The sequence below is a fragment of the Neoarius graeffei genome, chromosome 28, assembly GCF_027579695.1.
Source record: "Neoarius graeffei isolate fNeoGra1 chromosome 28, fNeoGra1.pri, whole genome shotgun sequence".
In the NCBI taxonomy this organism is placed as follows: domain Eukaryota; kingdom Metazoa; phylum Chordata; class Actinopteri; order Siluriformes; family Ariidae; genus Neoarius; species Neoarius graeffei.
The window spans coordinates 20,814,452-20,886,540 of NC_083596.1; the positions used below are offsets into that span (position 1 = coordinate 20,814,452).

Below are 72,089 nucleotides of genomic sequence, written 5' to 3' on the forward strand. Positions count from 1 at the left end.
TCCTGACCTTAAACCAATAGAAATGCCATTTCAAGCAGTTCATATGAGGAAACCCATCAACATCCCAGAGCTGAAGCTTGTTCTATACAGGGGAACGGGCTGAAACTCCTCTACGCCGACGTGCAGGATGATCAAGAGTTACCGCAAACTTTTCGGTCTACTTACTGCTGCATATAGTCGAGTCACAAAACCTCAAGCCCGAGTCCAAGGTCACTAAAGAAAATTTAGAGTAGAGTCTGACAAGCCCCGCCCACTATCAACAGGGCAAATAACATGAGAGAGGGTTAACACTAGCTAGCTCATCGCTCAGCAAGCAAGCCACGCTATCAACAGAGCAATGAACATAGCGTGTCACTTCCTTCTCTGGGTGTCGTCTTGCCAAATGACGATTGAAGTTCGAGGTTGTCCCCGTCGTCTCCTCGATAGTTCTTCTACATACGGAACACATAGCAGTGCATTTTTTCCCACTGCACGAGAAGTCTGTATAAGCAAAGCGGACAATCCTAGGCGCTTCTCTCCAGGCATTTTAGCGCCATTAACGTTAGTTTGTTCCTGAACATGATGTATGAACAGGTGAATGTGCATTCTCTTGCACAAAATTAGTATAAAAATTAAAGTAGATATAAATATCTTATGCCAAAGTTACAAAAATAAAGAAAGAAATCTGAGTCCTCGTCTCCAATTTACAAGTCTCAGTCATCCGTGCTCAAGTCACGAGTCAGACTCGAGTACTACAAGCCTGATAAGGAGGTCACGTACTTTTGCCACTCAAAGATATGTAATACTGTTTCATTTTCCTCAACAAATAAAATAACATTTTCGTGTCATTTGTTTAACTGGGTTCTTGATCTACTTCTAGAACTTGGATGAAAAGCTGATGTTTTTGGTCATATTTACGCAGAAATCTAGAAAATTCCAAAGGATTCACAAACTTTCACAAAGCACCACTGTGTATCTAGATGTGATCGATGTACAAACACTCGATGTAACTAAAGCCCACCGCACACCTTCCCGATTCGCTTACGATTTTGTCGGGCTGATTAAATTGCTTGCGAAAAATGTGTGCGGGGGCACCTCGTAGCCAATTTCATCGGTTCAGATCAAACTGGTCTTGATATTTTCGGACGCGATCTCCTTGTACGCAACACAATCGGTAGCATGCGCGTTGCTACTACGATCTCATCGGTTACGATAATTTTAGACAGCCAATTGGAGTGCCAGGATTGATCACACATGGACTGCAGACCAAGAAGCACAACTTGTGTCACTTTGGGAAGCGTCCACCTGTCTTTATGACATTAGTTCACCTGATCACAGCAAACGGGAAAAGAGGAACGAGGCTATGGCTGTAATCGTGTCAGCTTTGAAAATGCCTGGTTTTATTATAGCATTAAAGTGGTACAGAAATCGCTTGTCCGAAATTCCCGGAACAAGTTGAATTTTAAGAACGACTGAATAAATTAGAATCAATTCTTATTATTGATTTGTCTAGTTGGGATTATTATCCCTTTTTGAGTCTAATATTCAAAATTTAAAGTGCATATTCTGGACCAATTTCGTTTTTTTTTTTTTATATGAAAGTATGTCCCTTTACACACTCATCCAGAAGGGTAATTTTGCACAAGGCCATCTGTCTACAGCAGAAAAAAAATAAAATAAAACGCGTCTGGAAAAATCCCAAGGGAGTCTGGAGCCAGATTCGCGACGTCACCTGCGGAAGCGCCAGCAGGCTGCGCGAGCTTTGCACAATTTCAGTGCACAGCCTGTGTAGACCAAGCGCTCCCATTTCTCTCTCATTGTCCGGTCTTTTGGAAAACGATGAGTACTAATCCCATCAAGATTGGTGTTGCTACACCCTCCTACGATACATCTGTTAACCATTTTAATAATTACGCGATAACGTTGAAGAAATTTGCAGAAAACCACCAGGTCGTTTTCTCATAAACAAACCAGCGCTGATGTAGGATTCAGAGGGAGGCGTCCCGCACGCGACGTCACGAAAATCAATGTTTCCCGGGAAATCCGAATGCCAAGTTTTTTCAGAGGCGGACCAATTCGCCTCAAATGGCTCGATTTCAACTGAATTTTTCTGGTATTGCGCAAGGTGTAAAAACAAATAAATAAAATATTGCACAAAATGCAACAGATATTTGACCAAACTTTAATATAACATAGGAGAATTACATTGATCTTGCTCCTGAATTTACCCGTGATATGCGCTTTAATACTTGTGTGTTTTTTATTATATATATATATATATATATATATATATATATATATATATATATATATAACTATCATGATATCTTGAACACGTGACCATCTATTTGGGCTGAACGTGTACGATGTCTCGCAAACGTGTGCGGGGAATTTTGAACCGATCAAATCGAGCCCGTATACTCGTAACCGATCACCCGACACACGAAACCCAGATGAAATCGGGAAGGTGTGTGCTGGGCTTAAAGCCATAGGTTTTATCTCTGGCCCAACCGACAGTGGTGCTTGAAAATTTGTGAACCCTTTGGCAGGTGGCAGTGGTTTGAGGAGGTCAAGTCAAGACAGGCAGCCACCTACAACACCACCACAGATCTCCAGAAGTACACGGAGACCGTCACTGCCTACATGAGGAAGTGCATGGACGACGTTACGATCACCAGAACCATCTCCATTCGGGCCAATCAGAAGCCATGGCTGACAGGGGAAGTCCAAGTGGGCTCGGACCGCCGCCTTCAGAGCTGGGGACGAGGTGGGCCTGAGGACAGCTAGGGCCAATCTGTCACGAGGCATCAGGGTGGCCAAAAGACAGTATTCCAGGCACACTGCTGACCATTTCAACGACAGCAGAGACACCAGGAACCTGTGGCAGGGGATTCAGACCATCACAGACTACAAGCCCTCACCACAGACCTGTGACAACTCTGCTGAATCAGTTGAACGACTTCTTCGCTCGCTTTGAGGCAGACAACAGCACCACGGCACAGAAGACCCCATCACCTCCCGGCGACCAGGTGTTGACGCTGTCCCCAGACAGCGTGAGGAGAGCTCTCAGGACGACAAATGCACGAAAAGCCCCGGGTCCTGATAACATTCCTGGTCGTGTCCTGAGATAGACCCCGAAGCCGCCGCCAGGCGCCGCTAAAACCGCCATTTAGAATTTGAGCCGCCGCCAGCCAATAATTTTGTAAGCCAATTTGAGCCGCTATCTAATAAAATTTGGCTGAGCCACTAAGAATTGTGTACATCAAATAATGGGTTTATCCACATCATGAGCTACAAGAAAAGTGACACAAACATGATCAACTGTACACACTAGTAGTAACACAATAGAGACGTATAGGCATACACTGTAGAGATTTAGAACTGATATCACAGCACAGAGAGCCACCACAAGCTTGCCGTTGTGACTACCTGTCTGGCTTCCCGCCCCTCACACCGTTACCACGATACACTGGGGAACCCGGGAACCCACCCAGAGCATCAATCGACTCCGATATCGACGAGATGGCCGCATTCTTTGCCGCTGCTGAGGGAAAGTGTAAAGGTATTTTTTTTTGTTTGTTTGTTTCACATACTTCGAGATTGATAAAAAAAAAGTACTCCACCAGTCTACTTTCATCATAGTAAGATAGCTGCCAGTCCTTCACTGGTCATTGCTAGTGAGAGTAGATAGCTAGATGCCTTCCTCGAACAATCCAGATTAGCTTATTATTAGCATTGAACTACAATCTTGCTAGATTTATATTTATAATGAAGTAAGAGACCAGGGGACCTGTGGTAATTTGCTATTTATTCCCCCCATTTGTTTGATCCGTTCGCCCGGATATATGCCACACAGTGACGTCCAGTATCAGCCATTTGTAGCCATAAACATTTTGGTGGCTGCAGCAGCCATTAAGGTTTTGGCTGAGTCAGCTAGCCAGCCAATAATTTCATCAGCCAGCCATTATCCTGAAAACAAACGGCTTCGGGGTCTATCCTGAGAGACTGTGCCGAGGAGCTCACAGATGTCTTTACAGACATCTTGTTGAGCCAGGTCTTCAGGTTGGTTGGTTTGTGCCCCCCCCAAAAAAAAATATATATATATATACACACTATATATTATATATTAAGTGATCTGTATCATACTGTTGCCCTGGCATAATGTTCAGAAAGAAAGGAAAGAGTGTGCTCACCCTGACTGTGGTCTGACCCACACGGCCAGCCTGGAAGGCCTTGACGAGGTCGGTAACTCCAGCTGCTGCCTTCGAGACTTCAGCTGGGGTAGGTGGCACCAGCTCCACACGGGCATAGTACCAGAAGGTCGATAGCCGGGGCTTCGAGTAGTTCACAGCGGCTGCAAAAGAAAACAATCAGTACAGATCATCTGCATGGAGATCTTCAATGACGTCATTAACAGGACAAGAAGATTCAGTGTCCTAACGCTGACTTCTAGCTACTGCAGTGGACCTGAACAGATACAGTACAATAACTAGAAGATAGTTTTATTTAGCTTTAGCTAGCGAAGGCAAATAAAACTGTTGGCAACCATTTAAGCGAGAACGTTATAAAGTTATGAACTTCTATGTAACCGTTCACAGCATCTGTGTTAGCAAGTTAGCTACATGACATCACTAACGAAGCGGCCATTAGCTTTTCTACAGGAACTTCCGAGTTAGCCGAATTGTTGTTTGTTTACCGAGTCCACAAAATATCTTACCGCCAACCAAAGATGGTACTTTAGCAACCAGTTTCTGCACCGCCTGCGCCATGGCTTCTTAATAATAATAATTTACAGCTCGCCTCTCGCTACTACAGCTACCCCTTCAGATGAATGTCACCTACAGGGAAGGACCTCTTTGGTGAGAAGACTAAACAAGTGCCTGATCTAATTTCACACTGTGCGTACAAATAAATAATCAAATGCTGGAAATCTTATATAATTTTATGTACAAAATAAAAAAACTATTTATCTGAATTGATTTAATTAACAGAATAAATTATGGAATTTTCTTATGTATTGGAAATAAGTGCTTAAGAAATAAATGAAGGCATTTCATTGGCCTACTAACACAGGAATGTTGTTTAGAAGCGATAACTTCCACAAGGGGGCGCTTTCCGGATTTTCCATGAAAGGAAACAGCTACACTAAATTAGACTGGTACCAAAATCCAGAATTGTGACACCCAAAGGCATTTTTGAGACAAAGTCGGCAAACAGTCTTATTTTGTCAATTTGGGTGTGCCGAATTCAAATCTGCAATATGCCGAGCTCTATCTGACCTCTGTTGACCTCTAGAGGTCATTTAACTTTGGGCCTGTAAATGTCTCAGCTGAACCCAGTTTCTCAGCTTTCTAAGGAATGAAATGTACTAAAATGATTAATGAAGTTAGCAAATGGCCTTGTTTGTTAAATGTTTGGGTGCTGAATTCATTTTTCATTTGTAAAACGACATATGGGGCGGCACGGTGGTGTAGTGGTTAGCGCTGTCGCCTCACAGCAAGAAGGTCCTGGGTTCGAGCCCCGGGGCCGGCGAGGGCCTTTCTGTGTGGAGTTTGCATGTTCTCCCCGTGTCCGCGTGGGTTTCCTCCGGGTGCTCCGGTTTCCCCCACAGTCCAAAGACATGCAGGTTAGGTTAACTGGTGACTCTAAATTGACCGTGGGTGTGAATGTGAGTGTGAATGGTTGTCTGTGTCTATGTGTCAGCCCTGTGATGACCTGGCGACTTGTCCAGGGTGTACCCTGCCTTTCGCCCGTAGTCAGCTGGGATAGGCTCCAGCTTGCCTGCGACCCTGTAGAAGGATAAAGCGGCTAGAGATGATGAGAATGAGATGAGAAAACGACATATGACCTCTGATAACCTCAAGGTCATTAAACTTGGCCTATAGGCCTATGCATTTAACGGCATTTTTAAACTGACTTTACCCCCCCAAAAAGAATATGAACAGACAAAAAACAAATAGAAAGGAACAAATACAACATTAAATGCCAGTCCATGTACATGTGACTTACTTTTCACAATGAGAATGCCTAGGCGATCATCTTACATAACATTGCATTACATTTAGCGGTTATTGTTTATACAAAGCTACTGAAAAAAGGACCGATTCAGCAGCATACAAAATGTGGGGGCATACAGGGTATACAGGTTAATCAGGGTTAGTATATATGAGAGTTTTTTTCTTTGTTGTTTGTTTTTTGTAAAGGCTTTACCCCGTTTAAAACTAAACAAAAAACAAACAACAAAGAAAAAAACTCTCATATATACTAACCCTGATTAACCTGTATACCCTGTATGCCCCCACATTTTGTATGCTGCTGAATCGGTCCTTTTTTCAGTAGCTTTGTATAAACAATAACCGCTAAATGTAATGCAATGTTATGTAAGGTGATCGCCTAGGCATTCTCATTGTGAAAAGTAAGTCACATGTACATGGACTGGCATTTAATGTTGTATTTGTTCCTTTCTATTTGTTTTTTGTCTGTTCATATTCTTTTTGGGGGAGTAAAGTCAGTTTAAAAATGCCGTTAAATGCATAGGCCTATAGGCCAAGTTTAATGACCTTGAGGTTATCAGAGGTCATATGTCGTTTTACAAATCTCATCTCATCTCATTATCTCAAGCCACTTTATCCTTCTACAGGGTCGCAGGCAAGCTGGAGCCTATCCCAGCTGACTACGGGCGAAAGGTGGGGTACACCCTGGACAAGTCGCCAGGTCATCACAGGCGTTTTACAAATGAAAAATGAATTCAGCACCCAAACATTTAACAAACAAGGCCATTTGCTAACTTCATTAATCATTTTAGTACATTTCATTCCTTAGAAAGCTGAGAAACTGGGTTCAGCTGAGACATTTACAGGCCCAAAGTTAAATGACCTCTAGAGGTCAACAGAGGTCAGATAGAGCTCGGCATATTGCAGATTTGAATTCGGCACACCCAAATTGACAAAATAAGACTGTTTGCAGACTTTGTCTCAAAAATGCCTTTAACTCCTTAAATAAGCACTTTTTTGAATTTTGGTACCAGTCTAAATAGCATAATGGATTCACGAACATTGACAGATTGAATGTACAGTGGTATGCAAAAGTTTGTGCACCCCTGGTCAAAATTACTGTGAACAGTTAAGCAAGTTGAAAATGAGATGAACTCCAAAAGGCACAAAGTTAAAGATGAAACACACTTTTCAACATTTTAAGCAATATCGGTGTATTATTTTGGTTTCGTGCAATTTTAGAGTGAAAAAAGGAAAGGAGGCAGCACGGTGGTGTAGTGGTTAGCACTGTCGCCTCACAGCAAGAAGGTCCGGGTTCGAGCCCCATGGCCGGCGAGGGCCTTTCTGTGCGGAGTTTGCATGTTCTCCCCATGTCTGCGTGGGTTTCCTCCGGGTGCTCCGGTTTCCCCCACAGTCCAAAGACATGCAGGTTAGGTTAACTGGTGACTCTAAATTGACCGTAGGTGTGAATGTGAGTGTGAATGGTTGTCTGTGTCTGTCAGCCCTGCAATGACCTGGCGACTTGTCCAGGGTGTACCCTGCCTTTCGCCCGTAGTCAGCTGGGATAGGCTCCAGCTTGCCTGCGACCCTGTAGAACAGGATAAAGCGGCTAAAGATAATGAGATGAGATGAGATAATGAGATGAGAAAAGGAAAGGAGCAACTTGCAAAAGTATGGGAACCCTAGGAGATTTGAGCATTCAGATCACTTTGACCAAGGTCTCAGACCTTAATTAGTTTGTTACGGTTATGGCTTGTTCACACTCATCGTTAGGAAAGGCCAAGTGATGCAAATTTCAAAGCTTTATAAATACCCAGGCTCCTCTAACCTAGTCCCAAAAATCAGCAGCTGTGGGTTCTTCTAAGCAGCTTCCTAGCACTATGAAAATGGTTGAGGCCTACAAAGCAGGAGAAGGCTATAAGAAGATAGCAAAAACATTTTCAGGTTGCCATTTCCTCAGTTTGAAATGTAATTAAGAAATGGCAGTTAACAGGAACAGTGGAGGTCAAGATAAGGTCTGGAAGACCAGGAAATTTTTCAGAGAGAGCTGCTTGTAGGATTGCTAGAAAGGCAAATCAGAACCCCTGCTTGACTGCAAAAGACCTTCAGGAAGATTTTGCAGACTCTGGAGTTGTGGTACATTGTTTGACGACATCTGCACAAATATGGCCTTCATGGAAGAGTCATCAGAAGAAAACCTCTCCTGCGTCTTCACCACAAAATTCAGTGTCCGAAGTTTGCAAAAGAACAAGCCTGATGCATTTTGGAAACAAGTCCTGTGGACCGATGAGGTTAAAATGGAACTCTTTGGCAGCAACAAACAAAGGTATGTTTGGAGAAAAAAGGGCACAGAATTTCATGAAAAGAACACCTCTCCAACCATTAAGCATGGGGGTGGATCAGTCATGCTTTGGGGTTGTGTTGCAGCCAATGGCACAGGGAACATTTCATGGGTAGAAAAATGGATTCAATGAAATTCTGGAAGCAAACTCAACCCCATCTGTAAAAAAGCTGAAGTTGAAAAGAGGGTGGCTTCTACAAATGGATTATGAACCTAATCACACCTCAATCCACAAGAGGCGCAAGCTGAAGGTTTTACCGTGGCCCTCACAGTCCCCTGATCTGAACATCATTGAAAATCTGTGGATAGACGTCAAAAGAGCAGTGCATGCAAGACAACCCAGGAGTCTCTCAGAACTGAGAGACTTTTGCCAGGAAGAATGGATGGAAATTCCTCAAACAAGAATGGAAAGACTCTTGGCTGGCTACAAAAAGTGTTTACAAGCTGTTATACTTGCCAAAGGGGGTGCTACTAGGTACTAACCATGCAGGGTGCCCAAACTTATTGCTTTTGGCCCTTTTCCTTTTTTTGGCATTTTGAAAATGTAAAAGATGAAAATAAATTTTTTTGCTTAAAATATAAAGGGAATGAGTCATCTTTAATTTTATGCCGTTTGGAGATCATTTCATTTTCAACTTGCTTAACTGTTCACAGTAACAGTAATTTTGACCAGGGGTGCCCAAACTTTTGCATACCACTGTATTAATGTAGATATGTAATGACATTACAGTAGATCAGTGAATACAAATCATATACACAAAGGCATCTTTCTGGAAAATTTCATTTTGTGCATCAAATAATTATCTACGAGCTAGTATTATAATCAAATTGATCATAACGAGTTGTCAAGGAGCAATAAAATATAGTGGCAAGAAGAAAATCTGTCTAGAAAAAGATTTCATCTCAGAGAGAATAAATAAATCCACACCTACGGTCAATTTAGAGCCACCAATTAGCCTAACCTGCATGTCTTTGGGCTGTGGGGAAAACCGGAACACCCGGAGGAAACCCACGCAGACACGGGGAGAACATGCAAACTCCACACAGAAAGGCCCTCGCCGGCCACGGGGCTCGAACCCGGACCTTCTTACTGTGAGGCGACAGTGCTAACCACTACACCACCATGCTGGCAGGGTAACGGCTATTCAGTATTTTAAAAGCAGTTCTTTTACTTTGTTATGAGGAACACTACTTATATGAGAGTATCCAGATTGAGATCCAAATCTGACTTTGTTGGACTGACCATTTAAAGGTTCCTACAGGAACAGTTTTGAAAATTATTACTGCTTTTTTTTTTTAATGTACGTGATTCAAGGGCCTGATGGAGCCATCAAACTAGATGAAAAGTGGCACAAGGCACAGTACTATTACATCACAAATAAGCAATAATGGTTAGTTAATTTGGCAGCAAAATTTAATTAAGTACAAAAATATGCTTTAGTAGCTGTCTTAAATGCATCCATGTTTGGAGCAGTGGAAAATACAGATGCTGGTAGAGAGTTCCACATCCTACTTGTTCTAGGAATATAGGAGGAAAGATGGAGCTTGGTGTTAGACTTGTGTGTGTTCACAGCCAAGGGCGATTGCTCTAAGACAACGAGGGAGGCTCAGCCTCCTCTAAAAATGACGAACATCGTGTAGGATGAATTGCGCTAGGCTTATGTTATAGCCGACCTTATAACATTGCTATTTCAGATCCAGAATCATAGAAATATATGTGCTCAACCCAACTACAGTGCGAAATCATTCCGTTATAACTTTCCCCAGTTCGCCTAATGTGTGCGTGAGTTTCTCCCCCTCGTGACAGCGCGATGCAGCCCAGCCTCAGTGGACTTCAATGGCATTTGGGAGCTATGCGCTTTCAATCTCAAAATGCAAGACGATTATTGGACAAATACTGCGAAAATGCCCGCCCACGGAGTCCCACGGACTCCGAGCGTCAGTGGACTTCAATGGCATTTGGGAGCTATGCGCTTTTCAATCTCAAAATGCAAGACGGTTATTGGACAAATACTGCGAAAACGACCGCCCACGGACTCCCAGCCTCACAGTGGGAGGGACATGGCAAAGCTTTCCGCGAGGAGACTGGTGATTGGTGAAAGCGGCCAGATATTTTCTTTGACAGCTCGTTTCAAATATAGACAGGCAGCGGTGAATTTCAGTTCAGTCCCATGCGGATTCACAAGCGCTGTGGTGTATTGTAAGAGATCAGCTTACATTTCGATTTCATTCATTACATACGGTTTCTACCAGCTTTTTTAATTTGTATATATTTTCATTGTAAATAAAGTGTAAATATAGTGTTGTCAAGTTTGCTATCTTAGTTCCAGAAATTTCGTTTATTTGAGTGACTGAACTCGAACTTGAGGGGGCTAGTCAGCTAGCAAGAAAGCTGCGCACGGATGCCAAGCATTGCTGATTTAATTTTGGCGAAGCCATTTGCCAGTCTTCCTTTCGAGGAAAAATTAAAATTAAAGAGCAGGGTAGACCAACGCCTCAAATTGACTTGGTGAAAAAGGTAGGGAATAATACTCGTTCCTTTCAGCTCTCCTGGTACGAGAAAGTGAATTGGCTAACAGCAAGTGACCCACATCAACAACAGTAAATAGGCTACTTTAGTAATATGTCATGGAGGGACCAAAAATATAGAATCTATTTAAAATGTTTATGCTGAGTATATTATATTGGAATATATGTTTTTCTGGATATGAATTAAACACAGCTACAATTTGGAAAACATTTTTAAACAAAAACACAGCCGAGAACATTTCACACTACAGACCTGGATTAAAAGTGAAGGGTTATCAAAATTGTCAATAAAACATTTCTCAGTCAAAATAAGTAAAATACAGTGGTGCTTGAAAGTTTGTGAACCCTTCAGAATTTTCTATATTTCTACATAAATATGACCTAAAACAACATCAGATTTTCACACAAGTCCTAAAAGTAAATCAAGAGAACCCAGTTAAACGAATGAGACAAAAATATTATACTTGGTCATCTATTTATTGAGGAAAATGATCCAATATTGCATATCTGGAAGTGGCAAAAGTATGTGAACCTTTGCTTTCAGTATCTGGTGTGACCCCCTTGTGCAGCAATAACTGCAACTAAACGTTTGCGGTAACTGTTGATCAGTCCTGCACACCGGCTTGGAGGAATTTTAGCCCATTCCTCCGTACAGAACAGCTTCAACTCTGGGATGTTGGTGGGTTTCCTCACATGAACTGCTCGCTTCAGGTCCTTCCACAACATTTCCATTGGATTAAGGTCAGGACTTTGACTTGGCCATTCCAAAACATTAACTTTATTCTTCTTTAACCATTCTTTGGTAGAACGACTTGTGTGCTTAGGGTCGTTGTCTTGCTGCATGACCCACCTTCTCTTGAGATTCAGTTCATGGACAGATGTCCTGACATTTTCCTTTAGAATTCGCTGGTATAATTCAGAATTCATTGTTCCATCAATGATGGCAAGCTGTCCTGGCCCAGATGCAGCAAAACAGGCCCAAACCATGATACTACCACCACCATGTTTCACAGACGGGATAAGGTTCTTATGCTGGAATGCAGTGTTTTCCTTTCTCCAAACATAACGCTTCTCATTTAAACCAAAAAGTTCTATTTTGGTCTCATCCGTCCAAATTTTTTTTCCAGTAGCCTTCTGGCTTGTCCACATTATCTTTAGCGAACTGCAGATGAGTAGCAATGTTCTTTTTGGAGAGCAGTGGCTTTCTCCTTGCAACCCTGCCATGCACACCATTGTTGTTCAGTATTCTCCTGATGCTGGACTCATGAATATTAACATTAGCCAATGTGAGAAAGGCCTTCAGTTGCTTAGAAGTTACCCTGGGGCCCTTTGTGACCTCACCGACTATTACATGCCTTGCTCTTGGAGTTATCTTTGTTGGTCGACCACTCCTGGGGAGGGTAACAATGGTCTTGAATTTCCTCCATTTGTACACAATCTGTCTGACTGTGGATTGGTGGAGTCCAAATTCTTTAGAGATGGCTTTGTAACCTTTTCCAGCCTGATGAGCATCAACAACGCTTTTTCTGAGGTCCTCAGAAATCTCCTTTGTTCGTGCCATGATACACTTCCACAAACATGTGTTATGAAGATCAGACTTTGATAGATCCCTGTTCTTTAAATAAAACAGGGTGCCCGCTCACACCTGATTGTCATCCCATTGATTGAAAACACCTGACTCTAATTTCACCTTCAAATTAACTGCTAATCCTAGAGGTTCACATACTTTTGCCACTCACAGATATGTAATATTGGATCATTTTCCTCAGTAAATAAATGACCTGTTAGGGTTTTGCTGGGATTCGAACCTGGTTCGTTGGTGTGATAATCCAGCAAACCCCCACTAGGCCACCAGGGGGATGACTCAAATGCAGAGGCGTGAGGCGGAAGTAGAAAAAGAATCAAAAGGTTTATTTAAACTATATACACTATATACAGGGCAAAACAAAAGACAAAAAAAAACCAAAGCGTATAATCCAAAAGAAAAGCAAAGTGCAAAAATTCAAAAGCTTAAGAAGATCAAAAAACACAGTACAAAGGAAACTGGAGATAAACATAACAGCACAAAGACTCCGTCACAAGAGGACTGAACTCAGGGGTATAAATAGACAAACTAATTAAGGACACAGGTGAAGATAATTAGGCAATAAACACAAACACAAAACACAGGAACAGTGGTGGCCTCTAGAGGCCAAAACAAACATGACACGAAAAGGAAATAACAGCGGCCTCTAGAGGCCAAAACAGTCCTAGTCCTAACAGGACCCCCCCCTCTAGGAGCGTCTCCTGACGTTCCCAGGGCGATCCGGATGGGCCGAATGGAAGTCCCGACATAGTTCTTTATCAAGGACATCCCGAGCAGGAACCCAGCAGCGCTCCTCAGGACCATAGCCCTCCCAGTCCACCAGATATTGCAACCCGCCGCGGACCCGGCGGGAGTCAAGCAGGCGATTCACAGTGAACACAGTCTGCCCCTGGAAGATGCGGGGGGGTGGGGGGTTCCTAGGGGCAGGGGCATACGTAGACGTCAGTACGGGCCGTAACAGGGAAACATGGAAAGTGGGGTTGATCCTCAGAGTCCGGGGCAACTGGAGCCGGTAGGAGACAGGGTTCACCCTGCGCACCACCTTGAAGGGGCCAATGTAGCGAGGAGCAAGCTTGCGGTTCTCCACCCGCAGTGGAAGGTCCTTAGTGGACAGCCAAACACGCTGCCCAGGGCGGAAAGCGTGTGCAGGTCTTCTATGGTGGTTGGCCTGAGTCTGGTTGGTTCTGGAGGTCTGTATGAGGGTCTTCCTGACCTTGCTCCAGGTCTTGCGACACCGTCTCACATATTGGTTGACCGAGGGCACCCCCGCGTCCTCCTCCTGGTCCGGGAACAGAGGTGGCTGGAACCCGAATTGGCACTGGAATGGCGACAGCTTGGTGGCCGATGACTGCAGGGTGTTGTGGGCGTACTCCGCCCATGGCAGCCAGGTGCTCCACGATGTCGGGTTATCCATAGCCAGGCCTCGCAGGGTGGTTTCCAGGTCCTGGTTGAGCCTCTCCGTCTGACCATTGGACTGTGGGTGAAACCCAGAGGAGAGGCTGGCAGTGGCTCCGATGACCTTGCAGAACCCGTGCCACACTCGGGAGGAGAACTGAGGCCCTCGGTCTGAGACGATGTCCTGTGGAAGACCAAAGACTCGGAAGACATGATTAAACAAAAGTTTCGCAGTTTCAAGAGCAGAGGGGAGTTTGCACAGTGGTATGAAGCGGCAGGCCTTGGAGAATCTGTCAACTAAGACCAAAATGACCGTGTTACCTTGTGACTCAGGGAGACCCGTGATAAAGTCGACTGCCACGTGGGACCAGGGACGCCGGGGAATGGTCAGAGGATGCAGGAGACCCTGGGGACGCTGTCGTGGGTTCTTGGTTCTGGTGCAAACCTCACAGGACAGGACAAATGACCTTACTTCCTTCTCCATGTTAGGCCACCAGAAGCGTCTTTTCAGGAAGTCCAGGGTCCTCCGAGCTCCCGGGTGGGCGGTGAGAGGGGAAGAGTGACCCCACTGGAGAACCTTGGCCCGGGCTTGATGTGGGACGTACAAGAGGCCTGGTGGCCCCGTCCCAGGACCGGGGTCCTGGCGTTGGGCTCGTCGGACAGCCTCCTCAATACCCCAGCGGACAGGGGCCACAATCCGGGACACAGGGATAATAGGCCCGACTTCATTCTCCCTGTTAGTGGCAGAGAACAGTCTGGACAGTGCGTCAGGTTTGGTGTTCTTGGAGCCGGGGCGGTATGAGAGGGTGAAGTCAAACCGACTGAAAAACAGGGCCCACCTAGCCTGTCGAGGGTTCAGTCTCTTGGCTTGCTGGAGGTACTCCAGGTTCTTGTGGTCAGTCCAAACCAGGAATGGATGTTGTGCTCCCTCCAGCCAGTGCCTCCACTCCTCAAGGGCCAGTTTGACCGCTAGCAGTTCTCGATCCCCCACATCGTACCGGGACTCAGCAGGACTCAGGCGGTGAGAGAAGTAAGCGCAGGGGTGCAGCTTTCCTTCCGAACGTTGAGAGAGCACCGCGCCGACACCACTGTCCGAGGCGTCCACCTCCACGATGAATGGTTGGGAGGTGTCCGGGAGAACCAGAATGGGTGCCGTGCAGAAGCGGTCCTTGAGGTCTTTGAACGCCTTTTCTGCCTGAGGAGACCAGCCATAAGATCCACCTGTCCCTTTGGTGAGGTCTGACATGGGTGCTGCCACAGAACTGAAGTTCCTGATGAACTTGCGGTAGAAGTTAGCGAATCCTAAGAACCGCTGAACCTCCTTAACGGACTTGGGAGTAGGCCAATCCCGGACGGCCAGGGTCTTGGCAGGGTCCATTTGGAGTTGGCCTGTCCGTACAATAAATCCCAGAAAGGAGACCTCGGGAACATGAAATTCGCATTTCTGGGCCTTGGCGAACAGATTGTTCTGTAGCAGCCTCTGGAGAACCTGGCGGACATGGTGGCGGTGCTCCTGCACGGTCTTGGAAAAGATAAGGATGTCGTCGAGGTAGACAAAAACGTATAGGTTAATCATGTCCCTTAAGACGTCGTTGATTAGGGCCTGAAAAACAGCTGGTGCGTTGGTGAGTCCGAAGGGCATCACCTGGTATTCGTAGTGCCCAGACGGGGTGTTAAAGGCAGTCTTCCACTCGTCTCCCTGTCGGATACGGATGAGGTGGTATGCGTTCCGTAGGTCCAACTTGGTGAAGATGGTGGCGCCTTGGAGCAGGTCGAAAGCTGTGGACATCAGCGGAAGGGGATATCGGTTGCGCACAGTGATCTTATTCAGGCCCCTGTAATCAATACATGGTCGGAGCCCCCCATCCTTCTTGCCGACAAAGAAGAAGCCGGCTCCAGCAGGTGAAGTGGAGGGTCGAATAAACCCAGAGACCAGGGCATCTTTGAGGTATTCCTCCATGGCCTTGCGTTCTGGCTGAGAGAGTGAAAACAGTCTGCCACGAGGAGGGGTAGTCCCAGGGAGCAAGTCGATGGCACAGTCGTAGGCCCGGTGCGGAGGAAGAACGGCGGCCCTGCTCTTGCTGAATACCTCCTTGAGATCCCAGTACTCTGTGGGAACTTGAGATAACTCGGTGAGATCAGGGGGCTCGGCAGGAGACACAGGAGAGCTAGAGAGCAGACAAGAGGCATGGCATGCAGGGCCCCATTCCACAACCTGGCTTGTTACCCAGTCTATGCGAGGGTTGTGGCGAGTAAGCCAAGGAAGGCCTAGAATAACTGGGAACTCAGGTGAAGGAATCAGGTGCAGGGATATTTCTTCCTTGTGACCTTGAGACTGGAGGAAGACTGGAGAAGTAACTTGAGTGACTCTTCCATCACCTAACGCTTGGCCATCAAGGGCAGACACAGACAGAGGGACTTCAAGAGGTGCAGTCGGAATATTGATGCTTTGGGCGAAGTGAATATCCATAAAGTTCCCAGCCGCCCCTGAGTCTATCAAAGCTTGACAAGAGTGGACAGACTCACCCCAGGAGATGGAGACCGGGATGTAGATTCCTTGGCCAGGGAGTCCGGGAGAGAGGGTAGGCCCCGTCACAACCCTCCCTCGGCTGGACGGGGTGGTCCTTTTCCCAAGAGTTCGGGACATGATGCTCGGAAGTGACCAGGCTTGCCACAGTAGATGCAGCACTTGTCCCTCCTTCTGCGCTCCCTCTCAGATGCGGAGAGGCGAGTACGACCCACTTGCATGGGTTCTGGACAGTCACTGAAGGAGGTAGACGGTCTCCAGGTAGAGGTAGGGAGGCTGGGGGGGCTCAAGGCTTGGTGGCGTTCTCTCATCCTGTTGTCCAGACGAATAGCATGTGAGATGAGGGTTTCGAGGTCACTTGGGCATCCAATAGAGGCCAGACCATCCTTGATGGGGTCAGACAGACCATGGTGGAAGGCTGACACCAGGGCAGTCTCGTTCCATCCACTTACTGCTGCGAGTGTTCGGAACGAGATGGCGTAATCTGCGACGCTTCCTCCTTGCCGGATGGACATGAGCTTTCGGGCTGCGTCGGTACTGATGTCTGCCTGATCGAAGACCCGAAGCATCTCTTCAGAAAACAGCTGGAAATCAAAGCACTCAGGTCCCTGTCTTTGCCAGATAGCAGTAGCCCAGGCTCGCGCCTTACCAGCTAATAAGGTGATCACAAAGGCAATCTTGCGGCGATCCGTAGTGTAGGTGGTAGGCTGAAGCTCAAAGGTGAGTTGACACTGGGTAAGGAACTCTCGGCACTCACTGTGCTTGCCGTCATACCTCTGTGGTGCAGGAAGGCTGGGTTCGCGAGGTGAAGAAGGCAGCATTGCAGAAGGCACTGGAGCAGGAGTGGGAGCTGGATCAGGAGCAGGAACTGGATCAGGAGCAGGAGATGCAGGCAGAGATGTCAGCTGTGCCAGGGTTTTCCCAATTTGCTGAAGCAGTTCCTCGTGGCGAGCGAGGGCCTCACGTTGGCTGGTGAGCGTACGTCCATGAGCGTCCATGGTCGCTCCGAAGCGTGTCAAAGCTGCCATAATTCCCTGAAGGTTGGCTGGGTAGACAGTTGAAGCAGCCTCTGCTGAGTCGGTCAGGACGGAGTCTTTCTGTTAGGGTTTTGCTGGGATTCGAACCTGGTTCGTTGGTGTGATAATCCAGCAAACCCCCACTAGGCCACCAGGGGGATGACTCAAATGCAGAGGCGTGAGGCGGAAGTAGAAAAAGAATCAAAAGGTTTATTTAAACTATATACACTATATACAGGGCAAAACAAAAGACAAAAAAAAACCAAAGCGTATAATCCAAAAGAAAAGCAAAGTGCAAAAATTCAAAAGCTTAAGAAGATCAAAAAACACAGTACAAAGGAAACTGGAGATAAACATAACAGCACAAAGACTCCGTCACAAGAGGACTGAACTCAGGGGTATAAATAGACAAACTAATTAAGGACACAGGTGAAGATAATTAGGCAATAAACACAAACACAAAACACAGGAACAGTGGTGGCCTCTAGAGGCCAAAACAAACATGACACGAAAAGGAAATAACAGCGGCCTCTAGAGGCCAAAACAGTCCTAGTCCTAACAGGACCAAGTATAATATTTTTGTCTCATTTTTTTTAACTGGGTTCTCTTTATCTACTTTTAGGACTTGTGTGAAAATCTGATGTTGTTTTAGGTCATATTTATACAGAAATATAGAAAATTCTAAAGGGTTCACAAACTTTCAAGCACCACTATATAGGGAAAGTGTCATTGAATGAAATGTGTGGCGCCCAGCTCTATGTTTGACTCCCCAAGGTCAGTGCTTGTGCCTATTCCAGAACACTCTGCTGTTACTGCTGAGGTTCCTAACAAAGAGCTGCTTTCAATAATGATCAATTTTTAAACAACATGCCACAATTTTTAAATATAAAATGTTAAAATATACCCCCCCAACACCACCATCATGTATATTGGACAGTAGGCTAATGGGCCAAAAGAACCTGTTATTTCACAGTTTGTGACGCTGCCAACAATCAGCCAGATCAGAAGCAAGAGTATGGGCAAAATTGATGTGTTTTTTCTTTTTTCTTTTAAAATCTGTAAATATCGTAACCGACCAGCCTTCCCTGTTTGAAAGACTACCAGCCGCCACTGTTCACAGCATATGGGTGGCCATTCATAGTCAATTGAGTTACTCTTTCTCTGGGTACATCTGTAGGCAATATTCTGGTCAGCTCAACAGATGGCTGCAGGAAGTAATGACAGTAGAAAATACACAGTGAAGCAATGCTTCTCCTGTGCTCCAGTGGGAAGATGCTCACCTTACAGGGGTCATCAATGTTTAAAAGGCGGAGAGCTTTCCTCTGCAGCCTATCTAATAACTTTAGTGCCATGGTACCTGCTCTGCTCCATATTGGGGAACTCATGAGTGGTCGAACGTAGGCCTTGTAAATGGTGATATAAGCTTGGAGGGGAAGTTTTAATGTAAAATGTTAGCACCATTAGCAGTAATGATGAAAATCTTGACAGAGCATCCATCCATTATCCGTAACCGCTTATCCTGTGCAGGGTCACGGGCAAGCCGTAGCCTATCCCAGCTGACTATGGGCGAGAGGTGGGGTACACCCTGGACAAGTCACCAGGTCATCGCAAGGCTGATACATAGAGACAAACAACCATTCACACTCACACCTACGGTCAATTTAGAGCCATCAATTAGCCTAACTTGCATGTCTTTGGACTGTGGAGGGAACCAGAGGTAACCCACACAGACATGGGGAGAACATGCAAACTCCACACAGAAAGGCTCCTGTCAGCTCCTGGGCTCGAACCCAGAACCTTCTTGCTATGAGCTGACAGCAGTGGCAGCTAGTAGTCTTTCAAACGGGAGGCTGGTCGGTTATGATATTTCCAGATTTTAAAAGAAAAAACACATCAATTTTGCCCATACTCTTGCCTCTGATCTGGCTGATTGTTGGCAGGGTCACAAACTGTGAAATAACAGGTTCTTTTGGCTCATTAGCCTACTGTCCAATATACATGATGGTGGTGTTGGGGGGGTATAATTTAACATTTTATATTTTAAAATTGTGGCATGTTGTTTAAAAATTGATCATTATTGAAAGCAGCTCTTTGTCAGGAACCTCAGCAGTAACAGCAGAGTGTTCTGGAATAGGCACAAGCACTGACCTTGGGGAGCCAAACATAGAGCTGGGTGCCACACATTTCATTCAATGACACTTTCCCTATATTTTACTTATTTTGACTGAGAAATGTTTTACTGACAATTTTGATAACCCTTCACTTTTAATCCAGGTCTGTAGTGTGAAATGTTCTCGGCTGTGTTTTTGTTTAAAAATGTTTTCCAAATTGTAGCTGTGTTTAATTCATATCCAGAAAAACATATATTCCAATTTAATATACTCAGCATAAACATTTTAAATAGATTCTATATTTTTGGTCCATCCATGACATATTACTAAAGTAGCCTATTTACTGTTGTTGATTTGGGTCACTTGCTGTTAGCCAATTCACTTTCTCGTACCAGGAGAGCTGAAAGGAACGAGTATTATTCCCTACCTTTTTCACCAAGTCAATTTGAGGCGTTGGTCTACCCTGCTCTTTAATTTTAATTTTTTCCTCGAAAGGAAGACTGGCAAATGGCTTCACCAAAATTAAACCAGCAATGCTTGGCATCCGTGCGCAGCTTTCTTGCTAGCTGACTAGCCCCCTCAAGTTCAAGTTCAGTCACTCAAATAAACGACATTTCTGGAACTAAGATAGCAAACTTGACAACACTATATTTACACTTTATTTACAATGAAAATATATACAAACTAACAAAGCTGGTAAAAACCGTATGTAATGAATGAAATCGAAATGTAAGCCGATCTCTTACAATACACCACAGCGCTTGCGAATCCGCATGGGACTGAACTGAGATTCACCACTGCCTGTCTATATTTGAAACGAGCTGTCAATCAAAGAAAATATCTGGCCGCTTTCACCAATCACCAGTCTCCTCGCGGAAAGCTTTGCCATGTCCCTCCCACTGTGAGGCTGGGAGTCCGTGGGCGGGCATTTTCGCAGTATTTGTCCAATAACCATCTTGCATTTTGAGATTGAAAAGTGCATAGCTCCCAAATGCCATTGAAGTCCACTGAGGCTGGGCTGCATCGCGCTGTCACGAGGGGGAAAAACTCACGCACACATTAGGCGAACTGGGGAAAGTTACAACGGAATGATTTCGCACTGTAGTTGGGTTGAGCACATATATTTCTATGATTCTGGATCTGAAATAGCAATGTTATAAGGTCGGCTATAACATAAGCCTAGCGCAATTCATCCTACACGATGTTCGTCATTTTTAGAGGAGGCTGAGCCTCCCTCGTTGTCATAGAGCAATCGCCCGTGGCTGACAGTACTAACCACTACACCACCATGCCTTGCACTGTGGCAAACTGAAACATCAAACAAACACAAATGAAAATGATCATTTGTATTGTTAAGGGTTTTCAGTGTTAATGCTAATTTTTATACAACCACTGTCATCTTGTGTAATGCTTTAGAGACAAATACAAGCACATCTGTTCTGATAAGCTATCTGCTTTCTGGAGTTCATCCTAGGAACACTTAGTGTGAATACACACTTGATGGGAAGCTAGTTCATCTCAGGGCTCCATACACACACACACACACACACACAAACAGAGTTAGTTGCCCTTTAGCATCGCCAGTATAAAAATATAATGTTTATTGGTTCAGACAGAAACAGATAAAATAACATTTATTGGTTCAGAGAGAAATAGCAGCAATTTAAATGTAATTGTTTTTGATAAAGTAGAATTACAGAATGGTGCATAAGTCGTGTCTATGCATTTAATTGATTATCAGGTTTTGTTTTGTTTTAAATATGTTTTGTGTATTTTATCAGAGAAAGTTACATTGTGGTGAATTGAGTAAAGCATCTGATAACAAAAATCATGTATTATTTAAAAGACTACGTAAAATCAGAGCAGCAAAGGAGAAAAGAAGTAATAAGCACTGTTCCGACAAAAAGTATCAAGTTTTATTTGGGGAATCAACCGTCATCTAAACATCCACCCCAGTGATGTTACATTTCCCAGCATTGTTGCTCCGTACATCCAAATGCATTTCCAGAATCCTCAGGAAGGATCTTGCATCACTCACTGGCATCTGACTGCTGTGCGGGCGATGAGCTCTCATGGTCCTGTACCTGCAACAAACGAAGTTGATTGCTGTGGAATATCCGGGTATGGGTTTTGTATGTTTAAGTAAATTTCTGTAAATCCTACCTTCTCAGAGGCCTTTGCTACTTTTTCAGTGGTGATGGGCTTTCCATTTTTTTTCATCCACTCATAACCTGGTCTGTCCATCACTAGCAAGGACAGAGAGCTGCCTCCTTTTTTCATGAGTAAAATCACATCTTCTAAACACTCCTCCTCTACATTCTCTCCATTCACCTCCACCAGAACATCACCCTGCAGGAGGCCAGAACTTTCTCCAGGGCCTCCAGGTGCCACCTGCATAGAATAGAATAGAATAGAATAGAATAGAATAGAATAGAATAGAATAACATACCATGCACTGAGAGGTTCTGGTTGAAATTATGGATTCTCTAAGCTGACTGGGGTAGTACTACTTTGTGAGGGGCACAGCCCTGAAGAAAGTAGTACTATGCCAGTCACCGAAGAGAATCCATAATTACCGGTACCTCTCAGTGCATGGTATATTTGATTTTTATTTTATCCACATTTACTGGATGCTAGCAATCGCGCACTCTGATTGGCTTATTTACTACTAGGATATCAGCTTATATACCTTGAGAAAAACAAAATGGCGGAATGTGTTGCTGAACCAACCGAGGATGAAATAAAAACTCTACTTAAAAACAACCCCCCCCCAAAAAAAGCAAAAAAAATATGGAATAAAAGTATTTGATGGTAAGAAAGTATATTTGTTTTATTTTACAATAATAATAATAATAATAATAATTATTATTATTATTATTATTATTATAGCATTTTTCACAAATTGCTTCTGTTATTTCGCCGGTTTGTCTACATTCTAAACGGAAATGATTTTGTCAGACATTTTGTATAAAGTTTTTAATTCATCGAATTTGTAAAAAATAAAAATGCTCTGTTTCTCAAAATCCAGTGAACGTGGATAGAATAAAACAGTTATTCCACTCGACCTCATTGTACATGGCTACGCGCCTCGTAGGCTATCAGCTCATGTACGACTCAATTTCGTGAAATCACTGTTAAATATCCATCATTAAAAAATTCCAAACTAAAAAAAATGTTATGATTGAGTCTTGGCATAAACTCACTGGAGGCAGCCATGTTTGTTGTTTACGTCAGAGCGATCTTTGACCTGCACATGTGCAGTGTACCATGCTGTCGCCTGCCTCGCTAGACATGATCATGATACGTAAATCTACAAACACAGAAATGTTTGTGGAGCCACAGCTGTGACTCGAGTCAGCCATATAGCGTGAAATTGTGATGTCGGTTCATGGTATATCCAGGATATACCATGGCTGACGGGCGTCACGGTGGTGTAGTGGTTAGCACTGTCACCTCACAGCAAGAAGGTCCGGGTTCGAGCCCCGTGGCCGGCGAGGGCCTTTCTGTGCGGAGTTTGCATGTTCTCCCCGTGTCCGCGTGGGTTTCCTCTGGGTACTCCGGTTTCCCCCACAGTCCAAAGACATGCAGGTTAGGTTAACTGGTGACTCTAAATTGACCGTAGGTGTGAATGTGAGTGTGAATGGTTGTCTGTGTCTATGTGTCAGCCCTGCGATGACCTGGCGACTTGTCCAGGGTGTACCCCGCCTTTCGCCCGTAGTCAGCTGGGATAGGCTCCAGCTTGCCTGCGACCCTGTAGAACAGGATAAAGCGGCTACAGATAATGAGATGAGATGAGACCATGACTGACTCACACCATATCCATTTTTTTTTTGACGTCACAAGATACATTGCTTAATCAATGGTGGAAGTATTCTATGTTATGTGAGCCATCCTTGGCTAATCCCTGCACAGGAATTTTTTGATGAGGGATATAAAATAGAATAGAAAAGTAATAAGAACTAAAATACAACAGGGCATACTGTACTAGGAAAATAATTAAGGGTGGTATGATGCATTAGCACCCCAAGGTTACTTTAAAAAAAAATTATGAAAGAACAGCTTATGCGTTTTTCCGTTTATAGTTAAATGTAATGTGGAACTTCTGTGAAACAAGTTAGTTCCTGTTTTTATCATCAAAGCATTGTTCTAAACCTTGCAGCTGGAACTATTGTCCGAATAGTGCTGTTTTAGAAAAATATACAACACCTTCTGATCTTCAGCATTCAACAGTGCTTTGATATAATATAATATAATATAATATAATATAATATAATATAATATAATATAATATAATAATTATCAGAGGTGGACAAAGTATCCAACTTCATTACTTAAGTGAAAGTACAGATCCCACTGGTCAAATGTTACTCCGATACAAGTGAAAGTTGTCCAGTCAAATTTTTACTTAAGTTAAAATACTGAAGTACTTGCTTTTAAAAATACTTAAGTATTAAAAGTACATTTTCTGTCAACACATTGTTGTATTATTGCCACAACGCTTATAATACCTAACGCCGTTACCAAAGACAGAAATGTGAATTCACAAAATGAACGCATGCTGTGCATCATGGTGGTTTAACGTTGAGCTAGCTAGTCAGTGAAGCATGACATGCTAGCAAACTCTTTTCAAACTCAAAATCATATTGAGTAGCTAACGCTACTATCTCATCTCATTATCTGTAGCCACTTTATCCTGTTCTACAGGGTCGCAGGCAAGCTGGAGCCTATCCCAGCTGACTACGGGCGAAAGGCGGGGTACACCCTGGACAAGTCGCCAGGTCATCACAGGGCTGACACATAGACACAGACAACCATTCACACTCACATTCACACCTACGGTCAATTTAGAGTCACCAGTTAACCTAACCTGCATGTCTTTGGACTGTGGGGGAAACCGGAGCACCCGGAGGAAACCCACGTGGAGAACATGCAAACTCCGCACAGAAAGGCCCTCGCTGGCCACGGGGCTCGAACCCGGACCTTCTTGCTGTGGGGCGACAGCGCTAACCACTACACCACCATGCCGCCCCCACTACAAGCTAACGCTACTAGAAAAGAAAGATTTCTACATTCTGTTTATTTGACAAGATTATGCTAAAACATATTTCTGAAAGGACTTCAGATAAGTTAACGTTATTCATGTTAGCATAACTCCGTTTTTACATGCTAACTAACAGCGTCCAAGTTAACTAGCTATGTGTTAACGTTAGCCGTGGACAAGGCTATGGCAACTTGGCGGGCAAATCCATAGAAAGTCATTTGACTAACCAGACTGTATAGGTATTGCAACGTTATCGCGAGCTCTAAAAGCACAGACAACTTTGTTGCAAGCTTTCTCTTGGAATAAAATGTTTATATACCTCAATATGCTTCCGCAGGTCAGACAGCGAGTTTTTGTAGGCTGTGATGTGGTTCATTTTCAGCAAATAAAGCAAACATTTAAAATGAAACTAATCTTTATTCCTTTCAGAAAACTGAAACATGGGTTCTAGGTATAGCCATGAGTGCGTGCGTTCCCCAGAAGAACCGCCTCCTTCCATTCTGCCATCAACTGATCGTGTTAAATAATGCTGCTGAGAAATCATTGATCTTGATTTTATACAGTCTATGGACGTGACGTGACCCTAGTGATTACTGATAGTCTGTCTCAGTGTCACCTGCAAAAAAACCAATCACGTTTTAGAAAAGAAAAGAAAAAAACCATCCACTTTCAAAGCTGCTTCATAGTAACGAGTAACGAGGACCTTGACAGAAATGTAGTGGAGTGAAAAGTACGATATTTGCCTTTCAAATGTAGTGAAGTTAAAGTCAGAAGTTTCCAAAAAAAAAATACTCAAGTAAAGTACAGATACTCAAAAAGTGTACTTAAGTACAGTACTCAAGTAAATGTACTTCATTACTGTCCACCTCTGATAATTATACATGGTGACAGGAAGTTATCTCTCTGTTATGTAAGTTATGTTATTCATTAATCATCTGTTTCCTGTGATTATCTATGTCCTAAGATCTCCTGATTAAATCTTTCCTATGTCTGGCCAAAGAAACCACAGGACAGGGAATTGCTCTATACCTGGTTGATAAACGTGCCAGGTTTCTGTTGGACCAAACCCAAATGGAAACCGAATCCCACAGGGCTTCTCTGTAGCACACAAAGTCTTGGTTTAGGCTCAACTTCCAGCTCCTCCTGGGCTTCAACGGAGGACGCCAAGAGCTTCAGAACTGCTGAACTCTCTTCTTGCGGAGTTGATTTTTCTTGCTGCTCCTTCCCAGGGGAATGATCGTCACAGAACAGCAGGGGAGGCAGACCCAGCTGAGAACATATTAAAGAAGATAGGTGGAAATACATAAGTAAATAAATAAATAAGAAAGAAAGTTAGATAAATAAAAAAAAATAGATAAATAAAAACCTTAACATCTAGGCTTTTACATCAAGTCCAGAGAACATTCATGGAAATTTATATAATTATTAATTAATGTTAAAAAAATGCATGAACTATGAATAATAAAATATGACAAAGTAAAAAACACGATAAATGTCGTGCCAAGGTGAACAACTAATACCTCAAATGAAAGATGCATGGGATGAAATCACTCCCTTTGTTTAAACACACACAAAAAAAATCATTCATTAAATGTGTATGGTACAGAGCAGTGGCGGCTGGTAGTCTTTCAAACAGGGGAGGCTGGTCGGTTATGATATTTCCAGATTTTAAAAGAAAAAACACATCAGTTTTGCCCATACTCTCGCCTCTGATCTGGCTGATTGTTGGCAGGGTCACAAACTGTGAAATAACAGGTTATTTTGGCCCATTAGCCTACTGTCCAATATACATGATGGTGGTGTGTGGGTGTGTGTGTGTGTGGGGGGGTGTTATATTTTAACATTTTATATTTTAAAATTGTGGCATGTTGTTTAAAAATTGACCTCGGCTGTGTTTTTGTTTAAAAATGTTTTCCAAATTGTAGCTGTGTTTAATTCATATCCAGAAAAACATATATTCCAATATAATATACTCAGCATAAACATTTTAAATAGATTCTATATTTTTGGTCCATCCATGACATATTACTAAAGTAACCTATTTACTGTTGTTGATTTGGGTCACTTGCTGTTAGCCAATTCACTTTCTCGTACCAGGAGATCTGAAAGGAACGAGTATTATTCTCTACCTTTTTCACCAAGTCAATTTGAGGCGTTGGTCTACCCTGCTCTTTAATTTAAATTTTTTCCTCGAAAGGAAGACTGGCAAATGGCTTCGCCAAAATTAAATCAGCAATGCTTGGCATCCGTGCGCAGCTTTCTTGCTAGCTGACTAGCCCCCTCAAGTTCAAGTTCAGTCACTCAAATAAACGAAATTTCTGGAACTAAGATAGCAAACTTGACAACACTATATTTACACTTTATTTACAATGAAAATATATACAAACTAAAAAAGCTGGTAGAAACCGTATGTAATGAATGAAATCGAAATGTAAGCCGATCTCTTACAATACACCACAGAACCTGCGAATCCGCATGGGACTGAACTGATGTTGCCAGATACTGCTGACGTTATCCAGCCCAAAATATGTTCAAAACCCACCAAAATGCACTTAAAACCGCCCAATCTAGCAAATAGTTGAAACGAGCTGTCAATCAAAGAAAATATCCGGCCACTTTCACCAATCACCAGTCTCCTCGCGGAAACTGCCATGTCCCTCCCATGTGAGGCTGGGAGTCCGTGGGCGGGCATTTTCGCAGTATTTGTCCAATAACCGTCTTGCATTTTGAGATTGAAAAGCGCATAGCTCCCAAATGCCGTTGAAGTCCACTGAGGCTGGGAGTCCGTGAGACTCCGTGGGCGGGCATTTTCGCAGTATTTGTCCAATAATCGTCTTGCATTTTGAGATTGACAAGCACATAGCTCCCAATCCACTGAGGCTGGGCTGCATCGTGCTGTCACGAGGGGGAAAAACTCACGCACACATTAGGCGAACTGGGGAAAGTTATAACGGAATGATTTCGCACTGTAGTTGGGTTGAGCACATATATTTCTATGATTCTGGATCTTAAATAGCAATGTTATAAGGTCGGCTATAACATAAGCCTAGCGCAATTCATCCTACACGATGTTCGTCATTTTTAGAGGAGGCTGAACCTCCCTCGTTGTCTTAGAGCAATCGCCCGTGGTACAGAGGAATTTGACTTCATTCGAGTTTGAATTTAATATTAATTCAAGGTTATATTTTTTATCAGGTTATAGTTACATCTACTGTAACTAATCAAAATATAGCATGACTGGATGAGTGTAAGTGACAAGCGTGAGATCTACTGCACACGAATATTGGGACCGGAATGATATACGGGGAACGGTTGTGTGCACCTCTGGTCAATTTTTTTTTTGTATTTGTTGATTATTGAAGTGAAAAGAAGTAAATACAACCTCTGCAGCAAAATATTTAAAAAAAAAAAAATTCCTCCAAATTTTAATGCATGGTTACTTTGAATTAAAAACTAGGGGAAAAATAATTATGCATTTGCAGAAGTTTTTGTATGCCTGTAATATAGACCTTAAATAAGTGTATAACAAATCATATCATAATATTTAACCGTTATTCCTGGAAATCGAGTCGTACATGAGCTGATACGCGCCTCGTCGGCTATAAGCCGTGAGTGGAATAACTGTTTTATTCTAACCACATTCACTGGATTTTGAGAAACAGAGCATTTTTATTTTTATTTTTTGCAAATTCGATAAATAAAAACTTTATACAAAATGTCCGACAAAATAATTTCCGCTTAGAATGTAAAGGCAAAATGACAGTAGCAATTTGTGGAAAATGCTATAATAATAATAATAATAATAATAATAATAATATTCTTGGGTGGCACGGCGGTGTAGTGGTTAGCGCTGTCGCCTCACAGCAAGAAGGTCCGGGTTCGAGCCCCGTGGCCGGCGAGGGCCTTTCTGTGCGGAGTTTGCATGTTCTCCCCGTGTCTGCGTGGGTTTCCTCCGGGTGCTCCGGTTTCCCCCACAGTCCAAAGACATGCAGGTTAGGTTAACTGGTGGCTCTAAATTGACCGTAGGTGTGAATGTGAGTGTGAATGGTTGTCTGTGTCTATGTGTCAGCCCTGTGATGACCTGGCGACTTGTCCAGGGTGTACCCTGCCTTTCGCCTGTAGTCAGCTGGGATAGGCTCCAGCTTGCCTGCGACCCTGTAGAATAGGATAAAGCGGCTACAGATAATGAGATGAGATGAGATAATAATTCTTGAACAATAAAAAAAAATACGTTCTTACCATCAATTACATTTATTTCATATTTTGTTGCTTTTCTTGTATTTGTTGGGGGTTTTGTTTTCGAGTAGTTTTTATTTCGTCCTCTGTTGATTCAGCAACATGCTCCGCCATTTTGTTTTTCTCTACTCATGGTATATGAGCTGATAGCCTAGTAGTAGAGTAGCCAATCAGAGCACGCAATTGCTCATATCCAGTGACTGCGGATAGAATAATGTAATATATACCTGATCCGTCAATCTTACCCACCTTGGTGTAGAAACTCTGGCCTTCTGGGGTCATAGTGGTGAAGCTGACTTGCTGTCCACTGTCTCTGATTTTGCTGACAACTTCCTCATGAGAGAGATGATCAATAGACTCCCCATTCACCTCCAACAGTATCTCCCCATCCTTAATATCTGCCACTTCTACAGGACTGCCTGCGTCAACCTCCCGCACCATATGAACTAGATACACACAAGCATATGGAATGAAATATTATGACCAGCCATAATTGAGTGACCAAGTAACTAATGATAGTCACTATCCCTGTGTTTAACTTGGTTATTTCAGGTCACATCTTATTGACTACTCCAAATCCCTTATTTCCATTTCCATCAAGTATTCAGATATTCATATTAAATACTGCAATACATATTGTGTCTAGGGAAAATGTCTTTAAGTCATACATATCATATGATCTTGTTGCCAAATTGCCCAGCACTATTTGTTACTATCGAGTTTTAAAAGGCTTTGTCACATGAAATTATGTTGTAACATAAAAATCGCAAGAACAATAGTGCATGCATGCTCGAGTGATTGTCTGGCACCTTTGCATCCTGTTGATGTTTTTTCATGCCTAAGCAGGAAGCCATAGCCATCTGGTCCCTTGACCAGATGTACTCTTTTGGGTTTGTATGGCATGCTCTGGGCATCAGCCATAGCGGGTAGAATGGGCATCTTCCTACGGATGTAGCTTTTCTCACTCTTGCTGTCTATCACCAGCACAGTCATGTGATCATTGCATTTTTTCACCTAAACAGAAAAGGTATTAAGCAGTAGCCATGAGAGATTGTTGTGCTGTGCTAATGTTTGGATAAATAAATAAGCTTTGTACAAAAGGTGTTAGCAAGCACTAAATATTAAAGCTAGACGGCCTTTCGATTTCATAAAATCGGTGAAATTTATTTCCCTCTGAAATTTAGTCATTGTGATATGTTTATTTCTGTAATATCTCACAAAAAAACAGGCCATTCTGTGGCTGGGAAGTTATTTAATTTGAGGGGATTAACGCAAATAATGTGCATGAAATCGCTCGCGGGTGCTCCGGTTTCCCCCACAGTCCAAAGACATGCAGGTTAGGTTAACTGGTGACGCTAAATTGACCGTAGGTGTGAATGTGAGTGTGAATGGTTGTCTGTGTCTATGTGTCAGCCCTGTGATGACCTGGCGACTTGTCCAGGGTGTACCCCGCCTTTCGCCCGTAGTCAGCTGGGATAGGCTCCAGCTTGCCTGCGACCCTGTAGAAGGATAAAGCGGCTAGAGATAATGAGATGAGATGAGAAATCGCTCGCTTCGCACAGTCAAGCAGACAGAGGAAGTCCGTGTGCGCATGCACAGGTTTACCTTCTTCTTCTTTTGGGTTTTACAGCAGCTGGCATCCAGTGTTGCATTACTGCCATCTACAGGTTTACCTTGACCGTGCACTGACAATTACATACAGTAATTCTGTTGCTAAACGAACAGCTGACTGCCGATATTTATTACTTTGGTCCTGCGTTTCCTTTCCTTCACAACATAACATTTTCTTCTTGCTTTCTGTTACTGTATCCAGTCTTTCGCATTTCATTCACACACTCACGTCCTCTATTTTTCTCTCCTGTTTCAAATTTGTATCCCACAATGCCTTGCGTGAACGGGGAAAGCCCACTACGTGATGCATGATGTAGTATCTTGAATTGGGTCATGGTGAAGCAAGAAAAAATACCAGAGAATTTAGGGCCATGTGGCCCTAAATTTATTAATTGTTCTATTTTTAAAAAAATCTCATAAAATTGGAAGTCTGTGATTCGAATTCAGTCGCTTTTGATCCACTAAACAAAAATAATTGGGTGTCGGGGAAAATTCTTTTTATGAGCTAGACTTGAAAATCTGAAAGGCAGTCTAGCTTTAAATCCCCAATAAAGGATTGCTGAAATAGGACGAGCATTCGAAAGAGCTTTAAGCAGTTAGGGCTTTGGATTACTGATTGAAAGATTGCGAGTTTGAATCCTGGTAATGCCAAGTTGTAAATAAAGCAAAGCCCTTTTGTATTATCTACTCAGCTCACTTGTAAGTGTAAGTAGCTGTCAATTGAGTAAATGTACATTAATGCATTGTACAGAACGTTGTAACAATATCAATGTCAGTTATTGTAGCGCCAAAAGTTAGTCTTTCACTGGTATCAAATCCTAATTACATTATAAAATAAGCACTTATACATGCCCACCATCTTGTTAATAGCAGAATGCGTGAGTTCACAAGCCATGGCGCCATTGATCCAAACCAGCCTGTCTCCTTTTCTCAGTCCTGCCTTCTCAGCAGGGCCTCCCGTTATTAGACTTATAGAGAACTTCCCTTTTTCACCTACAGAGGGCACAAATTGCCACATCCAATATTAAACCTTTAGCATAACCACTGTCATGCTTTACATATGCAGATGAGGCCAAAATTTTACATACACCTAGGCTCATGATATTCAATCTCGGTTTTTCGCAACCCCACACATTTCATGTTATCATACAGTTCTTTTACCAAATCAAATAAGGCATCTACTTTGTTCACATCAGAGGTCATTCTAAAACAGTCGATTAGAGACAGATGCATTTCAGCTTTAATTCACCATAACAGAATTCCAATGGGTCAAAAATTTACATACACCAAGCTGTTTCTTGATACAGTCTGGAAGATTCCATCTGATTGGCCAGTTGTCATAATTAGGAGCAAATGCGAGCACATCTGGGCCTGTAAAAGTGCCTACCTTTAGAGATTTTTTTTAACACTTGAGACCATGGGAAAATCCAAACAACTTAGAAAGACCTCAAAAAATTGTAGACCTCCACAAATTGTATTATTTTATTGCATGCAGGTTAGGTTAACTGGTGACTCTAAATTGACCGTAGGTGTGAATGTGAGTGTGAATGGTTGTCTGTGTCTATGTGTCAGCCCTGTGATGACCTGGCGACTTGTCCAGGGTGTACCCCGCCTTTCGCCCGTAGTCAGCTGGGATAGGCTCCAGCTTGCCTGTGGCCCTGTAGAGCAGGATAAAGTGGCTAGAGATAATGAGATGAGATGAGATAATAAAGGAATCAGGGGCGGCACGGTGGTGTAGTGGTTAGTGCTGTCGCCTCACAGCAAGAAGGTCCGGGTTCGAGCCCCGGGGCCGGCGAGGGCCTTTCTGTGTGGAGTTTGCATGTTCTCCCCATGTCCATGTGGGTTTCCTCCAGGTGCTCCGGTTTCCCCCACAGTCCAAAGACATGCAGGTTAAGTTAACTGGTGACTCTAAATTGACCGTAGGTGTGAATGTGAGAGTGAATGGTTGTCTGTGTCTATGTGTCAGCCCTGTGATGACCTGGCGACTTGTCCAGGGTGTACCCCGCCTTTCGCCCGTAGTCAGCTGGGATAGGCTCCAGCTTGCCTGCGACCCTGTAGAACAGGATAAAGCGGCTAGAGATAATGAGATGAGATGAGAGATGATCTGAAAGATTCAACTGCACCCCAAGGCACCAACAAAGTGAAGGAGTCAGAGGCATCTGGTACCAAAATAGAAACCCCTTTTCAAAGACCAGCACAAAAAGCCAGACTGAAATTTGCAGGTGATAACCAGCTTATTGGAGGAGTGTTCACTGGTCAGATGAAACAAAAGTGAACTGTTTGACCAAAATCAGTGCTATGTATGGAGCAAAAACAGTGAGGCTTTTAATTGAAAGAACACCAGCATCATCATGATTTCAGGGTGTTTTGCTGGAAAAGAGACTGATGCAATTCAGAAAATGGATGGCATCACGAGGAAGGAGGATTATCAAGAAATACTGAAGCAAAACCTCAAGACATCAGCCAGTACATTGAAACTTGGTCCCGACAGGGTTTGCAAGCAGGGCAGTGATCCTCAGCATACAAAATGACTTAAAGACAACAACATGACAGTACTGGCAAACACAAACCCCTGGCCTGAATCCCAAAGAAAATATGTGGACTGAACTGAAAATGCATGTCTGAGCAAGCAGACCCACAAACCTGACCAAGTTACATCAGTTCTGTCAGGTAGAATGAGCAAAAAGTATTATGAGAAGCTTGTGGAAGGCTACCACAAGCATTTGAAGTTGAAGCAATTATACAGGCAATGCCACCAAATACTAAAAACGTTTATATAAACTAGTGATCCACTGAAAATATGATACAGTAAATAAAAGCATCTCTTATCTATTATTTGGAAATGACCTCTTATGGAAGCTAGAAAGGCACTCGTTAGAGTGCATACCTCTGCCAAGCCACATATTATCGATATCAAATTCAAATAATATGAACCTCGGAGAATACTAAAGATGTACACCAAATTTCATCAAAAAACGTTCACTACTTTTTGAGTTACGTTGGGAACAGCCAAAAAAAAATCCTTAATCCGCATAAATATCTGGATCCTGGATCCACATACAGTGGATATAAAAAGTGTACACACCCCATTAAAATTATAGGTTTTTCTGATGTAAAAAAATGAGACCACGATAAATAATTTCAAAACTTTTCCCACCTTTAATGTGACCTATAACCTGTACAATTCAATTGAAAAACAAACAAATCTGTTAGGGGGAAAAACATAAATAATAATTTTAAAAAACCAATAAGCTGGTTGCATAAGTGTGCACACCCTTAAACTCATACTTTGCTGAAGCACCTTTTGATTTAATTACAGCATTCAGCCTTTTTGGGTCGGAGTCGATCAGCCTGCCACATCTAGACTTGACAATATTTGCCCACTCTTCCTTGCAAAAGCGCTCCAAATCTGTCAGATTGCGAGGGCGTCTCTTGTGCACAGCCCTCTTCAGGTTACCCCGCAGATTTTCAATTGGATTTAGGTCTGGGCTCTGGCTGGGCCATTCCAAAACTTTTTTAGGGTCATTGTCATGCTGAAAGATGAAATTCCTCTTCATCTTCAGCTTTCTAGCAGACACCTGAAGGTTTTGGGCCAAAATTGACTGGTATTTAGAACTGTTCATAATTCCCACCACCTTGACTAAAGCCTCTGTTCCAGCTGAAGAAAAACAACTCCAAAACATGCTGCCACCACCATGCTTCACTGTGGGTATGGTGTTCTTTTGGTGATGCATGGTGTTGTTTTTGCGCCAAACACACCTTTTGGAATTGTGGCCAAAAAGTTCAGCCTTGGTTTCATCAGACCATAACACATTTTCCCACATGCTTTTTGGGAGAGTTTATGTATTTTTTTGCAAAATTTAGCCAGGCCTGGATGTTTTTCTTTGACCCTACCTCATAGTCCAGACATATGGAGAATACGGGAGATTGTTGTCACATGTAGTACACAACCAGTACTTGCCAGAAATTCCTGCAGCTCCTTCAGTGTTGCTGTAGGCCTCTTGGCAGCCTCCCTGACCAGTTTTCATCTTGTCTTTTCATCAATTTTGGAGGGACGTCCAGTTCTCTGTAATGTTACTGTTGTCCCATATTTTCTCCACTTCTTGATGACTGTCTTCACTGTGCTTCATTTTATATCTAATGTCATGGAATTTTTTTTGTACCCTTCTCCTGACTGATACCTTTCAACAATGAGTTCCCTTTGATGCTTTGTAAGCTCTCTGCGAACCCTGGCTTTTGCTGGAGGATGAAACTGAGTAAATGTCTGAACTTTATTTGGGGTTAATCAGAGTCATTTTAACTGATGGCAGGTGTGAACCCAAAAAGACTGAATGGTGTAATTAAATCAAAAGGTGCTTCAACAAAGTATTAGTTTAAGGGTGTGCACACTTATGCAACCAGCTTATTGTACGTTTTTTTTTAAATGTTTTTCCCCCTAACAGATTTGTTTGTTTTTCAACTGGATTGTACAGGTTATAGGTCACATTAAAGATGGAAAAAGTTTTGAAATTAATTATCATGGTTTAATTTTTTTTACATCCGAAAAACCTATCATTTTAACGGGGTGTTTACACTTTTTATATCCACTGTACATATCCAGATTTGCATCAAAATCTAAACAATTGTTCCTTGGCCCATGGCCCACCTTTCCTCCAAATTTCATCAAAATCCATTCATGACTTTTTGAGTTATGTTGACGGCGGTAATAAAGTAAGTACCCTAATTGACCGAACACAGGAAATATATGGTAACATGGTAACATGAAATGTGTGCAATTTGAATTTCTTTTGCCTAGGCTTATGTAAACTTCTGGCCTCAACTGTACCACTAAAGCCAAAATCCAGGGATGGGGTCAATACAGGAATGAACTCAACAATTCCAATTCAAACAAGAAAATGGACTCGGAACTGGAATTCAACAACAACGACAGCAAACTGAACAGGAACTGGATTAGAGTTTCAGGAAGTGGAATTGAATTAAATGAAATTATATCTAATTCCCTTTTTTCAGTTTCTGAGCATTTATTTTTGGAGATTACATGTAGTGAAATACATTTGTACCTTTCAATATTTATGGTAGCTTATATATACGAAGTCATGGATGAAAAATAGTTACTGAACTGTAAATTAAATAAAACTGAGAACTTTAAATTAACACCTGATGAATGATGAGTGAGCAGTATACACGGTCAGAAAACAAAGTACATTATTGTGCCTTTAGGGGTACACTGGCTTGTCACTGAAGTAGCACTCTCTAAGGTACTTATTTGTACCTTTTATATACTGCTTGGGAACACATTTATACCTTTTTGGCCCTAAAAAGGTACACATAGTTCCCTTGAGGTCCAATAATGAGCCCTAGGGGGTACATTAGTGTAGATTCTACCTTGAGGGACAGAAATGGACTCCTACTGCACCCCTATTTCTGACCGTGTATAACTGACACTAGTGCCATGAGAAGGATTTGAATATACTGTTTATTACCAATTTGATTTGATAACTTCTACCACTTGATAGAAGTGTTTGATGTCTCAAATCACAAAATAATGAGTCGTTCAATGAATTAATAATGAATTCATTCACAAATGCACAATTTTACATACATATGCAACAACACAAAAAGAAGTAATATAATTTGCATTGGTAAATAACCAAACGTCAACATTTATTAGAAATGGATATGAAATCCATTAATTTGTGTAGGATTTTTGTGTACAAGTGTAGTCCATGTGTAAATAATTCAGATCGCTCTTTTTAAAATGGCTTGGCCACAACCAGTATAAGTACCCACCTGAAGTTGCTCGGTTGGATCCATGAACAGGTATATAACAATGCTTATAGTCTGTAAGTTACACACTGCAGTGTGGTTACCTGAAATGGTAGGAATTGATTCGTCTGCTCAGAAATTTCAGATTTGTTAGCCATTTCAAGTTTAATAGGGATTCCAAATCTCAAAATAGTCCATACACAGATCATACACAAAAAGCATTCAAGGTCAAGGTGATGATGACCAAGCTATGATGTCAGAACATTCTCCACATCACCAATATAAAAATCACTCAGTACATTGTGGGAGATCCTGAACCTGGCTAGGCATTGAAGATGAGAAAGGAGCTGGTGCACCTTTGTCACCAAGCTGTTTGCATGTGTTGTCCAAGAAAAGTCTTCTGTGAGATGGACCCCAAGATATTTAAAGCTGCGAGCCCTCTCAACTGTTGCCATGTTGATCATCAGGAGGCTAGTCCCTCACCTGCTTCCTCCCATAATCAACAATCCTCTCCTTAGTTTTGGTGGCATTCTGGGAGAGTTTGTTGGTGCAACACCATATGGTGAGGATCTCCACCTGCTCTAAGTAGGCCTTCTCATAATTTTTAGTGATTAGACCTAGTACCACTGTCGTTGGCGAACTTCACCAACACACTGGAGCTGTGTTTGGCTGTGCAGTCACTGGTGTAGAGGGAGTAAAACAGGGAGCTGAGGCCACAGCCCTGGTGGACTCCAGTGATGAAAGTGAGCGTGGAGGAGATGTGATTTCCCATCCTGACCACCCAGGGCAAGTCTAGGATCCAATGACAGATGAAGGAGTTCAGTCCTAAATCCTGGAGCCTTTTGCAGAGGTTTGAGGGGATCATGGTGTTGAAAGCGGAGCTGGTCCAAAGTCAATCAAAAAACCTCTCCAATCTAACTAACACAAACTCTCCAGTGTCACACCTTCAACATAGACCTTGATTGGCCTTCAGTTGTACTCCTAGGTTATGAACCTTAACCTTGCATGGAATTCTGGGAAATGTTTTTAAATCAAATTTAGGAAAGTGTTGTTATGGACAGAAAGGTGCAGAGTGAAAGAAATGCAAATAAGATTCAGATTTTTTTTAATAAAGAAATAAAAGTAATTTGAGAAACTAGATACAGACTGTGACTAAAGTCACAGTAATTTGCGCTAGCTCTTACAAACCAGGATGTCTGGTCACCATACACTATAGATCCGAAACGGTAAAAGATAGAGAATGACGCTTAGTGAGGAAAAGTTGTGCCCTGTCACCCTGAACAAAACAAAATAAAATAAAATAACTGATTGAAAAAATCATGAAAATTGACAGAGTTACAGTGGTGCTTGAAAGTTTGTGAACCCTTTAGAATTTTCTATATTTCTGCATAAATATGACCTAAAACATCATCAGATTTTCACACAAGTCCTAAAAGTAGATAAAGAGAACCCAGTTAAACAAATGAGACAAAAATATGGTACTTGGTCATTTATTTATTGAGGAAAATGATCCAATATTACATATCTGTGAGTGGCAAAAGTATGTGAACCTTTGCTTTCAGTATCTGGTGTGACCCCCTTGTGCAGCAATAACTGCAACTAAACGTTTCCGGTAACTGTTGTTCAGTCCTGCACACTGGCTTGGAGGAATTTTAGCCCATTCCTCCATACAGAACAGTTTCAACTCTGGGATGTTGGTAGGTTTCCTCACATGAACTGCTCGCTTCAGGTCCTTCCACAACATTTTGATTGGATTAAGGTCAGGACTTTGACTTGGACATTCCAAAACATTAACTTTATTCTTCTTTAACCATTCTTTGGTAGAAATACTTGAGTTCTTAGGGTCGTTGTCTTGCTACATGACCCACCTTCTCTTGAGATTCAGTTCATGGACAGATGTCCTGATGTTTTCCTTTAGAATTCACTGGTATAATTCAGAATTCATTGTTCCATCAATGATGGCAAGCTGTCCTGGCCCAGATGCAGCAAAACAGGCCCAAACCATGATACTACCACCACCATGTTTCACAGATGGGATAAGGTTCTTATGCTGGAATGCAGTGTTTTCCTTTCTCCAAACATAACGCTTCTCATTTAAACCAAAAATTTCTATTTTGGTCTCATCCATCCACAAAACATTTTTCCAATAGCCTTCTGGCTTGTCCACATGATCTTTAGCAAACTGCAGACGAGCAGCAATGTTCTTTTTGGAGAGCAGTGGCTTTCTCCTTGCAACTCTGCCATGCACACCATTGTTGTTCAGTGCTCTCCTGATGCTGGACTCATGAACATTAACATTAGCCAATATGAGAGAGGCCTTCAGTTGCTTAGAAGTTACCCTGGGGTCCTTTGTGACCTTGCTGACTATTACACACCTTGTTCTTGGAGTGATCTTTGTTGGTCGACCACTCCTGGGGAGGGGAACAATGGTCTTGAATTTCCTCCATTTGTACACAATCTGTCTGACTGTGGATTGGTGGAGTCCAAACTCTTTAGAGATGGTTTTGTAACCTTATCCAGCCTGATGAGCATCAATAACGCTTTTTCTGAGCTCCTCAGAAATCTCTTTTGTTCGTGCCATGATACACTTCCACAAGCATGTGTTGTGAAGATCAGACTTTGATAGATCCCTGTTCTTTAAATAAAACAGGGTACCCACTTACACCTGATTGTCATCCCATTGATTGAAAACACTTGACTCTAATTTCACCTTCAAATTATCTGCTAATCCTAGAGGTTCACATACTTTTGCCACTCACAGATATGTAATATTGGATCATTTTCCTCAATAAATAAATGACCAAGTATAATATTTTTGTCTCATTTGTTTAACTGGGTTCTCTTTATCTACTTTTAGGACTTGTGTGAAAATCTGATGATGTTTTAGGTCATATTTATGCAGAAATATGGAAAATTCTAAAGGGTTCACAAACTTTCAAGCACCACTGTATGAATGATTGAAAAATATCCTGTTTTTCATGGATCATTCTGGATCAGTAATCCGGACCACCACCAAAAGTCATCACAACGTAATTCAGCCCAGAGGTATTCTTCATGTGAAATTTGGTGACGATTGATTGAAAACTGAGGGAGAAATAGTGTCCTAAAAACATTAGGAAAATAATAATAATAATCATCATCATCAGAAGAAGAAAGATCCTGAGATTAACAATTCACGACAGCACTGCTAGCGCAAATTAAGTAACGTGAATAAAATGTAAAACATACATTACTCTTGCGTTTATTTCAGAGAAAGAAAGAACAACTTTATTCATCACACACTTGTGAAATTTCCTCTCTGCATTTAACCCATCTGAAGCAGTGAACACACACGTGAGCAATGAGCACACACACATACCCAGAGCAGTGGGCAGCCATGCTAACAGCGCCCGGGGAGCAGTTGGGAGTTAGGCGCCTCACTCAAGGGCACCTCAGCCCAAGGCCGTCCCATATTAACCTAACCGCATGCCTTTGGACTGTGGGGGAAACCGGAGCACCCAGAGGAAACCCACGCAGACACGGGGAGAACATGCAAACTCCACACAGAATTCATGTTTGTAATTCATAACATTTAATGGACACTATTTAGCAAATCAAGTCAAATTATCTTAGAAAGTGGAATTTAGAGGACTTTATTTGAATACAATTCTTTTTCCTGGCATTCCAGTTCAATTCAGATTCCATTTCCTTTCAACTTCATGCAATTATCTAGTTTCAGGAAGTGAACTGGAATTCACCATGCATTCTCAGTTCAATTCATGAATGACCCCAACCCTCCTTAACTCCTTCACTTAAATAAAACCAAAGACTGATACTCTGTGTAGCTTTGTAATACAATCAGTGTGAATATAAAGAAACAGTATAGCTTACATATTCTGTAAATATGGCTCCTTAAGGGTTACTCACCCTCCACGGGATGGATACTAAAGCCTAGGCCGCTTGTAGGGTTTCTGATGACATGGCAGAGACGAGGAGGCGTCCACTCCTCACCACGCTGAGCTTTGCACAGTTCCTTCAGGTTCCAGCCCTGAGTCACAGCCTGCTCATATTCTTCACTTCTCAGCAACAGGAGGCACAACTGAGGCCCACTCATATAGACCCTACGGGCAACCTGCAAAAAATAGGACAGAGACAGAGGCATTAGAGCAGAAAGGAAAGATAATCACCAAAGTGCTGCTGATGCTGAGATTGTTGAGATCGTATAAATGAAATGCAATCTTGTTAATGTTTGTGCTCAGTTTGGGCCAAAAATCACAATTGTATAATGTAAAATGATTTATATACTGTTACATTTTCACTAAAAATGGAACAATACTTGGTTAAATTTCTCTAATGATTTCACAAACCCCCACTGTAAACATGTTCATATTAGAAATAACATTATAAACTCACACTGTAAACATAACAAAAATGTAATTTTAGTTGCTGTCACATACCCTCTATCACCCAAGTGTGCAAAAACCTTGAAACTTTAAAGCCCTTGACAACATGGTTTCAACTGAAAAGAAAAAAAATCTTGTGGCATAAAGTACAGTGTCTTGCAAAAGTATTCATCCCCCTTTGTGTTTGTACTGTTTTGTCGCGTTACAAGCTGGAATTAAAATGGATTTTTGAGGGATTAGTGCCATCTGATTTACACAGCATGCTGACAACCTTAAAGGTGAAAATTGTTTTATTGTGACACAAACAATAATGAAGATTAAAAAAAAAACGGACATCTGGAGTATGCAGACACACACACACACACACACACACACACACACACACACACACACACACACACCCCAAGTCAATACTTTGTAGAGCCACCTTTTGCTGCAATTACAGCTGCAAGTCTCTTGGGGTATGTCTCTATTAGCTTAGCACATCTAGCCACTGGGATTTTTGCTCATTTCTCAAAGCAAAACTGCTCCAACTCCTTCAAGTTAGATGGGTTGCGTTGGTGTACAGCAATCTTCAAGTTATGCCACAGATTCTCAATTGGATTGAGGTCTGGGCTTTGATTAAGCCATCCCAAGACATTTAAATGTTTCCCTTTAAACCACTCCAGTGTAGCTTTAGCAGTATGTTTAGGATCATTGTCCTGCTGGAATGTGAACCTTCGTCCCAGTCTCAAACCTCTGGCTGACTCAAACAGGTTTTCCTCCAGAATTGCCCTGTATTTAGTGCCATCCATCTTTCCTTCAGTCCTGATCAGCTTCCCTGTCCCTGCAGATGAAAAATATCCCCACAACATGAGGCTGCCACCACCATGCTTCACTGTAGGAATGGTGTTCTCAGGGTGTTGGGTTTGCGCCACACATGGCATTTCCCATGATGGCCAAAAAGATCAATTTTAGTCTCATTTGACAAGAGAATCTTCTTCCATGTGTTTGGGGAGTCTGCCACATACTGTTGGACAAACTCCAAATGTGTTTTCTCAAGCAGTGGCTTTTTTCTGGCCACTCTTCCATAAAGCCCCACTCTGTGGAGTGTACGACTTAAAGTGGTCCTATGGACAGATACTCCCATCTCCGCTATGGATCTTTGCAGCTGCTTCAGTGTTCTCTTTGGTGTCTTTGTTGCATCTCTGATTAATGCCCTCCTTGCCCGGTCTGTGAGTTTTGGTGGGTGGCCTTCTCTTGTCAGGTTTGTAGTGGTGCCACATTCTTTCCATTTTGCTAGAATGGATTTAATGGTCCTCCCTGGGATATTCAAAGTCTGGGGTATTTTTTTTATAACCCAACCCTGATCTATCCTTCTTCACAACTTTATCTCTGACCTGTTTGGAGTGCTGCTTGGTTTTTATGTTGCTTGCTTAGTAGTGTTGCAGAGTCAGGGTCCTTCCAGAACAGGTTGATTTATACAGAAATCATATAACAGATCATGTGACACTTTGATTGCACACAGGTGGATCTTAATCAACTAATTATGTGACTTATGAAGTGAATTGGTTGGACCAGCTCTTATTCAAGGGTTTCATACGAAAGGAGGCACACTCCAGATTTCTGTTTTTTCATCTTAATTGTTGTTTGTGTCACAATAAAACAACAATTTTCACCTTTAAAGTGGTCGGCATGTTGTGTAACTCAAATGGTGCTAACCCTCCAAAAATCCATTTTAATTCCAGCTTGTAATGCGACAAAACAGAACAAACACCAAGGGGGATGAATACTTTTGCAAGACACTGTATCTACCATTTAATAAGCATTTACCAATGTTAAACTCAAGAAATACATCATATACCGTACCACTAACTGCAACTTAAGTATTACTAAAGTATTACTAAGAGCTACAAAACCTGTGCCTGATCAGAAATATGTGGGCGTGTCAGATGTTTAGATGTTTACAACATTCTGAGATTTTATTATAAAGTGAAAAAGATTGTGAGAAACTGTCTTGTGCTCAAGTGAAGACAATGAGTATTATTCTATCCACATTCACTGAATATGAGCAATCACGCGCTCTGATTGGCTACTCTACTACAAGGATATCAGCTCATATACTGTGAGTAGAGAAAAACAAAATTGCAGAGTGTATGGCTGAACCAACCAAGGACGAAATAAAAACTCTACTTGAAAACAAAACCCCAAAAAATAAAAATAAAAAAGCGCAACAAAATATGGAATAAAAGTATATGATGCTAAGAACATATCTTTTTTTCCAAGAATTATTATTATCTAATTTTTCACAAATTGCTACTGTCATATTGCTGGTTTGTTTACATTCTAAACAGAAATTATTTTGCTGGACGTTTTGTAAAAAGTTTTTACATATCAAATTTGCAAAAAATAAAAATAAAAATGCTCTGTTTCGCAAAATCCAGTGAACATAGATAGAATGAAACAGTTATTCCACTTAATCTCGTCGTGCATGACTTATAGCCAACTTAGCGTTATGCGCCTCATTGGCTATCAGCTCATGTATGACTCAAGTTCATGGAATAACTGTTAATGATTGTTATTATTATGCTTAATTAAACAAAAGTACAACTTGCCTACCGTTTTACAGCACTAGGTATCATGATTATCTCAGTTGTAATGCAGCCACTTTTCTAATTCTCATCCCTTTCTAATTCCCATGAACAGAAATGTGATGTATAACTACACACCATTACCACATATATTCTACTGTAATAAAATAGTGCATGTTAAATGTTTATAATTGGGGTAAAAAGGGGAGTTGATATAAACCGATGGCTAATTCTGATTGGTACTTTGATAGAACTGATGTTGCCTCTACCAAATATAGTCCAGTCCAACTTTTCCAGAAGACGAGTGCAGAAAAAAGACATTTATAAATCTCTTAATTGTAGCAACTGCAGTTGGTGGTAAATTCAACACAAATTATAGCTAAGCTACACTAAGAAGCTAATTATGAGAATAAATAGGCATTGCTCATACAATGGAGTGTTTCCTTACTAGAAAATGTTCCCAAGGGGAACCTCTTTAGGAAGCTCAAAGCTCTAAGATCTTGAAAGTACATGTTTCTATGGGTCAAGGACAAGGCATGTCCAAATGACACAACTCAGACTTTAGACTAAGGCAAGCTTGAGAAACGCCCATTTAGAAAAAAGAATAAAGGTCAATGCTACAATACAAATATCAAAACACTACATTTACTGCTAGGTTGTGAACAAAACAGGACAAAAATAGCTATATTCCAGATGTCTTGGCATGAACTGCTGATCTACATAACCTCACGATTGCTTTTCTCTCACCTCCATATGTTCAACGTCATCCACAAACTGTTCATTGACCTCCAGGAGACGATCCCCATCTCTCAGTCCACTCTTCTCGGCCACCCCAAATAATTCCACCTGCCTGATCACATGACCTGGACGTCCCTGCTCCAAGCGCAGATGAAAGCCGAAATGCTCTCCCTCCTCTCTTTTCAGCACACACACCCGGGGCAAGGGGCCACTAATCTTCACTACGAGTCAAGAATAGTCTTAAATATGGTATAGTATACAGTAAATATAGTATAACAAGCTGTTTTATCATATTGTGTCTAATGTTCAGTTCAATAAGAATTCAAATCAGATATCACAGGAGCAAAGTTCATGGATTTACTTTGCTAAATGAAAGCAATAAAAGTCAAAGCCAAAGTTTGGTGTAAAGAGGAAACAAGACAACAGAAGCAACGTTAGCTAAACTTTACATACCTGCATCTTCAGAAATGACCATGGCTGGATTGTCTACTCCCTCCTTTGGATTGAAGAAAAATCTGTTTCACATGCATTCATAGAAGAAATCGTGCCTACGATAAGTGCTCATAATCCTCATACTAAGAGCCAATGGGGGAAAAAATGGTGCCATAAAACCATAAAGCAGTCAGCTATCATCACAATCACTCACACACAGGCTAAACATTATACAGGAAGATATGTCAGTATGCCTATCTATCCCCATGGCTGTGCAAGAGGGTTCAAAGTTGAATCCTCTAATAGGGTGCTCAGGCATGAATATGTATTAGCCAGTGAACATAAACAATAAACAAAAAAGTAGGTCACAACTTACGTATTCAATTCCATGGCGTTTCCTAGCATTATAATAAAACAGAAAGACTAGTGACTGAGAATAGGGATATTACAAGAAACATACAGAGTGTGGTCACACTAATCAGAAAAGTATATTAAAATCTGCAAACAAAGGATGCTGTTCAGGCAACAGACATGTAGTTTTAATAGTAATGCATTTCTTTGCATATGCTGATCCTAAATCAGTCAATCTGAGCAAATATTCATGTTTTTCAAACTCCATATAAGTCTGACCTTCCATGCAACTTCCTCATTGGCCACCCAAACCATCCTGAATGTCATAAATAATCAGTAATCTTGGTGTGCCGAGCCACATTTCAATAAACCTTTTTTGTTAAATATAAGAATCGCAATATTCTGTCTCTCTGTGGTGTATAACGTATCCCATCTGTTTCATAAGGGTTAATGTGTAAAGTTCTGACTGACTGAAGCCAAAGCAATTGGAAATGTTATGTTCCTATATCAAATTTCTGTTCACCTGAATTAATTTTCCTGTTCATTGACCTGAAGATATAAAATCCTGCCCTGCCCAATTTGACTGTTTAATCTAATAGTCAGTCTCTCTTGGACTTTCTGTAGTAAAAGACTGTCGAGTCCAAGAATCCTAGATAAAGGACTTTTTTTTTTAACCTGTGCGTTGACATCTCGAACAATGCGATTACACCTTCCAAATAGGTGACCAATTAAAATGGGCACATTTGCGCAGAAATACAACCCCGATTCAAAAAAAAGTTGTGACGCTGTATAAACTGTAAATAAAAACAGAATGTGGTAATTTGCAAATCATGGAAACCATATATTTCGTTGAAAATAGTACAAAGACAACATATCAAATGTTGAAACTGAGAAATGTTATTGTTTTTCAAAAAATATATGCTCATTTTGAATTGGATGTCAGCAACACATTTCAAAAAAGTTGGGACAGGGGCATGTTTACCACTGTGTTGCATCGTCTGTACTTTTAACAACACTCTGTAAACATTTAGGAACTGAAGAGACAAATCGCTGTAGTTTTGAAAGAGAAATGTTGTCCCACTCTTGCCTGATATACAATTTCAGTTGCTCAACAGTTCGGGGTCTCCTTTGTCATATTTCATAATACACCGAATGTTTTAAATGGGAGACAGGTCTGGAATGCAGGCAGGCCAGTTTAGCACCCGGACTCTTTTCCTCTGGAGCCATGCAGTTTTAATATGTGCAGAAAGCGGTTTGGCATTGTCTTGCTGAAAGAAGAAAGGCCTTCCTTGAAAATGATTTTGTCTGGATGGCAACATATTGCTCTGAAATGTGTATATATCATTCAGCATTAATGATGCCTTCCCAGATGTACAAGCTACCCATGTCATATGCACTAATGCACCCTCATACCATCACAGATGCTGGCTTTTGAACTGTGCACTGATAACAAGCAGGATGGACCCTTTCCTCTTTAGCCTGGAGGATGTGGTGTCCATGATTTCCAAAAATAATTTCTACTTTTGATTCATCAGACCTCGGGACAATTTTCCACTTTGCCTCAGTCCATCATAAAAGAGCTCAGACCCAGAGAAGGTGGTGGTGTTTCTGGATATTGTTTATATCTGGTTTTAACTTGCATTTGTGGGTGCAGTAATGAACTGTTTTCACAGACGATGGTTTTCTGAAGTGTTCCTGAGCCCATACAGTGATTTCCACTATAGACACGTGTCTGCTTTTAATGCAGTGTCACCTGAGGGCTTGAAGATCACAGGCATCCATTGTCAGTTTGCAGCCTTGTCTCTTGCATACAGAGATTTCTCCAGATTCTCTGAATCTTTTAATGATATTATGTACCATAGATGATGTGATCCCCAAATTCTTTGCAATTTTACATTGAGGAACGTCATTTTTAAATTGTTGCACTGGGACTGGTGAATTCCTCCCTATCTTTACTTCTGAGAGACTCTGGCTCTCTGGGATGCTCTTTTTATACCCAATCATGTTACTGACCTGTTGCCAATTAATGAAATTAGTTTTTTAGTATTACACAACTTTTTCAGTCTTTTGTTGCCCTGTTCCAACTTTTCTGAAATATGTTGCTGACATCACTTTCAAAATGAGCATATATTTTTCAAAAAATAATGCAATTTCTCAGTTTCAACATTTGATATGTTGTCTTTGTACTATTTTCAACGAAATATAGGGTTTCCATGGTTTGCAAATCTTCACATTCTGTTTTTATTTATGTTTTACACAGTGTCCCAACTTTTTTAGAATTGGAATTGTACATGGTGCATTTGGAGACATTAATTAAATTTTTTAAGGATCCCAAATGACAGAATTGATAGAATCTTTGTACTACAACACAAAAATATTTGTGGCAAATGTGATCGTGACAACAGAGAAGAACTGGTATTTACTGTTCATTTGGAGACTAGATATGACAAGAGAATAGAACAGAAATACACAGAGATCCACAAATGCATCTTAAATCTAAGACATGCTTGCATGGATTAAAACCAAATGCCTTATTCATTACATTGTGTTACACAATATAACTCGGCAATTCAGAGAAATGCATCAAAACTTGACTGACTTTTCAAGCAAATAGCAAATATATTTAACCTATAGATCAATCAAACCTTTGTTGTTGTATGTTGGACTCTCAAACCACTGAAATGCGCGTGGCCTGAAGAGAAAAGATTTGAGTGAACATCAAATCAACCACTATTTATAATATTATTACATAAAACTCAGCAGCAACACAAACAGCTGAATTTCCATACCACTAAAGCTCAAGGGGGTAAATTTGTACTAATATGAAGTGATTGTAAATGACATTGGATGTGAATGAATTGGAGTATCTGAAGTTCCTAACCATCAATTTTATCTGTCATCTTTTCTCAAGTACACTGTAATAAAACATTGCTATTGTCAGGAGAACATAACTCTCAAATCAATGTCTAAAATAAGTCACATCATGTACGAGAAACAGCATGCTGACACTTTGCTCCAGAAAGAAATGAAGGAACAAATGCACTTTCCCCATGAATATTTGATTAGGATCTAGAAGAAATTAAACTATCATCAAGTCAATACAAATAATCCTGAGCCATGCAGTAAACAGTAATGATCAGATAAAAGAGATTCACAAGCAATGATAAAGGTGGCGTAAAATAAAATAAAGAAACCAATTAAAAAATGAAACTAAAAAGTTACCTGTGAATTGAGTTAGTCTCATAATGGCTGGAATGTGTGTGTGTGTGTGTGTGTGTGTGTGTGTGTGTATGCGCATGTGCGTAACATGTTCTCACTATCCAAATTCAACAAAAGTACCTCCTGTTCCAGGGCTACACACGGAACAAGGCTTCATGTAATGGTTAATCTTACTTCTGCTCTCTCTCTCTCTCTCTCTCTCTGTATATTATTAGGACATCTCTCCACACACATGCATGCACAAAAGCTAGTGTAATTTATTGTGTATTCCTCTTACTGGAACACAGTGTAATCATATATCACAACAAACCAGACTAACGGCCTTCAAAGCTCTTCAACACTGGCTGATCTAATGTCCACGTCTTCTTCTTGTTGGTTGGAGAAAAAACTATTGATTGATTATCAAAAGTACTTGAGAGGTCTGCTAAAGATAATAATATCGGAATAAACAGAATCTGTTGCAGTTTCTAGCTGCTAAATTTAACACCATAGAGACTTGAGCTTGAGTTGACGTTTGCTGCAGTATAAAAATTGTGCCACTGTTTTTTTTTTTGAAAGCATTCCTTGTTTTGAGCAGCTACTCTGAAATGGCCTTGATGCTGTGATTGCAGTGTGTGTTCGCAGACAAAGCACAGAATGTACAGTCTGTCTTCATATTTGAACAGAGCTTTGATTATAACACTTAAAAACAGCAGTTTTTCATACATTTTTTTTGTTTGTGGGAAAAACAGCGAAAGCTGAAATCAGGAAAACTGATAAGAGTATAAGTAAAACATGTACCAGTGGAAATTTGAATGGTTGGTTATGCTAGGGGAAAGAACTGTTCTGGAGGCGATACGGTAGGCACCTATTTACAATGGCCCTGAAAGCATTTCTGATAAAACTGGTAAACTTTAAAGCGAAACTTTGTGATTGTTTAACCTGGGCTGCATTTTCCCATCTTTTTGGGTCCAAATTTTTATGTTAGACAAAAACAATCTAAATTAATTCGGTACTGGGTTTGAAAGCTATAACTGTGAACCATAAAACATCTACACAGTATAGTCCTTTGGGGCAAACATTCACATCAAAGTAACCCGCTTACTTTCACCACTGACAGGCTCATAATGTTACTATAAATGTCTGACAACATGGAAAGGATCCCTACAGGAACTGGAAAGAAACAATAGAAAATGATTGCTTCTGCAGTCACTATTTACCTTTCTCTTCTTCCGGTCTCTGACCCAGTGCCCTATTCACTGCCTGTAGATGATTATCAAAGTCGATTATTCTGATGTTTACAAAAGGAGAAGTCATCCAGAATTTGTAAAGAAGTCTATTTCCAAAGTAATGCCTGAATATTTAGCTGATTGCAACAATAAGAGCGAGTGTCTGACAACATGGAAAGGATCTCTTTTGTACAACCCCGATTCCAAAAAAGTTGGGACAAAGTACAAATTGTAAATAGAAACGAAATGCAATAATTTACAAATCTCCAAAACTGATATTGTATTCACAATAGAACATAGACAACATATCAAATGTCACAAGTGAGACATTTTGAAATTTCATGCCAAATATTGGCTCATTTGAAATTTCATGACAGCAACACATCTCAAAAAAGTTGGGACAGGGGCAATAAGAGGCTGGAAAAGTTAAAGGTACAAAAAAGGAACAGCTGGAGGACCAAATTGCAACTCATTAGGTCAATTGGCAATAGGTCATTAACATGACTGGGTATAAAAAGAGCATCTTGGAGTGGCAGTGGCTCTCAGAAGTAAAGATGGGAAGAGGATCACCAATCCCCCTAATTCTGCGCCGACAAATAGTGGAGCAATATCAGAAAGGAGTTTGACACTGTAAAATTGCAAAGAGTTTGAACATATCATCATCTACAGTGCATAATATCATCAAAAGATTCAGAGAATCTGGAAGAATCTCTGTGCGTAAGGGTCAAGGCCGGAAAACCATACTGGGTGCCCGTGATCTTCGGGCCCTTAGACGGCACTGCATCACATACAGGCATGCTTCTGTATTGGAAATCACAAAATGGGCTCAGGAATATTTCCAGAGAACAATTCACCGTGCCATCTGCCGTTGCCAGTTAAAACTCTATAGTTCAAAGAAGAAGCCGTATCTAAACATGATCCAGAAGCGCAGACGTCTTCTCTGGGCCAAGGCTCATTTAAAATGGACTGTGGCAAAGTGGAAAACTGTTCTGTGGTCAGACGAATCAAAATTTGAAGTTCTTTATGGAAATCAGGGACGCCGTGTCATTCGGACTAAAGAGGAGAAGGACGACCCAAGTTGTTATCGGCGCTCAGTTCAGAAGCCTGCATCTCTGATGGTATGGGGTTGCATTAGTGCATGTGGTATGGGCAGCTTACACATCTGGAAAGACACCATCAATGCTGAAAGGTATATCCAGGTTCTAGAGCAACATATGCTTCCATCCAGACGACGTCTCTTTCAGGGAAGACCTTGCATTTTCCAACATGACAATGCCAAACCACATACTGCATCAATTACAGCATCATGGCTGCGTAGAAGAAGGGTCCGGGTACTGAACTGGCCAGACTGCAGTCCAGATCTTTCACCCATAGAAAACATTTGGCGCATCATAAAACGGAAGATACGACAAAGACCTAAGACAGTTGAGCAACTAGAATCCTACATTAGACAAGAATGGGTTAACATTCCTATCCCTAAACTTGAGCAACTTGTCTCCTCAGTCCCCAGACGTTTACAGACTGTTGTAAAGAGAAAAGGGGATGTCTCACAGTGGTAAACATGGCCTTGTCCCAACTTTTTTGAGATGTGTTGTTGTCATGAAATTTAAAATCACCTAATTTTTCTCTTTAAATGATACATTTTCTCAGTTTAAACATTTGATATGTCATCTATGTTCTATTCTGAATAAAATATGGAATTTTGAAACTTCCACATCATTGCATTCCGTTTTTATTTACAATTTGTACTTTGTCCCAACTTTTTTGGAATCGGGGTTGTAAACATTAGAAAACATCCCCATGATAATCGACGACAGGCACTGAATGGGGTGATGCATCAAAGACTGGAAGAACAGAAAGGTAAAACAATGACTGTTTCTACAGTCAATTTCAACAGTTTCTTTACAGCTATTGAGGTAAACAGATATGGGTGGATGTGGATATAGTGATCCTTTCCATGTTGTCAGAGATTTATAATAACGTTACGAGCACGTCAGTGGTGAAAACAAGTTGCTTACTTTGATGCGGATGTTTGCGTCAAAGGATTTCATTGTATAGCTGTTTTGCGCTTGCTGGTTATAAAGTTCTAAGTCAATACTGGACCGATTTTGATTGTTTTTGTCCCTCGTAAAAATCTGGACTCAAAAAGACAGGAAAATAGGGCCCTGTTTAAAAACAAAAAACAAACAAACAAAAAAACAATCCCAAAGTTTCCCTTTAAGTTCTTTGGGTCATTTAAAAAATGTTTAAAAATTATATTTGTTTTTGAGAAAAATGACTAGAATAACATCCATCTATTATCTGTCGCCACTTATCCTGGTGCCTATCCCAGCTGACTATGGGTGAGAGGCGGGGTACACCCTGGACAAGTCACCAGGTCATCGCAGGGCTGACACATAGAGACAAACAACCGTTCACACTCACATTCACACCTACGGTCAATTTAGAGCCACCAATTAGCCTAACCTGCATGTCTTTGGACTGTGGGGGAAACCGGAGCACCCAAATGCAGACACAGGGAGAACATGCAAACTCCACACAGAAAGGCCGTCGTAGGCCACTGGGCTCGAACCCAAGACCTTCTTGCTGTGAGGCAAACGTGCTCACCACTACAGTGCTGCCTAGAATAACACTGATATCCATAAACCTTAAAGATCACTGTGCTGCCCATTGAGGCTTCATTAGCTCCCTCTTGTGGACAATCTTCAGTCTGTAAAATGCAAATGAGCAAGATTAGCTTGCTATGGAAGAGATTTGACCAAATGTTAGATTCAGGGTGTTTTCAGATATAGTTATTTTACCACACTCAGTCTTGTTAAAGTGGACCTAAAAGGAGCTATATCCAAATTAGTTTTTAGTTCTCAGTCCTGTCCTGTCCTTTGGCTTCCTCCATAAACTTCATTGAAGCAAGAGAAGCATGTTAGTTTAACAATGAATTGATGATAACTTGGCGAACTCCAGCTTTAACTGTGTCAACTTCTTCACTTGTTCAATTGGTAAGTGTAGTATTTCAGAGATCTTTATCCATGGGTCACAATAATATTTTCTGGTAGGTTTGGCAAACATCAGTTTTTTGATACATGTGGTGTTTTCAGTTTGGGATACATGTCCAATATCCCTCAGATGTTGTACGTACCTGTAGATGAAATTCTGCTGGACGGTGGTTTTCACAATGTTCTGTATGTCATCACTGGAGTACATGAACTGGTGTTCTCCCTCTTCTAAATTACATCTTCTCCATTCACCTTTCACCATACTTCTCAAACATTGAAGCCAACACACTTCCATCTTCCTTATCTGTCCTTCTTTTGGAAGCCAACCTTGTACTCTGTATATCAGACGAGATCTAACACACGCTTCCAATATCTTTTGGTATTCATGATGCAAGTGAGCTCTGGTCTATTTCTGGACATTTCACCATTGCTGAGCTTTCACGCAACTTATTGTTCATACCACACGTTTATTAGAAATCAGCTGTGTAATACTGAATTATGGATCATGTCAGTAAAAGTGGTTCAAAACCTGAGCTGTTGTGAAATACCAGGAGCATCTCGAAAGCAGGAAGCAATAAGGAGAGAGAATGTTGCTCCAGGTGGCACGGTGGTGTAGTGGTTAGAACTGTCGCCTCACAGTAGGAAGGTTCTGGGTTCGAGCTCAGTGGCTGACGGGGGCCTTTTTGTGTGGAGTTTGCGTGTTCTCCCCGTATCTGTGTGGGTTTCCTCCGGGTGCTCCGGTTTCCCCCAAAGACATGCAGGTTAGATTAGATTAGATAAAACTTTATTGATCCCTTTGGGCGGGTTCCCTCAGGGAAATTAAGATTCCAGCAGCATCATTACAGATAAACAGAAAAAATAAATAGAGAAAACTTCTAGATAAATTAAAATAAATTATTTACATATACAAATATAAAAAGAATAAGATATGGGGAAGGGGGGAAGGGGGGAAAGGAGAAAAGGGGGCGGCAGCAGGAGAGATACGAGGGGTGTATGAAAAGTTTTAAGCATCAGAAAAACTAAAAGGGATAAGGGATTTTTGATGATTTATTTTTCAACATAGTCCCCCTCAAGGGCTGAGCACTTGCTCCAATGGTGCTGAAGCACTTTTATCCTAGTGTAGAAGAAGTCCTTTGTTTGGGACTCAAGAAACCCCTCGACTGCAGCTATGACGTCATCATCACTGGCAAAATGGCGACCAGCCAAGCCTTTTTTCATTTGGGGGAATAGATGGAAGTCGGAGGGGGCCAGGTCTGGCGAATAAGGTGGATGAGGAACAAGTCGAATCCACAATCATGAATTGTTGCCATGGCAACCAATGAGGTGTGGGCTGGTGCATTGTCTTGGTGGAAGAGGATTCCTCTTGTGAGCATTCCTGGCCTTTTTTCTTTGATTGCTTCCCGTAGGCGCTTCACTTGTCCAGAATAATGCTGTCCAGCCACTGTGTGGCCCTTCTCAAGGTATTCGACCAGTATGACACCCTGGGAATCCCAGAAAACCGAAGCCATGACCTTGCCAGCTGAAGGAACGACCTTGGCCTTCTTTGGAGTTGGAGATGACGTGTGCTTCCACTGCTTTGATTGTTCTTTGGTTTCGGGTTGGTAGTGATGAACCCAGCTTTCATCCATAGTGATGAATCGAGCAAGGAAATTGTCTTCATCAGCTTCAAACAGTTCAAGATTGCTCGTGGACACAGTGCACCTGGTGCGTTTCTGTTCAGGTGTCAAAAGACGTGGGACCCACCTTGCAGAAACCTTTGAGAATCCCAGTTCTTTGGTCAAAATTTTGTCTGCTCGCTCAATGGATATCCCAAGTCTCTCTGCTATCTGACGACATGATATCCGACGATCTTGCATGACCATCTGCAGAGCTAGGTCAAGGTTATCCTTGGTTGTTGCAGTTGGGGGTCTTCCTGACCTTGGGTCATCTTCAACACTGTCTCTGCCACGCTTGAATTCTCCGATCCAACGTGTGACTGTAGCATATGAAGGGGCACTCTCGGCTAATGTTCTCACCATGTCTTCATGAATTTCTGAGGCAGTCATGCCTTTCAAATGCAGGTACTTAATGACTGCACGAGTTTCTGTTTTCTCCATTTTTCACTAAATCGTTGGCCCTCGCTTATTCAAAAATCTGCAGAAAAAATAAGAAACATGCTAGAATCTCAAAAATTGGCAGGAATACTTACAAAGGTCTGTACTTTCAAAAAATCATAGGTTTGATCATGCACCAACGCTTCTTCTACCTGATGCTTAAAACTTTTCATACACCCTCGTATTGCAATTTATATTGCACGTTATATTGCACATTGTCCGGTATTGCTTATCGTTAGGCTAGGCTACTGCTCCTTCCCATCATCTGTCCTCCTGTTACCCCTCCTCCCCCCCAGAGAGGAGTTGTACAGTCTGATGGCATGAGGGACAAAGGAGTTTTTGAGTCTGTTCATCCTGCACTTGGGAAGGAGCATTCTGTCACTGAACAGGCTCCTCTGGTTGCTGATGACAGTGTGCAGAGGGTGACTGGCATCGTCCATGATGTTCAATAGTTTGTCCATAGTCCTCTTCTCTGCCACCGTCACCAGAGAGTCCAGCTTCATGCCGACCACAGAGCCGGCCCACCTGATCAGTTTGTCCAGCCTGGATGTGTCCTTCTTGGATGTGCTGCCCCCCCCAGCACACCACGGTGTAAAACAGGACACTGGCAACCACAGACTGATAGAACATCCACAGGAGTTTCCTGCAGATGTTAAAGGACCGCAGCCTCCTAAGGAAGTATAGCCTGCTCTGTCCCTTCCTGTATAAGTGTTTGGTGTTGCAAGTCCAGTCCAGCTTGCTGTCCAGCCACAGCCCGAGGTACTTGTAGGAATCCACAGCCTCCACCTCGACTCTCTCGATCAGAACTGGTCGTGACCTTGGTCTGGACCTCCCAAAGTCAATGACCAGCTCCTTGGTCTTCGAGGTGTTGAGCTGCAGATGGTTCCTGTTACACCACACAGCAAAGTCCCTCACCAGGCTCCTATACTCCTCCTCTCTGTCGTCACTGATACACCCAACAATGGCTGTGTCATCGGCAAACTTCTGAATGTGACACAGCTCCGAGTTGTAGCAGAAGTCTGCGGTGTACAGGGTGAAGAGAAGAGGGGCCAGCACCATGCCCTGGAGTGCTCCAGTGCTGCTAATCACAGTGTCAGACGTGATGTCCTTCAGCCTGACATACTGCGGCCTGTCAGTGAGGTAGCTGGAGATCCAGGTGACCAGGCAGGGGTCCACTCGCATCCTGTTCAGTTTGTCCTGAAGCAATAGGGGCTGGATGGTGTTGAAGGCACTTGAGAAGTCCAAGAAGAGGATCCTCACTGTGCCATTTCCCTTATCCAGATGTGAGTGGGCTCGGTGTAGCAGGTAGAGGATGGCATCTTCCACACTGACACCTGCCCGGTACACAAACTGCAGACAGTCCTGGGCATGTTGTACCTGGGGTCTGAGGAGGCTGAGGAAGAGCCGCTCCAACATCTTCATCAGATGTGAAGTGAGTGCCACCAGTCGGAAGTCGTTCAGCTCGCTGGGCCGATTCTTTTTGGGAACTGGAACGATACATGATGTCTTCCAGAGGGTTGGAACTCTCCCCAGCTGCAGGCTGAGGTTGAAGATGCGTTGGAGTGGTTCACCCAGTTCAGCAGCACAGGTCTTCAGTAGTCGGGGACACACCTTGTCCGGGCCTGCTGCTTTCCTGGGATGAAGCTTCCTCAGTTGACCTCTGACCTGGTCTGCAGTAATGCATGGAGGAGTCTGTGTTGAGGTGGGGGAGGAGGGGGAGGAGGGGGCTGCTGTGATGACTGGGGGGAGGTGTGTTGAGGGAAGAAGGAGAGATGGCTGCAGTGAGGGAGAGGGTGGGAGGGACGTGGGCTGATTGAACCAATTGAAAAAGTCATTCAACTCATTCGCCCTCTCCACTGTCCCCTCAACGACTCTGGTCTTTGTATTGTGGCCTGTGATGGTTTTCACACCTTCCCAGACCTCCCTCATGCTGTTCTCCTTCAGCTTCTGCTCCACCTTTCTCCTGTAGCTGTCCTTAGCATCCCTCACGCAGCGTTTTACCTCCTGCTGTGCTGCTTTTATTGCCTCCCTATCTCTGCTTCTGAAGGCGGCCTTCTTCCTGTTGAGGACAGCTTTGACTTCCTGTGTTACCCATGGCTTGTTATTAGGGTAACACCACACAGTCTTAGCGGGGGAGACCACATCTGCACAGAAGTTGAGGTAATCTGCCAGACAGTCAGTGCGTTTACATGCACATCCAAATCGAGCTACTGTCGGTAATCGAGCTAAGGGTCCCAGCAGGGGTGCCAGAGAAATCCAATCCTACATGCACACAAGGCAATCGAGCTATTGTGTGAGGTACATTGTGCACCCGAGCCACAGGTGGCGTTACACGCCCCATCGTGTTGGTACACTTCCGGTTGTCGTCATGAAGAAGAGCTATTCAAGAGTATAAACAAAGTTATGCAGTGTTGCCAGATACTGCTGACGTTTTCCAGCCCAAAACATGTTCAAATCCGCCAAAATGCACTTAAAACCGCCCAGTCTGGCAACACTGGCAGTTCCGTGTTCACAAGTTCCGTGCTCAAGCTGTTAGGCTTGCTCTAACAGACTGTATGGCTACAAACTGTCCTGCGTAGACCACTGTTTTGTAAGACAACTTATTTTGCACAATTGTATATTTTTCTAAAGTCCATTTTTTGCTTACAAAAAAAATATTTTTTTTGCTTACAATTTAACTTATGTCTTAATAAACACACAAAAAGTTCAATTGTTTTGTTTTTATTGACATTCTTCAGATGTTGGACACACACACACACACACAAATACAGTGACTTGTTTATGTACACAATTCACAGCTATGCAACAGCTGTACAGATGTATTTGGTGATACAGTAAGTGAGCTAAATTTTAACAGTGCAAACAATGCCACAAAAAGAAAAGATTCATGCCGTTGTCATGATTCGTTGTCATGCCAACCGAGGCTGTTGTGTTTCCCGCTTGTGGTCTCGTCACTCGTCACTTCCGGAAGGGGCAGTGCTGAAGTAAGTAGCTCGACTACGTAGCTCGATAGGGTTTACATGCACTAAGTAGCTCGGCTAAAATCGCATAATCTAGGTCGTGTAGCTCGATTACGAGAAATCAAGTTCGGTTCGATTTCAGCCTAGCTAAGGTGTTTCCATGGCATTTAGAACTTCGATTTCAGTCGAGCTACGGCAGAAATTCGATTTTCTCTATGTGCATGTAAACGCACTGAGTGTGTCAGCCCCTCTATGTCCTCACAGTGTGGGCTAAGCAGCACATCCCAGTCTGTGATGTCATAACAGTCCCTGAGGGCATCTTCCATTTCAGGGGACCACCTCCTGATGGAGCTAGTTGTTGCAGGTTAGGCTAATTGGTGGCTCTAAATTGACCGTAGGTGTGACTGTGAGTGTGAATGGTTGTTTGTCTCTATGTGTCAGCCCTGTGATGATCTGGTGACTTGTCCAGGGTGTACCCCGCCTCTCGCCCATAGTCAGCTGGGATAGGCTCCAGCTTGCCTGCGACCCTGCACAGGGTAAGCGGTTATGGATGGATGGAATGATTTTTTTTCTTAGCAAGTTCAATATAAAAGTCCATCACCAGGTCTTCTCCAGAGTCCAAGAGTAGAAGGACTGAAGTTATTTTTTTTAAATGTTATCTTCATGTTTCACTCTACCTTTATAGTTTGCATTCCATATGCACTTTATATTTTATATTTCACATTTTATATTTCTTTTTATTTTGGTAAGTGTAGTTTGGTCGTGCAGTTGCAAAATAAGAATTTCATTACCCAATAATAAACCGCTGTGTCTGTTATTGTGTATATGACAAATAAAAAGCTTGAATCTTGATTTTCCTTAGTAGATGAGCGCTGCCAATTAGTGCGATGTTCTGTATTATCTGGATGATGTTGTTTCCAGGAATTTTCTTAATGTTCTTTTCCAAACCTTTCCTGATCATCCCAAGTACCCCAACAATAACTGGAACCGTTGTTGTCCTAAAATTCCACATCCTTGCAATTTCAATTTCAAGATCTTTTATACTTTTCAACTTTTTCATCTTCTTTAACAGAGGTATTAACATCAGTCAGTACAGCTACATCGATAATAAGGCATGTTCTAGCATTATGATCTTTAATTGCAATATCTGGCCTGTTTGCAATAATATTTCTATGGGTGTGGATTGGAAAATCCCAGAGTAATGTAACATTACAGCAGCTTGATGTTTATACCAATATCCTGAGACTTTTATGTTATAATGTTTGCATACATTCCAGTGTATGTACTGGCTGATACAATCATGATGTACTTCGTATTCTTTCTGGCCCAGCACAGTGCAGCATGCTATAATATAATTGATTGTTTCATCTGATTTTTTACATACACGGCAGAGGGATCTGTTCCATCTTTCACAATTTTAGCTCTATACATATTAGTTGATAGGCTTTGGTCTTGTGCTACAGCTAACAGACCTTCAGTTTCGGCTTTCAGACTGGATCCACAGAGCCACTGATGAGTAAAATATGCATCAATATCCGCTTCCCATAATCTCTTAATAAATTATTATTATTATTATTATTATTATCTCCAACAGCATGACCTGGTGGGGGCCCATGTGGGTTGAACACAAGCCCACATAGGTTCTACACAGTGTTGTAGTCAAGTCACTAAACCTCGAGTCCAAGTCCAGTCTCAAGTCCCCAGTGTTCAAGTCCAACTCAAGTCCAAGTCATTAAAGAAAATTTCGAGTTGAGTCCGAGTCGAGTCCACTACTGATCCAAGTTGAGTCTGACATAAGCCCCGCTATCAACAGGGCAAATAACATGAGAGAGGGTTAACACTACCTAGTTCATCTTTAGCAGTTTGCTAAAGATCACATGGACAAGCCAGAAGGCTGTTGGAAAAATGTTCTGTGAATGAATGAGACCAAAGTAGAACATTTTGGTTTAAATGGGAAGTCTTATGTTTGGAGAAAGGAAAACACTGCATTCCAGCATAAGAACCTTATCCCATCTGTGAAACGTGGTGGTAGTATCATGGTTTGGGCCTGTTTTGCTGCATCTGGGCCAGGATGGCTTGCCATCATTGATGGAACAATGAATTTTGAATTATACCAGCGAATTCTGAAGGAAAATGTCATGACATCTGTCCATGAACTGAATCTCAAGAGAAGGTGGGTCATGCAGCAAGACAACGACCCTAAGCACACAAGTCGTTCTACCAAAGAATGGTTAAAGAAGAATAAAGTTAATGTTTTGGAATTATCACCCAGGGTCATGTGCATGAAGGGAGTGGGCTGCCACTTTGTTTCATCATACTGACTACTTATCACAGTTAATCATGCAGATGTAATCACCACAACATAGTTGACACGTAAAAAAGGTACGCTATAATTTTTAAAAACTCAACTCCAAGCAAAAAACATACCAAAAGCAGAGTGCACGATCGTGTGTATGAGATGTTGTTCTTTTGCCCTGCCAGATAACATGAGGCAAGCGAACCTTGAATCTGAGTACCCATTGCAATGCTGGGGCTGAATTCAGCACCGTCACATAGTTGACCGCAACTTTGTGGGACACCGACTTTGGCTGAGCTGCAGTCAAAATGATTAAAAGCTGCATCAAGTTTAGTTGTATTTTCTTTAAACACACTCATATCCATGACTTGCACAGAGGCTAATCTTGTCTGCTGGCTTTCAGTGGAGAAATAACACTGTTAGTTCAAACCAAGGTTGTAGGTGGGACAAGCCAAAATGACCATTTGCACACTTATTTTGATTTTTTTTCCCCCTAACAAGTAAGAAATGTCAGAGAGGTCTGCTGAATTTTTTCACAGTAGGTCCCAAGGAGTTCTTGCTGTATGTGCAGGTTTTAGATCTCTCCACATTACACAGGCCTGGGACACAAATTCCTCAGTATTCACAGAAACACTCAGTAACACTTTCAAGAGGAATGGAAAATGTCCGTTGCAGATCTGAATGTAAGACATGAACATCTTTTCCTCATGGCTGTTTGAAAAGTTTGAACAAATGTGGGAGGCTGACAGCATCCTGCAGGTTGAGTACAAAGTGATGAAGAAGAATCTGATGCGCAGTGAGGAGTTCCTGAATATAAACTTTTCCTCTCGTGAAACCACAGCTGTTATTGTGAACTATATGTGAAGATATATACGTATTCTTCATGTGCATGTTGCATGCTGACTTGGACCACAAGCTGAATTCTTGAAAAATAAAAGTCCGAGTGATTGCATTTCCCCTTTTTTAACACTGTAATAACTAACAATTAGTGTGCATGATAAAATGATAAAAAAAAATTAATAAAAATTCTGGCATGCTTGAAACTGGTACAGGTTGGTCTGATTGCTACTTGCTTTGGTTATTTAAATCCTTGAGATTTATCTTCACTCACACATTCTGCTCTCTGCTTAATGAAGGTGATGTTGACCAGTAATGTCTTTCTTCTTTTCATAAGACTATGATCGTGACGGATGATGTAATGTTACATAATGTCTTTCTTCTTTCATACAGTAGTGCAGTCTAAACCAGTGGTGTAATGGCTCATTATCCATTTACGTTCTACATAGATAACTTAGCTTTGTCAATCACATCATCATCATCCAATCACATAGCTACAACACACTCTTGAATGTGAATATATATATATATATATACATACAGTGGTGCTTGAAAGTTTGTGAACCCTTTAGAATTTTCTATATTTCTGCATAAATATGATCTAAAACAACATCAGATTTTCACATAAGTCCTAAAAGTAGATAAAGAGAACCCAGTTAAAAAAATGAGACAAAAATATTATACTTGGTCATTTATTTACTGAGGGAAATGATCCAATATTACATATCTGTGAGTGGCAAAAGTATGTGAACCTCTAGGATTAGCAGTTAATTTGAAGGTGAAATTAGAGTCAGGTGTTTTCAATCAATGGGATGACAATCAGGTGTGAGTGGGCACCCTGTTTTATTTAAAGAACAGGGATCTATCAAAGTCTGATCTTCACAACACTGTATCATGGCACGAACAAAGGAGATTTCTGAGGACCTCAGAAAAAGCGTTGTTGATGCTCTTCAGGCTGGAAAAGGTTACAAAGCCATCTCTAAAGAATTTGGACTCCACCAATCCACAGTCAGACAGATTGTGTACAAATGGAGGAAATTCAAGACCATTGTTACCCTCCCCAGGAGTGGTCAACCAACAAAGATAACTCCAAGAGCAAGGCATGTAATAGTCGGTGAGGTCACAAAGGGCCCCAGGGTAACTTCTAAGCAACTGAAGGCCTCTCTCACGTTGGCTAATGTTAATATTCATGAGTCCAGCATCAGGAGAATACTGAACAACAATGGTGTGCATGGCAGGGTTGCAAGGAGAAAGCCACTGCTCTCCAAAAAGAACATTGCTACTCATCTGCAGTTCGCTAAAGATAATGTGGACAAGCCAGAAGGCTATTGGAAAAAAATTTGGACGGATGAGACCAAAATAGAACTTTTTGGTTTAAATGAGAAGCGTTATGTTTGGAGAAAGGAAAACACTGCATTCCAGCATAAGATCCTTATCCCGTCTGTGAAACATGGTGGTGGTAGTATCATGGTTTGGGCCTGTTTTGCTGCATCTGGGCCAGGACGGCTTGCCATCATTGATGGAACAATGAATTCTGAATTATACCAGCGAATTCTAAAGGAAAATGTCAGGACATCTGTCCATGAACTGAATCTCAAGAGAAGATGGGTCATGCAGCAAGACAACGACCCTAAGCACACAAGTCGTTCTACCAAAGAATGGTTAAAGAAGAATAAAGTTAATGTTTTGGAATGGCCAAGTCAAAGTCCTGACCTTAATCCAATTGAAATGTTGTGGAAGGACCTGAAGCGAGCAGTTCATGTGAGGAAACCCACCAACATCCCAGAGTTGAAGCTGTTCTGTACGGAGGAATGGGCTAAAATTCCTCCAAGCCAGTGTGCAGGACTGATCAACAGTTACCGGAAATGTTTAGTTGCAGTTATTGCTGCACAAGGGGGTCACACCAGATACTGAAAGCAAAGGTTCACATACTTTTGCCACTTCCAGATCTGCAATATTGGATCATTTTCCTCAATAAATAGATGACCAAGTATAATATTTTTGTCTCATTCGTTTAACTGGGTTCTCTTGATTTACTTTTAGGACTTGTGTGAAAATCTGATGATGTTTTAGGTCATATTTATGCAGAAATATAGAAAATTCTAAAGGGTTCACAAACTTTCAAGCACCACTGTATATATATATATATATATATATATATATATATCATCTCATCTCATTATCTCTAGCCACTTTATCCTTCTACAGGGTCGCAGGCCAGCTGGAGCCTATCCCAGCTGACTACGGGCGAAAGGCGGGGTACACCCTGGACAAGTCGCCAGGTCATCACAGGGCGACACACAGACAACCCTACGGTCAATTTAGAGTCACCAGTTAACCTAATCTGCATGTCTTTGGACTGTGGGGGAAACCGGAGCACCCGGAGGAAACCCACGTGGACACGGGGAGAACATGCAAACTCCACACAGAAAGGCCCTCGCCGGCCACGGGGCTCGAACCCGGACCTTCTTGCTGTGAGGCGACAGCATTAACCACTACACCACCGTGCCGCCCATATATATACACACACACACACACACTCGTGTTTGTTCTACAATAAACCGAGAAACATCTCTGAGCTGTGTCTGTAATGACTGTTTGCTCTCAGATTGATCCATGAGGCAGAATCTCTTAGGCAGCAGAGCTCTACATTCCTATATCATACTTTGTCAATTCAACCTCCTTCGCTACAGACAGATCAAAATCTAATATAAAACAAGTTCTTTTTTAGCATCAGGCACCAAAACATAAAAAGGAAATACCTGAATATTGGCAAGTTCCTCAAAGAACATTTTGACTTTTTCACATCTGACCAGCTCATGAAGAGTTTGATAACTAGCAAAGTTAACTTGACAGAGAGAGCAAGCAGTATTTTACAATGATATCCCTAGCATATGTCAGTGAATGAGAAGGCTATGTTTTTAGATGTGATGCAGGAAAGGGCGTAGGTTTGGTATTAACATTGGTGGAGACATAAACCCAATGCCAATCCCCAGTGGCGTCAACATTAGAGGGTCACAATATTTTGCTCCGTTCAAGTCAAGTCAAGTTTATTTGTATAGCACTTTTAACAATAAGCACTGTCGCAAAGCAGCTTTACAGAATTTGAATGACGTCAAATATGAGCTAATTTTATCCCTAATTTATCCCCAATGAGCAAGCCTGTGGAGACAGTGGCAAGGAAAAACTCTCTCAGACGACATGAGGAAGACACCTAGAGAGGAACCAGACTCAAAAGGGAACACATCCTCATTTGGGCAACAACAGACAACATGACCATAACATTAACAGTTTGAACATGAAGTCAGTTTCGTTCCATCAACTCTTCATTGATGGAAACTTGAGTGCAAAACTGTTCATGACAACTGCAGTCGGGCAGCACGGTGGTGTAGTGGTTAGCACTGTCGCCTCACAGCAAGAAGGTCCGGGTTCGAGCCCCGTGGCTAACGAGGGCCTTTCTGTGCAGAGTTTGTATGTTCTCCCCGTGTCCACGTGGGTTTCCTCCGGGTGCTCCGGTTTCCCCCACAGTCCAAAGACATGCAGGTTAGGTTAACTGGTGACTCTAAATTGACCGTAGGTGTGAATGTGAGTGTGAATGGTTGTCTGTGTCTATGTGTCAGCCCTGTGATGACCTGGCGACTTGTCCAGGGTGTACCCTGCCTTTTGCCCGTAGTCAGCTGGGATAGGCTCCAGCTTGCCTGCGACCCTGTAGGACAGGATAAAGCAGCTAGAGATAATGAGATGAGATGAGACAACTGTAGTCCTCAGCCATAAAAGCATTACTGTAAGTGTCCAGAGCGTCTTGCAAGTGTGACTTTCAACTGTCCATATGGGGCCATCCTCCACAGGAGCAATGTGATGAGACTCCAACCAGACATAGGGCATCAGGATGGATCAGGCAGGTCCGAGGAGCAGAAGAGAAAGTATCTACCAAAAGAGTATTCATCATCTTTCCAAAGTCCAGACTTTTAAAATTTGAAGTTCAGAACTGTAGTAATTCATGAATAATAATAATATGCAATTCATTTGATTAATTGCAAATCTTGCATGTGATGATTAACTCATTCTACCAATTTGCAAATGTGTTTTACAAGCGAATAACGCATTGACTGTCGGGAGGGAGTATGTTCTTTTCCTTCATAAATGAAAGTAAAACACATACAGAGCCTTAAACACTGCGTTCCATGAGGCTGGCAGGGGGAGTCGGTTATCTTCTGTGTGATCTTTAACTAGTTTTAGAATGCTAGTTTAAGCTGATGTGTGACTGATCTAACGGTAAAACAGGACGAGGTCTCTAGAAATTTTTTGACACGTTGAAAGGTTACAATTTTACTTTGCAACAGAATGTATCTGAATTCTGATTGGTTGTTGTTATATTATTGCCCTTTTGTTGTCTTGACTCAGTTGTCTGACCCACTGCACTGCACTGCAACCACACTTGCTAATTGACATGGTAGCCAAACCTGCTTGCTGTTTTCGTGACCACGACCCCAGAGCAAATTTTCATGAGCAAATTTTGCATGGTGTTTCGCCCAGTGGAACCTACAGTAACCATTTGTGTGCCGTGCATGGAGCATGATTTTTTTCTTCAATCAGAAATATTGGTAGGGACATATCAGCCGTCGTTTGATATTGGTAGGGACACGTCCATACCGTTCATACCCAATGGATGCAGGCAACAGTAAAAAAAAAAACTTTGATGGATATTTAATTACATCACAGGGCCAGTTTATGACACAGAAGTGGAACAGAAGTGGTCTATTGCAGATGTGAAAATTAGACCCTACAGTTTAAAGATAGATTGCCTTTCAGATTTTTCAAGTTTCGGTCATACAAATAATTTTCCCTGACACCCAATTATTTTTGTTTAGTGGACCGAAAGCAACTTTATTCGAATCACAGACTTCCAATTTTATTAGTTTTTTTTTTAATGGAACAATTAATGAATTTAGGGTCACGTGGCCCTAAATTCTCTGCTATTTTTCCCTGCTTCACCATGACACAATACAAGATACTACGTCATGCATCACATGGTGGGCTTTCCCTGTTTGTGCAATGTATTGTGGGATACAAATTTGAAACAACAGAGAAAAATTGAGGATGCAAATGAAACTTGAAAGACCGACTCCAGTAACGGAAAGCGAGAAGAAAAGACGTTATGTTTCGAAGGAAAGGAAATGCGGGACCAAACTAATAAATATCTGCAATCAGCAAGCACCTCGGTGTGATCAGCTGTTCGTTTAGCAACAGAATGATGGAACTGTCAGTGCATGGTCAAAGGTAAACCTGTAGATGGCAGTAATGCAACACTGGATGGCAGCTGCCGTAAAACCCAAAAGATAAAGAAGAAGAAGCTGAAGGTAAACCTGCGCATGCATACACAGACTTCCTCTGATTGCTTGACTGCACGAAGCGAGCGATTTCATGCACACTATTTGCTTGGGAATCCTCTCAAATTAAATAACTTTCCAGCCACAGAATGGCCTAATATTTTGTGAGATATTACAGAAATAAACATATATCACAATGATCAAATTTCAGAGGGAACTATCCATCCATCCATCCATTATCTGTAGCCGCTTGTCCTGTCCTACAGGGTCGCAGGCAAGCTGGAGCCTATCCCAGCTGACTATGGGCGAGAGGTGGGGTACACCCTGGACAAGTCGCCAGGTCATCGCAGGGTTAACACATAGACACAGACAACCATTCACGCTCACATTCACACCTACGGTCAATTTAGAGTTACCAGTTAACCTAACCTGCATGCCTTTGGACTGTGGGGGAAACTGGAGCGCCCGGAGTAAACCCACGTGGACACGGGGAGAACATGCAAACTCCACACAGAAAGGCCCTCGCTGGCCGCTGACACTGAGCAGAAATAATTGAAAGGCTTTGGAGTCCATTGCTCAGGTGAAGGTAGAGAAGTCAGACTTGATCCACCAGGTGAATACATTGCGAGAGTCAGCGCAGGAGAGCAGGAACTTCTCTGCCAGATTCACAGGGAGTGTGAAGAGCAAGAAAAGCCTTGCATTAAGCAGAAATATTGCGAGGACATTTTATGTTCATATTGCATGGTGACTTGCACCACAAGCTATATGTACTTAATCAATATGACAATAATATTTTCACATTTTGTTTACAAGTAAAAAATGCAAAGAAGTGTGCACATTAAATACTTGATTTTGAACCACTTTTGCCCCATGCCTGTGTTATTGGAGTGAGACCGTGTGTGGAGATGAAGGAGACAATAAAGCATGAAGAGTTACTAAGGGTAAGTTTTTCTTTTACTAAGCCATGACGGTGGTAGTAAACAGTATATAGGTTATGGGCCAGACAAATAAATACAGGTCCTGTGGGCGTAACGAACAGCTTCTTAATGTTTTTTTTTTAAATTGAACTAAAGACTACAGTCTCACCTTAGTCTTTTTGTTTTGATGATGTAGGTCTGTGAATCCACAGGTCAAACTTCATGTAAATATATAAAGTTTGCACAATGCAAAAGTAACTGCTACCACAAGCAAATGTGCATCTTTCATGTCCCCTGTCACTTCCCCTTCAGTGTACTAGTTTTTCCACTAAAAGCAATTTACAGAAATTGCATTCACCATTTTGTTCTTATTGTTTCAAATGTCTCCTAACCAAACATTCTCAGGACTAGTCCTGGGTGTGACTTTAAACTGCAACCGGTGGTGAGTCTTAGGTCCGGGATGACTTGAGTGTTGGGGACAGTGGAGTTACCCCTTAATCACCATTGCTCCCAGGTCCGCTCTGACCTGGAGTGGTAGCACCTGCCTAGGTTCCAGCTATGGGTTAAATAGTACATCATCAATAAGGTGCTGGCAGCAGGGTGCTTTTCGGTGCAATGTGGCAGATGAACCCAACAGGATCAACGGCACACCACCTGATGGCATGCGGAAGAGCCACTCAAATGGCCAACGGATGGCATCACTCGGCAAGTCAGATGAAGCAGGGCAACTTCCTTATCCGTCAGGTCTGGGGCACTTTTGTGCACCACTTGGCATCAGGTCTGGAGGCTTCCTCGACATACCGTTTGTCTTACCTTAGTGTGCAAGGTGCTTCATTAGGAAAGGAGAATAAGGCTACATCCACACGACAACGGCAACGAGATTTTTTTTTAAAATATCGCGTCCACATGGGCAACGGATCAGTAAAATATCATGTACTTATGGCAAGGCAACGCTTGCTGAAAACGATGCAATACACATGCCACACCTCTACATGCACTGTAAGACGGTCCCATCAGAGACACCAGAACAATAGAAGTAGACGCACACATGCGCATAAACCCCTTCTTCTGTAGCAACAGCCACATAACGTTTTGATTATTAATCAGTAGCGTAAAACGAAAGATGCAGAAAGAGGAATGAATGGGGGTAGATGGAAGCCGGTACGCCAACATTCTGATATCCTCCAGAATTCTTTAATGGTCTGGAATAAATTGAATGCTACACGTTGATGGATTACTTTGTTCTTCTACACCCTTTTTGAGGAATGTATTGTCGGACTTAAACCAACATCTGAAGAGGTGAGATCGCTCCTTTTTTTTCCTATTTTTGCTGGTGGGATTGTTTTTGGAAAGCGCACGGGCGGTGCGCGGTTTGGTACTGCTTCCACAGTGTTTGGACTAAAGACTCTGCCCTAAGAGCTATTCTCTCTCTCTCTCTCTCGCTCTCTCTCTCTCTCTCACTTTGCACCATTACACAATAAATATTCATAGTGAAAATATTCTGTAAGCGCGTTTCATGAACCAAGTTATAGGATTTGTTGACAACTCGCATCGAGTTCGTTACACTTCTACCCGGCATGAAGCACTGACAGTCATGTGGTTGTGATGTCATCGTAAACAAATCCGTTCTACTCATCCAGACGACTTCGCAACGGCACCGTTGCCAGATTTTTTCACTCTGGAACCCGTTCTCAAAAGATTTCGTTTTGGGGCACCCAAAACGCCGGTGCCGTGTGGACGCCAGGCCGAAATGATAAACAATTTTATCAGATTCACCTGAATCCGTTGCCGTGTGGACAGGGCCTAAGTCTGGTGCACTCTGGTGTGGGCCTTGTGGCCCATCTGTGTTTCTGCGCATCCTAATGAAGCAGTCATCATTGCTAGTGATGGACAGCCAACGACGAACCAAGCATTCTATGCCCAGTATGCCCAGTATTCTATGGACAGCATGCCCAGTCATTTTTTAAAAGATAAAACAGTTTACATTGTGCTCAAGACATCAAGCAATGACAATAATTGACAGTGGTGTAGGGGTTAGCACTGTCGCCTCACAGCAAGAAGGTTCTGGGTTTGAGCCCAGCAGCCTTACTGTGTGGAGTTTGCATGTTCTCCCCGTGTCTGTGTGGGTTTCCTCTGGGTGCTCCGGTTTCCCCCACAGTCCAAAGACATGCAGTTAGTTTAACATGGGGCAGTCATGGCCTGAGGTTGAGCTGAAGTGCCCTTGAGCAAGGCACCTAACCCCCAACTGCTCCCTGGGCGCTGTAGCATAGCTGCCCACTGCTTTGGGTGTGTGCTTATTTGTGTGTTCACTGCTTCTTATTAATGATCTTATTTGCAAACACAATCTTGATTTTTTGCTACTAACTGAAACATGGCTGGATCAAGCAAAGAGTGCTACCACCCTTATTGAAGCAGCTCCCCCAAATTTTAATTTCATGAGTGCTACCCGACAGGGGAAAGGTGGAGGGATCGCAAATATATTCAAAGCCTCTTTTCAATGTAAACAGTCCTCACTTGGTGATTTTACATCCTTTGAACACTTATGTGCACTTGTTACATGCTCTCCTAACATATTGTTATTAACTATTTACAGGCCTCCGAGACATTCAGCCAAAGTTTTTCTGGAAGAGTTTGGTGAACTGTTGTCAGTCATTTGCTTAGAGTTTGACTGTCTTATTATACCTGGGGATTTTAACTTGCATGTAGATAATCCTGAAAACACTTATGCCAGAGAACTACTTGCACTTATTGACAACTTCAACTTAGTACAACATGTACAGGGGCCGACCCACTCTCGTGGTCATACCCTTGACCTCATTATCGCAAAGGGTCTTACTGTTTCTACTACTGTTGTTGACCTGGCCTTATCTGATCATTTCTGTGTTTTCTCTGATGTTTCTGTGTCCCCCCACATTCAGAACAGCTCAATGACTATGGGTAGGAGAGTCATAAACGACAACACGTGCTCTCTTTGAGCAAGCTCTCTCTCGGATCTCAACCAAAATGTCAAACTCTGTAGACGACTTATTGGAAATTTTTAATTTAAATATGACCCAAATTATGGATGATATTGCTCCATTCAAAATCAAAAGAGTCAATGACAAGCAGAAAGCACCATGGAAGCAATACCCAGCTGTTAAATTGCTAAAGAGAGAATGTAGGAAGACTGAAAGAAAATGGCACAAATCTAAACTTCACATCCATTATCAAATCCATAAAGAGATGCTTTGTAAATATAATTATGAAATTGGTAAAGCAAGACAGTCTTTCTTCTCCAACATCATCAACAGGAATATGAACAATGCCTGTGTGATATTTTCAACAGTAGAGAAGCTAACTAATCCCCCACCACAATTAGCACCTGAACTTCTCTCAGTTAATAAATGCAATGAGTTTGCATCCTTCTTCAAAGGTAAAATTGATAAAATACGGCATAATATATCTCAGTTGCAAATAACTGAAAAGCTGCTATCACCAGTGACACAGACAGACAATTTCAACACAATGTCAGAATTTTGTTTGATTGATTACGAGACTCTTGAAAAAACTGCACAAAATCTCAGTTCCTCAACATCTGAATTGGACATTCTGCCCACCAACTTTTTTAAGTCTGTTCTTCACCTCATAATTACAGATGTGCTTCAGATCATAAATACATCCCTAGAGACTGGCATTGTTCCTGTGTCCCTGAAAAAAGCCATTGTAAAGCCCCTACTTAAAAAGAATAATCTGGATGCTTCAGTATTAAACAACTACAGGCCAATATCAAATCTACCATTCATCGGGAAAATCCTTGAAAAAATTGTCTTCAATCAATTAACTGCCTTCTTGATATCAAACAGCTGTTTTGATAACTTTCAGTCAGGATTTCATGCCAATCATAGCACTGAAACAGTGCTGATTAAAGTTATAAATGACATACGTCTTAATACTGATGCAGGCAAAACATCAGTCCTGGTGTTACTGGACCTCAGTGCAGCTTTTGATACTGTTGATCACAACATACTGCTATATCAACTTGAACACTGGGTTGGGTTGACTGGTAAAGTTATCAATTGGTTAAAATCATACTTAAAAGATAGAAGTTTCTTTGTTACCATGGGAAATTGTACCTCAACATCAATGTCCTTGACCTGTGGTGTCCCCCAGGGGTCGATCCTTGGACCATTACTATTCAACCTTTATATGCTCCCACTTGGACAAATTATCAAGAACAACTCAATTTTGTATCACTGCTATGCAGATGACACCCAAATTTATTTTGCTCTATCCAGTGGCATGCGGGGCAGCACGGTGGTGTAGTGGTTAGCGCTGTCGCCTCACAGCAAGAAGGTCCGGGTTCAAGCCCCGTGGCCGGCGAGGGCCTTTCTGTGTGGAGTTTGCATGTTCTCCCCGTGTCCGCGTGGGTTTCCTCCGGATGCTCCGGTTTTCCCCACAGTCCAAAGACATGCAGGTTAGGTTAACTGGTGACTCTAAATTGACCGTAGGTGTGAATGTGAGTGTGAATGGTTGTCTGTGTCTATGTGTCAGCCCTGTGATGACCTGGCGACTTGTCCAGGGTGTACCCCGCCTTTCGCCCGTAGTCAGCTGGGATAGGCTCCAGCTTGCCTGCGACCCTGTAGAAGGATAAAGTGGCTAGAGATAATGAGATGAGATGAGATGCAGTGGCATGCACAGATAGACATGAGGTGGTGCTCAAGCACCTGCCCCTCTGCCCTCTGTCCAAAAAAGTGCCCTTTTGAATTTTTTTTTACAGTTTACTGAGGCCAATGTCAACATGATCTTTTAGAAAAGCCACAGCATTAAAAGCGTGTGAAAATAATGTCCCGATGTGTGCCCCCTCCGCACACACACCGGACCTCTGTCTCTCTTGCTCTGTCACGTGAACAAGCGTGCAGTGCATTCAATGTGAGGTTGCAGCAGCATAGCGTCCTGGAAGCCACGGCCTTGTCGTAGCGCAGACAACACATCGGGCAGTCAGCCAGCTCTTCCCCTGCCCCACCAGCCAGGTAACACATGAATCGAGTGAAAATGTATTGTTTGCCCTCTAAGCCCAAGCTGTAATTATTTTGTCGTGAAGTAGCCCGTCGCATACATTAACAACTGCACATGGCAGCCTTTGCCAGCTTATTTGCTCCCTTTCCATATGGAGAAACAAACTGAACAACATTTTAAATGTAGCCTAAACCATTGAGGCAACCCCACTCTCCATCAATTCCGACCTATTTTTATAACATGATTAAGAATATCACGTTATGCTAGTATGCACGCCGTTATGCAAATAAAGGAGAGCTCCATTGAGCCCATTGAGTGTGTATATTTCGTTACAAATTTTAAGATGATCTCACGGAAATCTGTGAATAAACACAGTCTTGAGACTCAAGTCAGTGACGGGAAGATCAGACTTTCAGACTTTATCAGACTTTTTAAAGATGGAACTACAGAAAAATACCCAAAACTTTGATATGATTATGAACACAAGAGGAGGGTTAAATCTCAGACTTTTATAATAAGGTGTTCCACATGCGCAAAAAAGTGCCCTTTTTTTCCCCCCAGAGCACTTGCCCCCCAAAATGTCTGTGCACGCCACTGTCTATCATCTAATGATTATGCCCCCCTTGAATGTCTCTACC

At 42.1% G+C, this 72,089-nt stretch overlaps 2 protein-coding genes across 3 annotated transcripts in view; both read right to left on the bottom strand.

Moving 5' to 3' along the window:
- The window catches only part of atp5l (ATP synthase, H+ transporting, mitochondrial F0 complex, subunit g), a 13,655-nt gene extending 8,806 nt beyond the window's left edge, over positions 1-4,849 (bottom strand). The window contains exons 1-2 of the mRNA XM_060913186.1: positions 4,697-4,849; positions 4,173-4,333 (exon numbers count right to left, since the gene is read on the bottom strand). Of these exons, the coding sequence (XP_060769169.1) occupies positions 4,173-4,333; positions 4,697-4,748 (213 nt within the window). The 5' untranslated portion in view covers positions 4,749-4,849. The remainder of the gene's footprint in view (positions 1-4,172; positions 4,334-4,696) is intronic.
- Positions 4,850-21,314: 16,465 nt separating this feature from the next.
- Positions 21,315-47,857, bottom strand: nherf4b (NHERF family PDZ scaffold protein 4b). Of its 2 annotated transcripts, none has more exons than XM_060913444.1 (12): positions 47,826-47,857; positions 47,249-47,295; positions 44,629-44,650; positions 44,274-44,335; positions 43,830-44,041; positions 40,037-40,241; positions 31,221-31,357; positions 29,563-29,767; positions 29,003-29,199; positions 25,547-25,786; positions 21,640-21,867; positions 21,315-21,560 (listed from the first exon to the last, which is right to left on the bottom strand). In XM_060913444.1, the coding sequence occupies exons 3-12, from the start codon at positions 44,640-44,642 to the stop codon at positions 21,507-21,509; spliced, it is 1,554 nt and encodes a 517-aa protein (XP_060769427.1). In that variant the 5' UTR covers positions 44,643-44,650; positions 47,249-47,295; positions 47,826-47,857; the 3' UTR covers positions 21,315-21,506. The 2 variants fall into 2 exon arrangements, with proteins under 2 accessions (XP_060769427.1, XP_060769428.1); XM_060913445.1 differs by having other exon boundaries at positions 44,274-44,316; positions 47,826-47,844.
- Between the last annotated feature and the right edge of the window lie 24,232 nt (positions 47,858-72,089).

What these genes read in the sequence shown, in the direction of transcription:
- nherf4b (XM_060913444.1), bottom strand. An exon ending in GGTCATTTCTGAAGATGCAG is followed by an intron (nt 44,042 to 44,273) that starts GTATGTAAAGTT and finishes CTTGACTCGTAG; the next exon opens with TGAAGATTAGTGGCCCCTTG. An exon ending in GCCAGAGTTTCTACACCAAG is followed by an intron (nt 25,787 to 29,002) that starts GTGGGTAAGATT and finishes ATATGTTCTCAG; the next exon opens with CTGGGTCTGCCTCCCCTGCT.